This window comes from Centrocercus urophasianus, unplaced genomic scaffold, assembly GCF_019232065.1.
Source record: "Centrocercus urophasianus isolate 14NV4802_14NV808 unplaced genomic scaffold, USGS_Curo_1.0 seq_14, whole genome shotgun sequence".
Taxonomy (NCBI): domain Eukaryota; kingdom Metazoa; phylum Chordata; class Aves; order Galliformes; family Phasianidae; genus Centrocercus; species Centrocercus urophasianus.
In genome coordinates, this window is record NW_024884586.1 from 3,484,197 (window position 1) to 3,555,154 (window position 70,958).

At 45.7% G+C, this 70,958-nt stretch overlaps 1 protein-coding gene across 4 annotated transcripts; it reads left to right on the plus strand.

Moving 5' to 3' along the window:
- Positions 1 to 7,135: 7,135 nt before the first annotated feature.
- Positions 7,136 to 55,865, plus strand: LMO1 (LIM domain only 1). Of its 4 annotated transcripts, none has more exons than XM_042814086.1 (4): positions 7,136 to 7,175; positions 42,842 to 43,055; positions 52,254 to 52,379; positions 55,440 to 55,865. In XM_042814086.1, exons 1-4 carry the CDS (start codon positions 7,154 to 7,156, stop codon positions 55,543 to 55,545), a joined length of 468 nt encoding a protein of 155 aa, XP_042670020.1. In that variant the 5' UTR covers positions 7,136 to 7,153; the 3' UTR covers positions 55,546 to 55,865. The 4 variants fall into 4 exon arrangements, with proteins under 4 accessions (XP_042670020.1, XP_042670021.1, XP_042670023.1 ...); XM_042814087.1 differs by lacking the exon at positions 7,136 to 7,175 and adding an exon at positions 7,324 to 7,369; XM_042814089.1 differs by lacking the exon at positions 7,136 to 7,175 and adding an exon at positions 7,651 to 7,717.
- The last annotated feature ends 15,093 nt before the right edge of the window (positions 55,866 to 70,958 follow it).

A 70,958-nucleotide genomic window follows, 5' to 3' on the forward strand; every position in this document is an offset into this window, starting at 1 on the left:
TATCAAATACAAGCTGGCTGCAGTTCAGGACGTGGTCCAGTATTTTTTTAACAGCATGAAATTCAATTGTAGGCCCTCTGGAAGGATAGTGTACACTAAATGTTGAACTGAAGATAAACCAAAACTGAAGTTCTCTGTGTGGAAAAACAGGTGGGGAAGATCTTGGCTGTGTTTGAGAAGGTAGATGCATCTCTCATGTGTGATGCAAATGCCCTCTGATGACATTAATTCAGAATAAGGTATGTCTTTACTGTTGACTTATGTTAACAAATGCATTATAATGTTGTGGCCTCTAGTATCTGAGCTGGCATTTAGTGGAATATTAATCTAATCGATATAATAAGAAAATGACTTTTTTTAATGTTACGAATTAAAACATAAATTCTATTCACTCTGTCTGGACCTGTCCCTCTGTGTGTACTTTCATGTGGCGGCTGGTGGCTTTTTGTTTGCGTCACAGCAACCTAAGAGTAAATGCAAGGCAAGATCCAAGGTAGGAAAGCAAATTGTTTTTGCAAACATGGCAGAGAAAGTGTCTGGAATCAAATGCCAATATTAATGCACGACATCTGCTCTCTGCTCCAGTTCTGAGTAAAGTAATCCAGTCCTAATTACACACTGCTGTGCCCTCTACCAGCTAAGGAGAATGGTGCAGCCATTCTTAGTATCGGTATATAAATTTCTTTCTGTATCTGATAGATACATTTGATGCAGGGCAGGCTTTTCATTTTTTGGCTGTCAGTTGCTTTGGGTAGCACAAAGAGAGGGGAGGGGAAAGGTTGCAGCGAAAAAAGATCAAAATCTTCCAAAAAGGACTCTGCTCCTAGAATAATTTTCTTTTCCTGGAGAACTTTCCCTGCAGACCTCAATCAATATTATTCTCGTCTGAGTGCACATATTATTCATTAAGAAACATTGGCAAGATGTGCACTATAGTGAATGCCTTCATTAGAAGCTCTACCTGCCTACTTTTATCAGAAGATCTCCAGTAACTTTCACCTACATTAAATTTGTATCTGTCTTTGGATTGGGAAAGAAGAATAATGTAATTTCCTAGGTTGGATTTCTTTCTTTTTTTTTTTTTTTAAATTTTAGAAGAGAATAGTCAAAGAGTACTCTCATTGTTTTGTAGCTGTTTTTTTTCCTCTCATACATTAACAGGTCAAGATTATCACCATTAGATTCAGACTGAGCTGGATGCTGGTGGAAGCACGTGCAAAACAGTCCAATGCAGCAGTCCCTCCCTGGCTGTGTGAGCTGGGAATAGCTGGAATTCCTCTGTTGAGTGTTCAGCACTCATGCTGTATACTTTGTGTGCACCTACCACTGCTGTGCAAGCAGCTTCTTTCCTACAGAATCAGTGTTTTAGATGACATGTTGTTGGAATGACACCATGAAGACCTGGCAAATGTCACCTATGCCAAGTAGAGACAGAGGGAACCACAAAACACAGGTGGCACTGCAGCGTCTTAGAATATTGTCATCACAAAGCAACAAGAGCCTGACACTGCATTGTATCTGTTCAATTAATGTATTTCTACCTCTGACTTTCTGTGTCAGTCCTGCTGGTCTCTTCAGTAGCAAGGCAGTGAGGGAAGAATGTATCTTTTTTAAAGAAAGTCGCTGGGATTTTTGGACGTGTTATGGTCTAGTTCTGTGACTGGGACCACATGTAGTGCTGCAGGGTGAACTAAAACCAACAGCAACAGGCTAGGAAGAGTCAGCTCCATAGCTCTGCCTCTGTTCACCCATCTCACATTCGATTAGTCTCCGCTTGACATCAGGCTGGGAGCAATGAGCTCTGATCAGAACAGTGGATGTGGCAACATGCCCGTGAGCTCCATGTGTCACTCCAGAATTAGATGCTGTCCCACTGGATTCCTCCATAAAACAACTGAGGCAGATACGTGGAGGCCAGATTTGTCTTTCTTGTCTATCTACCACACCCTCTGAGGTTAGGAAAAAAGGCAGAGCCACTTGCCAGAAAACATTACAGAAGCAATGAACTTTAAGACAGAGAAGAGCATTCAGGGATGTTGGTTATCCATCCAGATGAAAGTGAGAAACATTACACAAACACTGTTGCCCCAACGTACTCATATCTCGGTGGTGTTTTGTTTCTGAATGATCCTTTCTCTTGTGCATTAGACTCTGGAAATTGTTCAGGCTGCTATGCGAAGAGGTGGCAGAGCCAAAATCCATGTGTTGACTTGTTCAGGGAGGTTGGGCTAAAGGTGTAATCCCAAACTTCTGCCTAACTTCAGTTTGAACTGAAACTTTACATCGGCATTGAGAACTGATTCACCATGCAGGTGGAAGAACATGAAAAGGAAAGCTTCATCCATGATAAGACAAAGGAGGCTTATTTTGGAAAAGATCCATTTCCTATAAGCACGCTTTCCCTGAGGCCTGGGGGAAGCTAGCCTGTCCTAGCTCCTAGTTTGGGCTTCTTCTGAAGCCATCCACTTGGGTCATAGACCTGTCCTTGTCTCCAGCTGTACGGATGCTGGGGAGATGCTGATGGGTCTGCAAAGTGTCACACCCAACCTGATCCTCTAGTGGTTTGTACCCACTCAAACACTGTGGATTCTCCTGTAGAAAGAAATGTTATGGAGTTCATTGCTACCAATCTCTTGTGGGGAGGCAGGATTTACATGTGAAACCAGGAAGCAGACCAAAAATTTAGGTCGTACTGCTTCTGTTTTTCAGAAATACTTTTTTTAAGTCTGTGCTATGGGGAACAGCAGCAAAACTTCTAAATAACTAATTTATGAGCTGTAAGTTTCTTTTGAAGATTGCTACAGGTTGTAAAGCCTAATGACTTAAAGTGTCAGCCTTATATCACCATGGTAGAGAGCTCATTCGCTAGATGTTGCGTTTCTGAAGCTTTGCTGTTTTTACTCTATCAAAGGAATTGCTATGTTTTTAACACAGCCTTATTTTTTTTTTTTTAGTACCTCATATTTGCAAAAACATTTAACATTATTTTCATGCAGAACATTATCAGAATTGAATCTGGTTTGTTTTTATGATGTACATGCACAGAAGTTCAGTTAGTCAAGCAGGACTTGACATAACTGAGGTCTGCAGATCTCAGGTATATGTTTAAGTGGTCTTTTGAACTGCAGCCCATGTTCTCTGTGAACATAACTTTTCAGAGCTCTTGTGATTTTCCTCCTTCCCAGGAACTGCTGAATTGCAGTGTAAGGTCAGAACTGTGGTCAGTCTCTTCTGACACTCGCAGGCTAGGTGTAAGTGATTCTGAAATGGGTAATGACTGAGAGGGCTAATTCAGTATGGAGCTGTGTAAGTTGTTTTGCTTATTTGGGTAGTTTCAAGCAATATAATCCATGTGTCTAAACCAGCAGACAAATTTCATCTGCTCAGAAATCTGACTTCGGTAATAGCTGCTAAATTCACCGTGTGCGGCTGTAGGCTTTGGTACGGCCTGATCCTGCCCTCCGTGTGGGGTTCTGACTGCCACGTGGCTTAATCACCCTCTTTTCTTTTTTGTTTTTGGTTTTTCTTCCTCCTGTCAGCTGAAAGATAAAATAAAAAAAAAAACATATTAACCTCCCCGATGAAGCTTTATAATTCCCAACACTGAAACATTAACCAACTCCTTAATTAAGAGAGACTGAAAGTAGAAGAATGCTTTTATGTCATTAGCTGGTTTTTGCTCCAGTCATCTGCCTCATTCAAGCATGGGATAATATGAAACCTCACGGGTCTGCTGAAGGCTTGACTTAAGTATATTGCAGGCTTCCTTTGCAATTTAATAAGGGCTGCACGTTGTTCTTAAGAAACTCGATTTTCTTTTGCTTGTGCTCAAGACTAGCAAAATGAAAGGAAGACCAGCTAGACAGTGAGAGCCAGAGTTCCAAGCCCTATTCTTGCTTCAGCACGTGGATGTTTTTCCTTCCTGTGGCCTCTTTCCTCTCACACCATGAGTACCGGGAATTTGTACTAGAGCAAAAGCTCTCCTGGGTGGAGAACAGCTGCTCTTTTATCTGCATTTCTGCAGTACTGAGCACAGTGACTTCCCAGTGCTGCCTGGACAGAGTGTACAGTAATGGGATGGGCAATGTTAGTGATACCTGGTACCTCAGTGGCTGCAGGCATGGTCCTCCCCTGCTGGAGCTCTGCCTGGACACTGTGCTGCAAAGGCTAGAGATGTGGCTGCTGAGGCTGGATCCCATTTCCGCCACTGACCTGGGTCAATGTTCCCAGTTGCTCCCTGTGACACCCGTTGTCTGTAAGCACTGTAACCCGCTGCTCATCTGTGTGCTGTCATGGGGCTAATAAATGGAAGCGTGGTGAAGTTCTTTGTATGGCATTTCCATCCCACTGGGTGAAGGAGGCTTGGAAATTACTCAGAGCTGCTCACTTGTTTGAAAGGACTCGCTGAACAGATCCAAAGGAAAACCATTCAGAATAGTGCTTTGCCACACTAAAAAAGTCATCTACCTGAAGTGAGGGCCTTTATACGGGGAGTCATCCCATGTTAAGGCTAAAAACCCCAAATCCATGTAGATATAGTGTTAGGATTACAGCAAACTGCAGAACGTTTATTTGGGAATGGAATGATGTAGGCTTTGTCATTCTTTTTCATTATTTTCCTTCCCTTGTGTGACGCTCCCTCATGCGCGTGCACATGTGCAAATTTGCCTCTCGCTTTTCCCCTCCACCTCTTTCTTTTTCATCTCCAGTGACCACATCTCTCTCAATTCAAGTGTGAACATCACTTCTTAAGAATGGTACCGAAGTCAACATCTGTTCCTTCAGTTTCTTCCCGTTTCACCCTTGGCATCCCAACAGTGACCTTGAGCTCCAGTGCACACAGACAAATACCTGCTGCTCGGTAGGTCTGTGCTTAGGTGAAGCTGTAAGCAAAGCTCAGAATAGGGCTCTACAGCTGCACACTGAGATCCTGAGGCTGTGGCTTTGCGTCCAAACTCTTTGGCCGTGGAAGCAAAGGAATGGGCTCAGGGACCTTGGGTACAGACAGAAACATGCTGATACACAACGCTTGGTTGGGAGGGAAAATAAAAATGGGTTCATTGAGTTAGAGTTCCTGGGGGTGCTGTGTGTACCACAGACTGGAAATGGGGTTTGTTGTGTTAGGAAGTTGTAGGCATTTTTGTCCTTATATGTGTGCATTACAGACAGAGGTACCGTGTTAATGAAACACAACTTTATGTCCCCAGACCTATTTATGCTCACAGTGCAGAGCCAGTTTGTTTGCTGAGCTTTTTGGTGCTGTTTGCGGGGAGAACAGCAGCTCTGTGTGCTGGCTGCCCACGGCCCCACCTGGGTTCTCAGTGTACAAGGTGTGCTTTGCGTGAGTGGGGAGGGCAGCCAACTGAGCAAGTGTAATCACAGCTGTCTTGACGGGGGGGAATGTGACGATGGGGAACTGGGGAGGTTCCCAAGAGGAGACACGCAGCATTTTCTCCTCTGAAACCTACCAAATATGCTCTGTCTCTCCTGAAGGGGGACCAGCCTGAACAAGATACAAAAAAAGGCAGCTTTGGGCCGGGGGGGGCAAGGGAATGGGGTGGGAATAAAACCAAATAGATGAGCTGAGCTAATATCAGTTTCCTGATATATAAAGCCAAATGGATTAATGGATTGGCTCATGCATTGCCTAAGGAAACAAAAAGAAAATCTTCAATACTTCTGCACACGTTGAGGACATGAACAATATAGGTCTTTACAAAGTAAAAAACCTAATCTGGGGGAATCAATTACTATTCCTTTTTCTTCCCTCCCCCCACTCCCCCACTCCCCTTTTAATTGAAAGGAGGGTCATGCAGAGGTAAAATTTGGGTAACGTGCAAGCCAGAAGCCATGTGTCTCAGATGCTGTAGTGATGGTCGATCTCAGTCTGCATCAGTCTTGCCCAGGCTCTTTTTAGCATTCCAGCTTCTGCTAATGGAAATCAAGCCCATTATGGTAAATGTAGGAAGCAAGTACATTAATAGTGGGCACTGACATTAATTCAAATGGTAAACAATTCAGAACCGTTCCCAGTACATACTAGATTATGTATCATCTTACCGGCTGCAGCAGAGGGCCATTTCTTTCACTGGTTTCTAAAGTACAGAAGATTGTCTGCCGCGCAGTTTTCTGCTTTGATAAACAAAACTATTTGCGAATCCTGCTTTGCTGCCCGTCACTCCTATGTACTTTGTGCCGTTGGGGTCTGGCTGCCACCATTGCGATGCAGATCTGCTCCCTACTTTAAAAGAGATTATTTTGGTGGAAGGAGATGTGGGAAACGGCCTGATGCAAAAGGTAGAAAGAAAATAGAGCTTATTTGTATAGTAACACGTGCGTTAGAGGAATGCCTCCCTCCCCGGCTGGGCGCTCCCCCATTTTCTCTCTCACACACGTATATACACACACACTTTAACTGTGCTTTTGTGTTTTGTCAGAATTAATGAGAAAAGTTCCCTTGCCCTAGGGGTAATTAGTGTCCTTGGAGTTAAATAAGCTAATACTTAGACACCTCTGGCACAGGCAATTATGTTTGTGTATTGAATAATTGATTCAAAGAGGGGGGGAAGGGGCTGCTAATCAGATCTGAGCATAATGAATTGATTTAATTAACAGGGGAATCTGAGGGTCCCTGGGAAATGTGTGCATTTATTCAGCAGTAGGAGAGAGCGCAGAGCACATAAATTGAGAGAGAGAGCGAGCGGGCGGGAGGCAGGCGGCAAGTGCCTCTGCTTTCCGTGATAGGTTCGCAGCTTTCCTCCCTCCCGCCCCCCCCGCCTTTGAATATAATTTTAGATTTAGAGTGAAATCGAGAGAAAAGCACTTTAGAAGCCGGGAAAGCTCTCGCAGCCGCAGCAGCGAAGCGGGGAGAGGTTGCGAGCCGCCGTCTGCGACCGCACCGCGGCGATTTCTGACAGCGCGGGTTGCGGGAGGACGGAGCCGGGCCGCGGTGCCCCGCACAGAGCTCCGCACCGAGCCCCGCCGGCCCCGCACCTAAGCTGGCCGCCGAGTCGCGCCGGCCCGCCTCTCTGGCCGCTCCCAGCGCTCGTCCCGGGGCAGCGCCTGCCGCCCGAGCTCCGCAGCCCAGCCCGGAGCCGCCCCGGAGCTCCCCAGCCAGCCGGAGCGGCGGCGGCCGCCCCCGGCGCCCGGGACGATGGTGCTGGACAAGGAGGACGGTAGGTGGGCCGGGCTGCGGGGAGGGAGGCGGGAGGGAGCAGGCCGTCCCGCAGCCTCACGAAGGGCCCCGCGGCGGCCGCTCCCCGCCGGGGGTTCGCCGGCTGCGGCGCGTCCCGGCCCCGCTGGCCCCGGAGCGTCCCCGCCCGGCCGGGAAGCGGCTGTGCGCCGTGTGCGGAACTCCAACTCGGCAAAAGTGAGTACGGGGCGGCGGGCGGGAGCGCCTTCGCGCTGTTCTTCCGCGGGTTTCCCTCTCTCCTGTTCTCCGCTCTCTTTTGGACGCGGAGCCTCTGCCCCGGGGAGGTTCGAACCCGCCCGCCGCGGAGCCGCCGGCAACCGGGGAGGGGCCGCGGGGCTCCAGCGCTTCCCGAGCCGCGGCCCCGCACCGCCCGGCCCCGGGAGCCGCTGCGGCCGTCCCTCGGAGCCTTCCGTGTACGGCCGCGGCGCTGCAGCCGAACGCGTGCGTGGAGCAGAAGAGGGAGCGAACTTCCCCGGCCCGGCAGAGCGCCGAAGGACCCTCTGGTCCAACCGCCCCGGGCGGAAGGTAAAAGGGGGAAGCGACGGCAGAGGCCGGGATAATTCCTTGCGGCTGCGGAGCGGAGCTTGCCTCTCGAGGGTCACCCCGCTCAGAACGGAGCGATGCAAGTTTTGCTCGCATGTTGCGCGGAGTGTTGGGGGAGGGGGAAGGCTCGCATCCGTCGCTGTCCCCTAAGCGTAACAGTGAGCGGGGCGATGCCTTCGTGCCAGCTGTTTTCGCGCCTGCCGGGCGCTGCGGGGGTACAGGTGGGCTGCAGGGAGCGGGGAGCTCTGCAGGGGCTCCTAACGGTGCTCCTGACGCGCTCGTTAAAACACGAGGAGCTCGGGGTTGGCGCTGTGAGGAGACGAAAGCAAGTCTGCTGATTATCCAGACAGTTCTCAGCAGCCTCCTTCCAGGAGTCCTCGCGAGCGGCTGCATAGAAGGGGGTAACGGTAGCAGAGCTAAAGAGGAAATGAGTGCAGGGTGCGCCTGAAGGGAGTGCAGTGGGCAGCAAACCTCTGAAGAAAGGGATGTGGGGTGGCAGCACTCAGAAACCTTCTGTGCTGTTGGCCAGGCAGTTGTGCTCCAGGAGAAAGGGCACTCACTTCTAAAGGTGCTGGGGAAACAAGTAGGAGATGAAGTGGAGAGGAGAAACTCTTCTTGAAGAGCTCATTTTGCCGTATTGCATTTCTTCCCACTTGATTCAAACGGGCTCTGTGTGCCCATCTGTGGGTGTTAAAAGGGGATCTGCATTACTCCCATAACCGGCTCTATGTCTTATCACAGAGCAGTCTGATTTCTGCCACCTAAAAATCCTGCTGCTGTGGCCAGCATCCAGTTGCTCCCCTTGGTTTGGAGAGGGGTTTGCCATGTGGGGTTTTGGGGGGTGTTTCATATGTGGTCCTTACCAGCAAGGTGGGGTTCACAGCTGTCGCTGTGGAGAGTGCAGGCTGTTGGAGATGGTTTCCCCACCATGCTGGTGCACTACAAGAATGCTGGCTGACTTGCTGGTGGGGTCTGCAGCATGCTGCACTCTCAGGGCTGTGCAGCAAGCTGTGCTGGGGCTCAGGGGCAGTTGCCCACTCACCCAGCCTCTGGGTCTCATTGTAGCAGTGCTTTTGGAGCCGTGCAAGCCCTCATGTGACAGCCACATCATCCGTGGGGTCTGACAGCCACTGTACAGCTTTGTGAGTGAAAGCCTACCTTGGTGCCAAGGGAGGCAGTGGAGGTACTAACACCTTGCTGTGATCTTCACAGTTATCACTGGGGGCGAAGGGACAGGCTGAAAAAATAACAGCAATAATAATGTTTTGGACTCGATGTGTCGTGACATCGTGTCAAGTTGTGTCAGGGAGGTAATGTCGCTCCGTGTGTTGGAAGTGACATGGTGTAACCTGACTGAGACAGCATGACTCGATATTAGAAACTACAGCCTTACTGTTTGGCAAACATCGTCCCAGAATATGAGCTGGGGGGAGAGAGCTGGGGAAAGAACAGAAAGGTGGAGAGCAAAAAAAGCTTCCCCTAGGTTTGCGTTGCAGTCGCTTCCCCTGCGTTCATCGCTGCTGGGTTTGCTATGGGCAAGCCAGCCTACGCACCGCATTGAGGGAGCTCGGGATAATGAGACTTAAGATACTTCTCAAATACATAAATGTTTTGATTGCAAGGCCCAGATTTCTGCTTAAAAAAGTAAACTGACATGAGGCATCGTGATTAATTCCGACAGATTGTGTTAATTGTCGTTGGCTTTAATTGCGGTACAAACGCGTTGGGGGTTAGGAAACTTTTTAATTGTTGGTGTGTTAAATGAGTAAGCAGAGAAAGCACTTAGAAATAACCATTTTTGAAGGGAGTAGTGCAGCTTCTGTGATGCTATGAAGCAGCAAGGGACGAACACGTATGGGATCTGCACTGCATCAGCATACCGCTGTCTGCATTCCTCCCGTCAGTTCGCTCTGCCGCAGAACTCAGCTGCAGTAGGCTAACTTTATTTTTATCAGAAAACTGCCCCTTTTTTTGCCATTACCCAACAGTGTGAGTGTGAATGTGCCATGTGTTGTAGAACCAGCGTGTCCTCTTTTAAGGCGATGGGATTGAAACCTACGTGGACAATGATGGAACATTTTTGGAGTTCACAGATCTCTGCTGAAGGCCGGTTGTAACTTCAGAAGTATTAAGACGCTTCAAATGTAGAACAGCCCAAGTTCTTGTTAGCTTGTGCCCAATGCTTTCAACTATTAGCCTTAATCTTTGAGTGAACCCTCCTTCTTTTTGGGCCGTGATACTTATTGGGTTGTTGGGATCAAGTGTTTGGAATGAAAGGGAAGGAAATGCCACCTCAGCTGGGAATAAGGGATAGTACTGCAGATACGCAGCCTGAGCCTGGAGCGCATTGTACGGGTTGCGAAGGGAAAGAAGTTAAAATAGGAATATAGTGCTTTCTGTATCAAAGGCTGACCGAGGCGGTGCGGCTGGTGGCAGCGGAGCTGCTGACTCCGCGAGTTGTGCGAGCGCGGTCCGGATGAGGGCTGTTGCGGAGCGCAGGATCCGCACTTGTTGCTTTGCGTTCGGTCGGCGATGGCATCTCTGACAGGTGGGGCGGACCTGCGAGCTGATATATGCACCGTAATTGTGACCTAGCGAAAGTGGAGCTACAGTCTGCGGAGCGAGACAGTAGCGAGCAGCGGGCTGCCGCCGGGTACCACCTCCACTCGCTCTCCGGCGAGCCCGCGCGCTGCGCTGCGCTGCGCTCCGCCAAGGGGAGCGGCGGCCCCGAGCCCGGCGGGCCGCTCTCCGGGAGGCGCCGGGCCGGGTCGAGGCGCGCGGTGCGTCCTGCAGGGGGCGCTGCCGCGCCGCATCCCGCCGCCAGGGGCGGGCGCCCGCCTTCCCCGCTGCGCTCGGGGCCGCGGGCCGGCCTGCCGGGGTGACGGGCGGTGGGTTCAGCCCGAAGCCAGAGGGAGACGCTTCATAAAGCTGCGTGCCGGCTCGTTGCGGCGGCCGGGGTTACGGGCCGTCAGAAGAGATCGCATTAAAATAGGTTATGCGCTGTAAATTGAGCCGTTGAGGAGGCGAGAGCCGGAGGAACCGCTCCGATCGTCCTTCTTTCTGAATTGCAGTTTTAGTTCCTCGCAGTTCTGCGGCGCAGAAGTAGGTGAGCCCGCAGTCTATCCCTCAGAGCGCTTTACCCCCCGAGCGCCGCTCTGCCGGAGCGCCATCCGTGTTAAACGCCGGACGGGAGGCTGTCGGAGCCCCGCGCCGCACGAGGACTCTCCCGCTCCGGAGGTCCGCGCTGCCCGAGCGTAGCCCCGCGATGATGGTGCTGGAGCAGGACGACGGTAGGTGGGGGAGCGGTGCCGGGACGCGGCCGGGAACTGCGTGCCCGCGCTTGTCAGCTCCTGTCGGAGGGACCCGAGGGTTTACCCCGAGCTCTGCGTGCAGAAGCGGCTTCGTTTTTATTTTTATTGTTACGTCTGTTTACATTATTCCTTCTCGAACTCCCTCTGATACATCCATTTTAGCCAGTTTATTTTAACAGCTCTCAATGTAAACCTGATGTTGAGATGTTTTCCTTCCCGTTTCGTGTCATTTGGGTCTCCTTAATGTACACCCTTAATATGTATTTCTTGCAGCTTTTCTCCGTAACTGTGCTGATGATAAGCTAATGAGCTGCTCCGGCAGAAAAGCGGTGCCTTCTTGCCAGCTCTAAATGGAGGTTTGCTAGGAGGTGATTGAATGAATGAACGGAAGTAGGACCTGACTTAATTGAGGACTTTGCAGACACTCGCTCTGTTAGGAGCAGCCCTCGCTGCTGGTGGCTGAGGGCTGTGTGTTGATGCTGGCAGGCAGTGCTCAGTGGTACCGAACCCGGCTGCCCGCTCACCTGCTGTGCCCGGGACAGATGCAGTAAGTTCCATCACAACTTCTCAATGAGGATCTGCTATGTTGCGGTTTGAAAATTCTCTGATAACTTGCACACTGCGAGCAAAGAAAGATTGAAGCAGTGGGAGCCATTCGTAGCCATCCATCCCAATGGAATCCCATGCTGGCAGTGCCACTTCGTGTAGCGAAGGCAAGAGCTGCATCGTAGCGCCCAGCACACTGCTGTAGCCATCATCTCCTTGCTCCATCTCACCTTTGTAAGTGAGCAAAGGGCTGTGCTGATGGCTCTGTTGCTGGATTCTGTGCTTATATTTTCGTAGAATTCTCTTTCTGTGGTTAGAAAATAGAAGTAACCAGCAAGTTTACTTGGAAGTAGGAGAAAACAGTGAATACTTGCAGGCTGTGGACAGGAAGCAGCTTTTCATAGGGATCCAAAGTGCTTGGAGAAAATGGAATGTTCTGGCAGTAGGATGGATTTTACTTGAATGTATGTATTACTTTTAGAAATATTTGAGGAAAATAACTTGCAATTCAAAGTCTCTTGCTTTCCTGTAATTGTGCATTGTGAGCAGTGCGGAAAGCTTCCCTGTTGATAGGTTGGCGCAACATAATTTCTTTTCCCCAACATCTATCTATTTTTTGGTGTTTCAAAGCCAAATTAATCCTGCCCTGGACCACAGTCAGAAAAGAAGATTTGACCGTAATGGAAGCACTCACTTTTAACGAGTCTTGGACTGAAGCTCTTCTCTCTCCCCACACGGCACCCCAAGAAATACTAAGGGGAAATAGTATGCTTTGCGTCTAGCATTTTGAGGTCCTTCATCTCCTGACACCTTTGATTTGTAAAATAATGCAGTGTGCTGACGTGCGTAGAGTTTGAGTCTTGTTTCTGGGATGGAATGTGGATTTTTGTCTCATTCAGGTGTGAAGTGCTTGGGACAACGGACAAAATGTATGTGGGCTTGGATGTTACACACCCAACATTCGTGACCAAGCAGAAGTGTGTCGTTGTCAGTGTCCTCTTTAAGCGGATTCTGATCGAATGTGGACTCAGTGTGGGGTCTCAGCACCCACACGTAAGTTCTCTTGCCCTTCTGAAGGGATTCTGCTCAGTGAAACTGGCATCCTAAAACTGTGAAATAATCTGCAGGTCAAAACACATAAAATCCCTCTCTTGATTTCAGTTCAGAGCTCATAAGTCCCTTTGTTAACGCAGGAGAGCTCTGAAAAAAAGAGGTAGATGTGAAGCATCTGTTACACATCTTCTAGATCAGCTTTGCAGTTGACTGGACTGCGGATAAAAGACACGCTAAGTGGTTGAGCATTGCTTATGCTGGGAAAACAAATGGAGCTAACAGGGTTTCAAAGGCTTTGAAGCAGTGTTGCTCTCAGAGGTGTTCGCTTGTTTTCTTTGGCAATACAAGTTGAAGCAAGCTAGTTTACTTTATTAGAGGCATAGGGCTACTCTTGTAACCTTCCTCTGACTAAGATGAATTTGGCTGGCTGACCTTATTTCTTACTGGACCACACGTGTTGTGCTGGGCTTTGTTATTTTTTGCTTTCCTCCCCCCCCTTAAGGCTCATCTCTTAAAGGACAGCAGCCTTTTCCATATTTTGTTAAATCTTCCTTTTCAATTTGTGTTTCCCTATAGAGTTGTGTTCTGCTATGATGGAGCAATGCAAATCAAGTAGAATAGCCCAAATTAATTCTTCACATTGGCGGCAGCGTGGTTGCCTGCATGGAATCAATAATGTGTCGTGGAGGGATCAAATTTTTGAGTATAATGTGTGAATAATGCTTGACACAAAACAAAAATTCAGTCATCATAATAGCAATTAGGAAAAAGCTGCAGCTTATCCCAGCTGTAATCTCTGCTAACAATGAAGCACAGCCTAGTAATCAGCATGTATGGTATGAAATGCACTAATAGAAATCACAGTTCTTTGTTATATGTGGGGAGGGTGAAAGTTTCCTTTTAGCTAACTTGTACTGTGTTAACTAGACATCGTATCCTTGAACCAAATTATTGACTCTGCGTGCACTTGTAAAAGCCCTGATCAGCTGTGCATTTGTCCCAGTGCTTGCACAGACGTTAGCACCCCAAATCATGGGTCCTTTGTGTTTTGAAGTAGAACTCTGATTAAATAGACTGCAAGAGTAAATGGCATTGGAAGGGCCGTGTGCCAATACACAAACCTTAGTTTTAATAATAGTAAAAAAAAAAAAAAGAAAAAATAAAATAAAATCCATAGCTCTTGAAAAATGAGAAGAAAAATGTGAGTACCCAGTGGTTGTGTGCGCCAGGGTTGGAGAACCTCCCGAGTTTGATGGGAGGCATTTAGGGCAATGAACGTTTGGTAATTTGAAGCTGGCTGAGTAGCAGCAGTTGGGTTCCCTGTTGCGTATGAGCCTATCTCACCCTGCTCAGGAGGAAAGAAACAACATTTTGGAGTTGGAAAATTGATTCTGTCATGGCAGGCCACAAGTGTGCCCTAACCAAGGAGCAGGGCTTGCAGGCTGGCCTTGGGAGTACATTTGTGAGCAGCTGTGTGTGTGCACATCGGCATGCGGGCATGGAGGGAGACCTGCTGCCAGGCAGGCAAGCCCTCTGATCTGCTTCTGTTGGTAACAATCGTGACACCTGCAAAAGTGAGGCAAGTGCTGGCTGCCCAGAAGCCTCATGAAGGTAGCGCTGCATTGGAAGGAGAGTTCTATGTGTAGCTGGTATCTTTTGTTTTCACTTTAAGGCACCTTTCTCACACCTACCTACTGAAGAACTGTGCAAAGGGAGAGGAGGAGAAATGGCAGGCTGGCTGTTTTTCCCTCCCGTAAGATGGAATTTAATTTTTCCAGATAGTCCCAGCTGGTTTTTTTGTTTCTGTCTTCTGCACTTGTCTAAGACCTTCCCTATGATCCATCATTTTCTAGCTATCCATTTACAAAGAAATACTGTGGATCTTCCCAGGCAGTGGCTTGTTTGAGGAATGGTTGATGCAGGACACTGAAGACCCTGTATTTCCCTATTTATTTGGGTTACCCAGTGGTCTGTTGGGACAGCAATCTTGGCACATGTGGTCTTGGTGTAATTTCAGAGGCCTGTCTAGTCTTGTGACTCAGATGCACAGCACTGGATTCGTGTATTTACGAAACAACAGAAGGTTGTAAAAGCAGGAATCTGAAGAAGACCAGAAGAAATTCTGAAATGCTTCTCCAAATCTGATTAAGGGCAGAGCTGGAGGTAGTCAGGGTAGCCTTCCACAGGTGCCCTCTGCACCTGGACACGGTGAACAGAGGCGTGAGCCACTGGGAGGCTGAACTGCTTAAACCTTTTCAAGAAATGAAGGGCACTGTAGTTGGAGCCCTGAAAACCTAGAGCTCTATTAAATGAAAACTAGTTACTTTTTCTATGAGAAGAAGATGGGTGAAAGGAGTTAGCGGTCCCGATAGGAACACGCTGCTTTGTGTAGCTGCATTGCTGCCAGGCAATCAAATACTTTTAGTATCTGCCTCGATGAGATAGCTGAAAGATTGGGGTAGGCATCTTTATAGGGGATCGTCGTTCTTCATTCCCAGATGCTGGTGAGACACGCTGGTTGTCTGGTTGACATAAGTGCTCAAACAGCCTATGAATGTTTTTCAGCCCGAGTAACATGGCAGAAGAGGAAGCTGATTCTTGGAAATTAGTAGCACTGTAATTTTGGTTTAATACAGTAGAAAGGATGCTTGATACCCCGGCAGCAGAACATAATTTGTCTTCTTTGGAGTTATTGTTAAATTTTATTATCTTTAATAGCTGCAATGTGAACGTGTCAGCCTGTTTGTCATAGCCATCCTGAAAATACTCTCTTATGGTAGAATCTTCGGAAAAATTCCTTTTAAGAGCAGTGCATTATTAATAAAGTAATCCATTAGGTCTGGTGATAAAGGGTCACAGCAGAGTCTGAGATATGTTTCTTAAATGGTTAAGAAATTTATCATGGTTGGAGGATTAATTGATTTCATTTGGAGGCTTTCTTGAGGTTTTCAGGCTTTGTGTTCGGATATAGTTTTCTTCTATCTGCAGATGGGCTTGCTGCCCCAAGTTTTGCTTCCCTATCATTGGCGTGAGCCATTCTGTTCCTGCTAAAGGCAAACTGTTCTTACAGCATTATGACCAATTGCATCCGTGAGAAGCCTTACTTAGGTAGAGAACATGAAAGTTTATGGCAGATAAGGTGTTTCACTTGAAATCAATTCGGAATCAGAATGATGGTATCAAGCATTAAGCGTTGCAATGGAAGAATAAAAAAGGCAGTGCAGATGCTGCTAAATGCTGGACTATAAAACTCTAATGGGTCCATATCTTTTTAAAATTGGACAGAACTGTCACCATTTAGAATACATAGACATTGCTTTAAGCCGCATGGAAGGCACTGCCCCCAACTTCAGTAATGTGCGTAACTGTTGCCAGGGAGTGATTTATTCAGTGAATGTAGAGCCTATTCACTGAAGACTTGGGGGCGGACGGAAGGGTGACTTAAAATGAAAGTTGCTCACTATTAGATTAACATAATTAAACCTATGGATGGTCGGGGATCAATTCACTGCAGCCACTGTTTTTAATTCTGGGTGTGTAAGCGTGTGTGCCTGTGTTTTCTCTGTTCTCCAACAGGATGACTCCCGAGCCTGAGTTTCCAAGAGTGATGTTGGGTGCTATCTGTGCAAGCAGATGCTCAGCTCTCCTTTCCACTGGATGTTCTCGCAAACTCGTTCCTTCACACATTGCACATCAAAGCAGATAATGAAGGCTGTTGTCCAAATTTAGAGGGTTTTTAAATTTCGTTGAGTATTTGAGTTCTTTTCTCCAGTGTTCAGAGTTTCTTGTACGCTAATCGAGCTCCGAAAGGTTGATTTAGGTGGTGGAAGTAATATTTGCCTTCTTTTTAAACTATTGATTTTGACAGTTGTGTTTTTTCTTAAAGAAAAAGTGGATGACTGTTGCATATTCATGACTGAACTGCGGAGAACTTGGACCAGAATTAAACAATTAACCCTCTCGCCAATATAAACATCCATTTGAGTGGAAGCCAGGGATGTTCCTACTCATTTTATTATGGATCTGAGATACAGAAATGTATTCTGGAAGACTGTGTTTCTAATAAATAAAAAAGGCATAATGAGAATGTAACTGGGAAGGAAGACAAAAGCAGCCATGCTTTAAATTGTTAATGATGGTGCCAGTGGCTGCAGCTTTACCACAGCTGTTTAAATTGATCAGCTAGTGAAAATGTTTTGTTTTGGCATTTTCCCTGCCTGTGCAAATCTTTTGGAGGGACTTCTGGATGCTTTTCAAAGGAGAATCATGATCTTTTTCAGACTAGACGTAGAGCAGCAGAGTTTACAGTGCTTTGGAATCCAATATGTAAGAGTGCAGTTCAGTTTTTCTTTTGTGAAATTCTTGCCTGATTGCTTCCCCTAGGTCCCCTTTACCCCTCTGTTTGTTTCATTCCTCCTCCAAAAGCACTGCAGATTGCTCCCTGCCCCAGTAGAGGTGGCAGCAGCACGCTCCTTCCCATCCTTTCCTCCCATCTCCTCACTTCTTACTGCTGCTGAGCGTGGTCAGAAGAGCAGCGAGGAACGATGTCAGTTTGCTATGCATCTTTTGGTCAGGCAAGCAGTGTGAAATTGTTCTGCAAAAGGTGCTTTGTCAGAGGGCGCTTGCTCTTGACTTGCTTCCTGGTTGGCTCTACCTTGCACTGACGTGGGTTAACCAACATCTCTGCGATGCTCGGGTCGTTCCCTGCTGTTCCGGAGAGATGGGTATACATTTCTAAAGGACGTAATCCTTTCAGGTCAGTTGTAGGGGAGGGCCTTACTTCCCGTGCAGGCAGGTGGAGGGCTGCCGTGCCCTGCTGCTTGGGATGCTGTGTGCAGCCCCTCCCTGGCACGCTCGGCAGCAGGTGACTCGTGGACAGGCTGTGCTGAGGAGAATGTTGAGCAACTTGGGTTCTGCCTGCTGTGCTCGCCATGGGGGTGGGTATCGAGCATTATTCAGAATCCATTATATGTTTGTCTTTATCCTCCTTTGTAGAAAGTGATTTCTGTAAGTACCCTGTTATGGTTATGAAAGCCTGAACCAAGCATCAGTCTCAAACCCTTTGACCTGTCTGCGCAGAATGGAGATCTGTTTTGAAAAGGACTCCTTTATATCTGTTTTTACTCCGTGCCCTTCCATTCATTTGCCTATACAAAGCAATAAAGGGTAAAACTAAAGTAACATAAATTGGTCTGTCTTCCTGAATCCATGTCTCGCTAATGTACCCAGATTAACTCAACTGTAAATTGTCTCCTTTGGATGTCGTGTCTTGCTAAAAGTTTCCTATATGATTCATGATTTGGATTGCTTTTAACAGCTATTGGCTAAGCAATATGGTAAATGTACAAGGTGATGCAATTGGCATTAGTGAGAGGATGCACAGGAGCATGTAATGCAGTCAATACTACATTAACTACTGATGCCCAATTACAGAAACTGGAAGAGTGGCTTTTAGGAGCATTAGGACTTGCAGAAGAGCTGAGATCACCTGCCGCTCCTTGCCTAAAAGCTTCACCCTTTATGCGCTGGGATCAAAGCAAACATTTAGTTGCAATTTTGTCATGTATAACAATGAAGGTATTTTTCCCCCTTTCTTTCCCCAAAAGTGTCACACCTATGCTTTTAGCACATGTAAAATCCTGTCTCTGTCTTTCAAGATTCCCTTTCCCTCTCCTGGGGCAAGACTTTATTAGAATGAAAACTCTGTATTCACCCCAGAAGCTTGCGCCTTCCTCCGTTTTAATTCAAAGAGGTTCTCATTGCAATTCAGGGTGTCCTATTGCAGTGTGTCAGATGAGGCTCCCGTTTGCTTCCCCAGCTCCTTCCATTTCCTAATCTCAGTGTGATTGTGACCTCAGCTGGCTTGAAGTCTCTAGGAAAAGTGTTTTAAAATACAACCAGATACCACAGAAAACAGGATATTTGAGTGTGTGACCTCTCTGCAGGCCATGCTCAGATTAAGCACACATTGTTTCCACCGTTGCTTTTAGAGACCATTTGCAGTGGGTGGCGGAGGACCACGCTTTGCTGAGAGGCAGTGTGTACTTCTGGATTGAGCTGAGTGTGATCACAGCTGCATTACTCTGCAAGCTGTCCCAGGCAAAACGCTTGAACAACTCTGTGTTCAAGCATCGTTTTCTGTTTTGCTTTGACTGGATGGAGTGTGTTGGTGTGCACCTGGGCAAGACAGGAGATCTGGCTGCTGCCATTCTTCCTTATCCCTGCTGTGTTTTTCCAAGGAACCTAGGCTGGAACGTAGGGAGCTCAGACTAAGCAAGGGTTTGAGTTGGCTTCTCTCATTCCCATATCTCTCTTTAATTTGGATCAAATAAAACACCAAAGCCCGCATAATAAGGCTCCCTTAAAAACCCGCATGCGTGCGTACAATCGATCCATCAACTGGTCTTTTTGGGGGCTTTTAGGCATTCAGTCTAAGTGGGCTGCTCAGTGAAATTTGTACATTCATAAAATAGCTGATTGAAAAGCAATATTTCAGATAAATACAAGCCAGCGATCTATCAGCAGTTGTAATAAAAGCTGGGCTTCAGGCTGTGATTTTATTTTGAAATAATAAGAATTGCTTTATTCTTTTTACTTGAGTTACCATGGTAATTCTGTCGTGTAGCGGTGTTATATTGATTTAGAAAGTGGACAGTAATATTTCTTTTGTGTTATTCTGTTTCTAGGGGTTGATTTCTAATTTCCACTTGGAGATTACTTTTATAAATTTCTTAAGTCCTTCCACTTTTTTCTCTAGCAGTGTAATTTTCCTCTCACACATTGCTATTTTCTGAGCTTATTGGTTTGCTCTTATTTTAAATTAAACTTGCTGGTTTCAAATATTGAAATGACATCTTTGTCTGTGTCTGTACTTGGGTTTAGCAAAATATTACAGTCTGCTGTTTTATGCTTAATAATTTAAGGGAAGCTTTATGTCTGCCATCGGCGCTGGTTGGTAACTTACGACTGAACCAACACAGGGCTTAAACCTCTGACGCTTTAATGACACGTAATGGTGCTTCCACCCTGCACACCTCTTTGAATCCGCCCTGATGAGGTGATACCGCTCCTCCTCTATGCAGCTGAAGAGCATCAGGTTCTGTGAGAGCAAAACTTGGGTGGGCAGACGTGTGTGCATGTGGATGGCAAAGGGCAAAAAGTAACGAGCCGCTCAGTTCGGTGCTGCGTTCCTATGGAGAGTTGCTCTGGGGTTGTGGCTGCTTTAAGGAACGACAGCCTGAACAAGGTGCAACTGTGCCTTGTGGCACAGGTTTCTTTATTAAGAAGTAGCAGTTGAGAAGCTAAAGCCAAAGCCATGAGTTCTGCTGTCAGATAGCCTGTCTCGTTAATGAACCTATGGTGCTGGTTGACCTCAAAAGGCGGTAGGGTGTGATAGCTGAGGAAGAGGAAGGGCAGTCCCAGCATGGAGTGAATGAGGAACTGCCAGCAGGTGAAGGGAGGTGATATTCCTCTATTCTGCTCTGGTGAAGCCACATTTAGACTACTGTGTCCAGTTCTGGGCTCCCCAGTTCAAAAATGGGCTCCCCAGTTCAAAAAAGTGATTTCCTAGAAAGAATCTGGAGGAGGGCCAGGAAGGTGATGAGGGGCCTGGAGCATCTCCTGTATGAGGGAAGGCTGAGAGACCTGGGGCTGTTCAGTCTGGGGAAAAGAAGATTGAGAGGGGATCTGTTATATCTGAAAAATGTTTATAAATATCTAAAGGGAGTTGGGAGGCAAATGGACAAGGACAGGTGGTTCTTGGTGGTGTGTAGCAATAGGGCAAGGAGTAATGGCCTAAAACTTGAGCATAGGGAATTCCATACTAACAAGAACTTCTTTGCAGTAAGGGTGACGGAGCACTGGAGCAGGTTGCTCAGTCTCCTTCTATGGAGACATTCAGGACCTGTCTGGGTGCCTACCTGTGTGACTTGTTGTAGGGTACTGCTTTAGCAGGGGGTTGGACTCAATGATCTCTTGAGGTCCCTTCCAACCCCTGCAATTCTGTGATATTCTGTGAATTGCCGATCACGATGGCTGTCAGTGCTGGAGTGGCTATGAGTGCTGGAGAGTGCACAGGCAGACCTCTGTCTGTAAGAGGTAAGCCACAGGTCAGCTGAGGACAGTGAGTGAGTGAGAAAAGAGAGGGTACTCCTGAAGAGAGAGGGGTCTGTGCATGGACCAGTCTAACTCTGCAAAGCAGAGGCTGGCTGCTTTGCCCTGCGTGAGGCCACAGGGAGGGGAAGCATCAGGGAGGAGAGGAAAAGAGGCTTTTTGCTCCCTAAGGATTTTATTGTCGTTACCATAAGCGTTTGTAAATGGCTGAGAATATTTCTAGGCTAGAAACAGGAAAGCTTCTGGTCTTCAGAAGGAATTTAGTCTTTAGGTCATCTCTCCCAGGGGAGCCCTGGAGGTGTGGAGCTGAACTGCTCGGGTTAGGGATTGAGGTGGTGTGAGAGCCTATGGCTGCAGGATGTGGGACTCACCCGTCCCTCAGGTCCGCAGTCCATGTGGAGGCATTATATCACGCTGTATGAAGTTCTGTCAGTGTTTCCATATAAAACCCATATTTTCCTCAGTGTTCATTTATGGTGGAAGTCTGCACATAAGATCCTGCCCGAGGATACCTTTTTCTTTCCTATTAAAATTTTATAAACCCGTCACTTGGCTGGGATTTTTACTCCTCTGTGAAAGTAAAATAAAAGGGGGGCCCCAATGGGGAAGCAGGGAGAGGGGCGTTCTCTTCCTCGATGCTCCTTTAAAAAATAAGAAGGAAAAAAGTGATTACACCTTCAGGTATAAGTGATTACGTGATTAAGTGTTAAGTGATTACACTTACAGATGATCTCCTTGGTAGGAATGGCAAATGCCACGTCTGCAGTTTCTGAACTTCCCAAGGATCTGATGTGGCTGGATCCGAGTGTCAAAATCCATAAGCAGCTGCTGTGGCAGAAGCATCCCCTTGCTGTCCTGCACGTGTGTTGATGTGCAGGTGTTGCCCATGCTGCTCGGTGTGAGAGCAGTGATCCACAAACCTTAAAACCTTCACACAGGTCTTGACTTGTGAGGCTGTAATGGCCCTTGGAGCCTTCATGGCCCATCGGGTGATGTCTGTTACACATTACCCTGTAATAGCTCCAGAATAAAGAACTTAATTTTTTTTTCTTTTTTTTAAGTCAGTAATTATATCTCTCCGCCATAGAGTGCGATGGCTCTTAATGCTAAAATGCAGTTTTAAAGTAATGCAGCAAGAGACTGCTTAATGTCTCTGGCAGTTGCTGGACTGAGCAAAAGTCCTCTGCTCTTTCTCCAGCATTTTCTTTCTCCTGGCAAACTCAAATTACAGTATACTCCAGTTTCAGGAGCTGACATTTCTCCTGGGGTTCTCTGTGTTGCAGCAAACCCTTATTTGATATTATGGGTCTCCTCAAAATAATGCTTTGGTCTGTCCCCATCTCACTTGCTTTTCAGGAAGAGCTTCAGCTGATAATTTGCACTCATCTTAGCAGGGCTCTGCACTCGAGAGAGCAATCTTGCCCTGGAAGGAGAAAGGACTAGGTGATTTAATACTTTTTTTTTATAAGCTTTTCTCTCTCTACCTGATCTTTCCACAGGATGACTGTATCCTAAGTTGGGATTTGGGTTTGCTACCCCCTACCTAAAATATATTTTCTTTCCCTATGGTTCATTCAATTATAACTGTAGGATATATCTTCTGGGACTGAGTAATTGGCTAGGTCAGAAGTAATCTTTATTTTCACTAGAGAGATGTTTACAAACTGATGCTGCAGTATCTCTTTAAAACCCACTGAGAATCTGATTAAAGGCCTGAGGATCTTCTGCAAAGATTGCCTGCTCCCAGTTGACTTGAAAGGGTCAGCATGCTGTCACAGATTCGACTACTAAGAATTAACTTAAGGCTGATTCAAATACCTCTCTCTATGCGTAGCATTGATTGGACTGCTTTCAGATGGGCAGAGGTAACTTTATACTGCAGCATGTGTGAACTCCATTTAGTTAAATAGGAAAGCTGAATGAATATAGTCACTTGTGACATGGGAGCTCAAAGGTGAATGCATACTACCCCTTTGGCCCTGAATTAAGTACATAGGGGAAAGTGGGAGAGAAATATAATTCCCGTGGTGGCTTACTTGGTATGCTGACTGGTGCAGTTGTTCTTCACCAAATGCAGTTCCCGGGTTTCATAGCATCTTTTCTGCTCCTCATCCCCCATGCACACTCCACCCTGAGATGGAATTGCTCATACTGGAAATGGCAGCAGAATGCTCTTTTGAATGGAGGAAAAAACAACCAACAACAAAACAGGCCCAATGAAATGAGTCCCAATGACTTGCCTCCTGCAGTGCCTGGAAAGCTAAAGGTCTTTCTGCTGATACAGTCACAGCACCTGCACCCACAGGGGGGATTTCAGAGATGCATCAGTGTCACCCACAAATGAACAGCCTCAAAGGTTTGGTGTATGTGTATTAAACGAGTTGGATTTCGCTGGGGACATTTCATGGGGGTCTGTCCTAGTGTTGTCTCAGAGTGAGGGTGATGTACCTATAGACTGAGTTCTTAGGCTAACCTGAAGACTTGCTGTGTTTTGGTTTTATTTATTTATTTATTTGTTTGTTTATTTATTTATTTATTTATTTTCTCGCCTGTTGTTCTCTGTTGTTTTGGAACTGCTGTAGTAATTCCTGGTGAAAGAGCTGCTGGAAACGCTGACAGCTCTGAGTTAGAGCAGCCAGAGGGGCCCTGCTATAGTAATGCACTGCTCGGCTCTAACTGTGCCCAGCGCAATTCCTGTGCTCCCTGTGGGCAGTTACTGCGCAGCGCTCTGGCATGGTGGCTGCATTATGTCCGGAGTTGCAATTTGCCAGTGGTCACTCTCAGAAGAAAAATGTGTCCCAGCAGGATCCTGAGTGGGCTGAAGGCAATAACAACTGTGTTCTGGCCAAGATAGAGGGAAGGAGAACAGTTTTGATGTCTCCTTGTAGGTGTCCAGCCATGAAGTCAGAGAGTTTTCTGTCTGCAAGACTTGAAAAAATGACACCGGGGATTGATAGTCTCATGTCTTCTTCCTCTGTCTTCTCTCCCAGGCTGAAGGAACCACTGCCCTGGGGTCCCCATGGTATGTTTCACTGTACACAATTGAGTCCGTTTTCTGTATGATAAACAAGTTTCTGATTACCTCCTGCACCAAATGCTATGACAGTATTTGTTGTTATAAATGTTTTCTTGCGTGAAACAGAGCACTGAACTGAGAAGCTGTGGCCATGTTGCAGTAGCCTTTGTGCTAGGCTGGATGGATGCTCAGTGTTTGCTTCTTTCTGTCTGGTTGTTTTTTTGCTTGGGATGGTTGGCTCCTTCCCGATCACCGAGCAAGCTCTGTATGTCCAAGTCTCAAGCGATGCCTCATTCTGCCCCTCTGCACCCAACAAGGACCCAGATAAAAAACTGAGCTCAACAAAATCATTTCCAAATCTTGATGGGTACTCAGGTTCTCTCGGCATGTGTTCTATTATCCTGTAAACTTACAGCAGTGACTCTTTGAAGAGCACTCCTTGGTGATGCATTATCAAAGAAAACAAATGTTTCTTGGCTTGGCTTGAGTTTCCATTCAACCTAGAGCAAGCCGGTTGTGAACGTTATTGTGCTGGTTTCAGCTGCAAGACAACAATGTGAGTTAGTCAGCAGTACCAGCTGAGAACTGTGTGACAAGTCTTGTTTTGTTTCAATTAAATTAATACTCTTAGAATGGTATTACACTAGCTTAAAATTTTGCTTATGAAGGCAAAATGTTTAAAACAAGCTGGTTAAGTGCGTAGTACTGTTTGAAGTTGTATGAGAATGCAGGAGGAGTTGCTAATTCTTCCTCTGCGTATCATGATCAAGCACTCAAGGCAGCTTGAGCATCCCAGTGAGCTTGTCGTTAAAGGAGCAGTGTTCATAGCAGGGCTGTGTTTACTCAGCATTTCCCTCTAAGCTCTCTGAGAGCTCTTTCCACGTAGGTGTTTACCTTTGAGTTTAACAGGGATGCCTACCCCGTGAAGGAAAGGTCTTACACATCCTGTGGGTGCTGATTGACAGTGTGAACACTGAAGATGGTTTCTGGGTCATGGAAGAAATTATTAAGATGTCACGTAGGTGAAATAAATAATAATGAAATAAAAATGCATGACCATATTTGTACTTATTTGGTGCTGTACTGCGTAAGGTAGTGTATGCATACAGAAGAGGAACAAATAATCACTATATATTCCAATTTTTGAATTTTGGACTGAGCATCTGAAAAAAAAGTTGAGAAAGACAAAGAAAATCAGATAAGTTTCCTAAAATAGCACCATTTTGGTAACCTGTACTGAGGGTGCAATTCTGTTCTTCAGATCTCAGGGCTGAACACTATATGCTGAATTGCAAATAACATGTAAGTTCTTGTGATTCTTGTTTCAATACTATACCCAGGGGCAGATCAGCATGGGTGTTGGCTGTTTCCAGTTTGAGAGTAAAATTCTGTGTTTTACTGTGTCAAATGTTAATCTGGCTAGGGCTCTCTGTGTTGCTTAGGCAATTTAGTATATGTCATCTTCATTTTCTTCCTCATTGGCTTCACCATTCTGTGTAGCATGTATTATGGTTTTTCCTCTGAACTACAGATATACAATTTGGGAACAATGCATGAACTTCGTAAAGCATCTGCTCTACTGGAAGATGCCTGGAAATGCTGAAGAAAAGGATGGACATCGCACTGAGGGACGTGATCTAGAGCAATTCAGGCATGGGTTGAGGTTGGAGAGGATGATCTCAATGGTCTCCAACCTCAGTGATTCTTTGATTCTAAGATTGGTTGAAATCAAAGTTTTAAAAATATTAGCAGGGAAACACACACATTGGAAATGTTTAAGTAAACTGAGTCTTGTGTACGTATGGGAGGAGATGAGGTGTGGTCACCTGGTATGGGAAGAGGAGGAGAGTGGTACATATGGGTTGGAAGAAAGACTCTTGCTTTGTGTGAGGTGGTGGGCATGGAGGCTGTGCCTCGCTCATTCTTGGGAGCATGTGGCCAGGAGGCCTGCTTCAATGTGTGGGAACAAAGAGGGATGAAAGGGAAGTGGAGACTGGCCCAGGTGCTGTGGCAGAGCTTTCTTTCCCTTTGCCCCCACGCTGTCTGTAGCAGGAGCCCCATCATCAACCATGAGGCCATTTGCCTCCTTCTCTGAGAAGCACATCCTGTTTAATACCTCCATTTTCACAGCTTCTTTCAGGCGTCCGCGTGGCTCTGCATTCATCCTGCCTCTTCAAAGATAGAAATCTTCATTTCTCCCTCCATTTTTGAAGAACTGAGATTCCTGAGTCCTTGAATCATTTGGCTTGCCCTTAGCTATGCTGCCTTTGCAGCATCCCTTTTATATAATCGCTGCTGCTCACAGTATTCTGTAATACATCCCCACTCCTCTCTCTAATAGACTGCTATGATGTCCATGACTTACATCCCTGAATTTTCATTACTGCTGCAAAGACTTTTATGCACTTTAAAAGGGAACAGATGGATTCTTCCCTATTTTGGAAGAGATCATTCGTGCCTGTCCACCTTCTCAAGTTCACCTATTTTCATTACTTTAACTTAAATGATTTGAGGAGTCTTCTGAGCTCTCAAAATTAAACTGAAGCCTGAATAAGATTTGAACCTAGATTTTCCTCATCTAGGCTAAAGTAGATGATAGCTTCAAGGGAGGACCTAGAGAACAGTTCATTTTGGTTATAGTTCAAAACAGTAGTCAGTCTGTGCTTTCCCACTGTGCTCTTTCAAAGTTTCACCAAGGAAGCTCACAAAGAGCCATTCTGAGATTGAAGTGGGAACAAAGTGTTAATTGTTAAATTATCTTTCGGCCCCTAAAAACCTAAGGGAATCCATCTGAAGGATGATAGTTGCATACAGAGTATCCCTGTGTCCGTCCACTGCTAAGTAGTCTGTTTTAGAAACTGTTTTAGAAACCCTTTATGTTCTGTCCTTGACAGTCCTCAATGGGCTTTTGCGCTCAAACAATATGGACCCTAGCAGGTGGCATTTTTGGCAAATGACCTCTTCTCAATAGCAGGATGCTCAGAAGTTGGCCTTTCTCATCTTTTTTTCAGAACTATTGAAATAGGAGGTGAGGGGCAGATGTATTGCTAATAGCGTGAAGATGCGCTGAGATCTCAGACAGGAAGAAAAATCCAAATACTGGTTTCCAAAGAATTCGGTAAGTGGTGAAGAGCGTGGTTTAGCAACTGAGCAAGGTAACGAGCAGCACTTTTCTCTGGAAACAAACGATGTAAACTTCCAAGAGCGGGTCCTCTGCTGCGGCAGAGGCTAATGATACGAGTGTTCTGCGACTTGCAGCTTTTTTCTCCTGTGCTCCGCTCACATTTGCCTCTCTGACGTGAACCGCAGTAATACGCACCATTTATGTGTCTCTGTCTGATTCTGAATAATTGTAGTAGTAATTACTAATTTCCAACCCTTGACCCGCTTTTTTAATCGCGTTTTTTAAAGCAGTCTTTTGGTGCCGTTTTAAAATTTGATGTTTGGTTTTTAATTTAGATAAATTAAACCGAAGTGTCTTGAGGGAGCTGCACGCTGAGGTCAGAAGCTTCATCCGCACAGTGCCCGTTTTCTTTAACCTATTTTAATAATTGCAACTGCCTTCTTTAATGGCTGGTTTTTGTCTGAACAATGCTGAATTTGTCCTGTTTAGGCCATGCTGCTAGGGTTAGCATTGAAGCAAAGCGCTGTGGGGTGGCACTGGGGTTTAGGGATCAGCTTCTGGGTTGGGTAGGTTCTGGGGCCAGGTTCCCTCCCTGCCCAGCAGCCTGGTCCTGGAGCTCCCCAAACTTATTCCTTTGAAAAAGGCCATTAGGCTTTGGCATTCGTTGGCCACCCTGCCTTCGGCATCCCAGCATCAGCTTTGGCTGGTTCTGGTAAACGGTGCCAGTTTTTAGGCTGATCTTCTTACCTTCCTCTCCTCCTCTCCCTTCTCCTTTTGCTTTGAACTGGGAAAGTTTAATGGGGCGTGATGTTTTTGAACACGGAAACAGGTATTAAAGAGCAATTAGCTGGCCAACCTGAGTGGATAAAACAGAGAAAGTTTGCCAGAGATCTTCATGTCTTCAAACGTTTGTACAAATCTCTCATCAAGTACAGAAATAATTGCCTTTTTTCCCCCCTCTTCTTCTCCTTTCCCCTCAACCACTTTCAATCCCCCGTCTGGTTCAATAGAACGGCTGTTTGCATGAATGGCTTAGTTAGCCAGGGTGGTAATAAAACACTTTAAATTTATTGTGACATTTGGATTTAATTAAAAAGTACACACTTAGAAAAGTAAAACATAATGTGGAGAGGGAGTCAGGAAGGTTTTTCTCCTTTTCTTCCAAAAAGCTAATTAGAGTTGTATTTTAAATTGTTTATGTGCTGCTAATCATTGTAATAAATCATTTATACTGGGAAAGACACACTCTAATGTGCTTGTGCAACTGTTTATGCTCTCAAGTTTCTATCATGAACAAATTGATCTGGAAGTGGATTTATTAACCACTAGGGAAGAAATCATTAGTGCTTTCTCTAAATATTCCCCAGGTACACTTTTATTATAGTAGTTTACTGTTTTAACTAAAAGTAACGCTATAGAGCCTCTGTTGTAATTATAATGCACATTGACTTTCCGTCACTTAAAAAGAAGGAAAACTGCCTTTTCTCTGGGAATATATAGCTTGCTGCTTCCAAAGACCTAGCCGAAAAGGAAATGTAAACTGTGTCTAGAGAAACACAGGGACTTTATGGAAGTTCTAAAGTAAGCTAGCGGGAAGTTTCATCCCTTAAATCTACCTGGCCTTTGGCAGATGATTTTAGGCCAGGATAAATTTAGCTGGTTACGTTAATTCTTCTGCACCCGGCAGCCTGCTCACAAAGTGACCTGGCGCATTTAGAGAGCTGGGAACCACTCCGAATCTGTATCAGATGATTGGTATTGCTGTTCCCCTGGGACTGGTGAGGACACCGATGAGCAGATTTGCACGCAGAAGATTGGCAGCAGAAGTGATAATCCGAGCCCTTCTGGTCTGCGGTGCCGTCCTTAATCACAGCCGGGGAGCTGCTGGCATCCCAGCCCTCGCCAGGTGCTTTGGAGGTGGGTTCGTCCTGGAAGTGCAGAGCTAGGTGCTAGGCTGAGTGCGAGGGGATTTGCAGCCCTGTGCTGAGCCCGAGGCTGAGCAGCAGCTTTCATGCTCCAAGATGCTGCTGAATTAGTGCTCAACACGTCCTTTCCCATGATAGTAAATTGCTTTTCCCACCCTCCCTGTGAAACCAAATCCAAAAATCGAAAACTCCAGCAAACACTGGTAGGTTTTGTGGATGCCTTTTAAATTTAGCTGCTCTTATTTGAGGACTGAATTATTCATTTACAGGTCTAATGTAAGGCAACCAGACGGGAATACCTGCAGCATGTTGATTTACACAGTTCAGTAGATGGTTAGACGCTTTCATTTGAAGTCCTCAAAACAGTGAACTGCAGTGCAACTTGATAAGGAGGTTTCATCTTAAATGGGATATTCTTAATTAAAAAACAAAAATACCAACTGAGCAGTGTCCAAATTAGTGGAAAAACCAAAGGCTGCTCGCTGTTGGCTTTCTCAGAAACCTCCTGTACGTTTTCTGCAACGTTAGGCTTCCCTAATAATCCGTGGGACGATGCAACCAAGATGTATGACATCCTCCATGCAATAGGGTGGGGATGTTTCCCATTCAATGCAGGAGCTGCAGTGGCTGTTCACTTTGCTGCCTGCAGATGTTCATGTCGGTGTTAGGAGAGCCTTGCTGCACTAAGCGGCTCTCAGAACTGTAAGGAATCAAAGGATGGCTTGTGTCTTCTACAAAATGTGGGGTTTTTTTGTGTTCTTTAGATCCTTTTATGACCGTTTTCAGAGTGAAATAAGAGGCCCTCAGTCACTTCATATTCTGCTGAATCTGACACTTAGAAATGTAAACGTGTCTATCAGTATGCCATTAATTGAGAATAATAAATGTCCCTTTATATGCAAAGTCTTTATATAGAGGTGACTCCTGCTGCGATTCCTGAAGGCATTTTTCTTTCAAAGCACAAAAATATCAGCACTTAAAGCAGCATTTGATATTGCCTCGCTGTTCCTGCAGCCCGAGCTCTGAGTTGCCAGGGCTTATTTCTCTTCTCTTGGCACTTTATAAGGTATGTCTTGTCCAAATGGGGACCTTCTCTGCAGAAATCCAATGGGACTGTGAAAGAGCCAGTGGCAGTTGTGTGGAAAGGGACAGAATTCCAAATTGGCATCTCCCGTGCCAAAGAGAGTAAGAAGGAAAGGGACATACAGCCCCATAAATGCAGTCAGTGGAAGCAAAGCTGGTGCCCATCTCCCTCAGGTGAGGAGGATGAGCTGTTCTTTGTGTGCAGAAACTCCGCTCATACAGTTCTGGGTTTGCAAGAAGGGATGAAAACATCACAAATGCTGCTGCGAGCTTAAATATGTAACTTTGGAATACCAGGTCTGTCGGTGTTAGAGCTCTGCTGAAATTTCAGGTACATTTTAATAACCAGGGCACATAATGACCTGGTAAGGTTTGGTACCTCCTGTTTAAGCTGCATTTTGTCCCTTGCTTTAACTCTTACCTTATGGAAAGGGCAGCATGCAGGTATGCACACTACCTTGGACCCTAGCAACGTGGAATGTCGTGTTGCAGCCCTGTGGTAAAGCCACTCAGTGGAGCTGTGATGAATCTACCCATGAATCGCGTTCTGTAGCATTTATAATGCAGAGCACCTGCCTCAAATGCTAACTTCCAAAACATTTATGTACACTGATAATGTGACACTAACCGTGGGACGCAGGTTTGTCATTTTCTGCACAAATAGGAGCCTGGGTGGAGTGGTACAATAATATGTTGGCATAAAGTACACTGTAAAAATAGACATTCCTCCCACCACAACTGGAGAATGGACAGAGGATATTGCCTGCGGAGCTTTGCATATTGTACTGCAAGTGTATTTTGACACTAGAAACTGAAGAAATGGGAAACTAGATATGCCTGGGCAGTAACTAGTGATCCAAGTGTCAGGTTTGATGCTGGCAGACTCTGTGGAACCAGTAGCTCAGATCTCAGGAGGGCTGGCGGAGTCCTTGACCTTCGTAGCTGATGAGCTGTTGTTACTGCTGTGGGCTGCCTTCAAAGAGAGGGATGGGCAAATCGTAAATACAGCAGTGGTGCCCATTCTGCAGAGATACAGGACGTGCTGGAGCGCTAATACAGGGGAAGTATTTTTCCTGATTTAAACAGCACTGTCTGTGTGATGTCTGCTGGCTTTGCTGCTCACTGGAGATGGAAGTGTGTCAGCCCTCCAGCTGTTTGTGGTTGCAGTATGGAGAGGTTTCTAGGCAAAAGAAGCGTGATGTCAGCATTGAAAGCATATTTTAAAAAATCAAAATTTCAGATTGCCCAGGCTCTAGGGATAGTTTGTGATGGAGCTCATAAGAGAGTAGAGCAGGAGCTTCAGTTTGAGGATTCTTATTGGTCTTCCCCAGAGAGATGAAGGAATTTGTGCCAGGAATTCCATTGGGAAAATAGCCTTCATCCCAGGTAGCTGTCAGCGGAGGTGAGACGGGGAATGGATGATGTCAGTGACACACTGGGAGGGGAAACAAGCTTTCAGCTTCCTGGGCCGTGTTGGCTTTTGGGGCAGATATGCAGCTCCTCTTGCTCTGCCTGTTGTGGCTGGAGTCAGACTTAGCTGTGTCGAGTTTGGGACTGAAGTGAAAATAAAGCTGAGCCTGCATAGATAGTGAGAAGTCTCTGCGAAGTCTTCCTGCTGGTTAATTCTCTGAAAGGAGGGTGGCAATTCCACACTCTGCAGTTGCTGTAAATTTGCTGCTGCAGATAACGGAGATGGGATGCATGCACTTGGACTGTCAGGTGGCTGGGATGCAGATGTCTATTCTTGTTCACCCGGTTCCTGTTGTAAGTGCTCAAAGACTCAGGGTGGATCTTGGGTCTTGCAAATTCTCCTTCATATGTTTCCATGAGGCATTGGATCAGGGGCAGATGTTGGTTTTTCTTATCAGAGTTTTGGTTTTCTGTGAATCCGTATAACTACAATAACAGTATGTAAAGATGAAGCAAAGTAAATTAAGATATCTGTGTGTACCTTACCACTTCAAATGCCATTGGTATGCAGAAAGAAAAAAAAAAGGACCATACAGCACTAGAAACAACAGATTATTCATCTTAAGCTCTGCTTGCCTTCCTCATCATGGCTCACTTTAAAGTTGCTTTCCTTTCCCTGGCTTAGGTAATGTAGGCACTCCTCTGAAAAGAGGCACCACGCGGAGTGCGGTAGAGTCGAAGTAAATTTGAGAAAAGGATTACATTTTCTATGTGGAGGCAATGAATGTAGGCTGCAGATAAACGACATGGGTTTAGAGCGATCATTGTTGCTACAGCTTGATTATTTTTCTCAGGGCCAGGCGCTAGCTTCTTCCTTTGAAGAACTACTGTACTCCTGCCTGTACTGTATTTTATATAACGTTTGTGCTGTCTTCTCTTCTTCCATTTGCTTCTCTTTCTCACCCAAAAATAGAATGTTGCAATCACATAACTTCTGAGTCTTCAGCAGTGGCAACTGACTGCTACAAGAGGTTTGGACAAGAGCACCCCATGGCCTGTGAATATCCCCATTGTGTACTTATGCCTCTATAAGCATCTGTTCCAAAGCTTTAAAAAACGAGAGCTGCAGAGAGGATGACATGGTCTTGGGAGTGATCAGAGCTAGGAATAATGCAGGGCTGCCGAGAAGCTCTCTAGGTCAATAAGCAAATGTTTGTAGCTGTCTCTGCAGAAAGGTGTGCAGAGAGCAAGCTGCACACGGCAGGGCTGGCGGTGTGCTCTGGAAAACCGCTGCTGTCTGGTTCCCTCCCAGCTGGATGCCCAGTGGGAGCGTATTCCTTGAGGACTACATCTGCTTTATGAAAAAAAGAGGCAGAGAAAGAAGGACTCTACTATGTTTTGGAAGTAATAAAGTGAGTTTTGCACAGCCCTGTCCTTAATTACTTAGACTGTGGGAGACAAATGGATGAAGCCAGGCTTTTCTCTATAGGACAAGGAGTAATGGCCTAAAACTCGAGAACAGGAAGTTCCACACTAACGTGCAGAAAAACTTCTTTATGGTAAGGGTGACAGAGCACTGGAGCAGGTTGCTCAGGGAGGTGGTGGAGTCTCCTTCTGTGGAGATGCTCAGGACCATCTGGGTGCCTACCTGTGTGACCTGTTGTAGGGTGCTGCTTTAGCAGGGGGTTGGACTCAGTGATCTCTTGAGGCCCCTTCCAACCCCTGCAGTTCTGTGATATTCTCACAAACCTGACTTCCAGATATTTATAGTCTGTAAACATCTTGAAATATCAAAATAATCGTGGCTTTTTTATATCTTTCTTTAGGAGGGGGAATAAATTACCTGATCTTGTTTGATACCAGTGCACAAGTTGATAAAGAGCAAATTTTCTTTAGTTTCAGTTTCTTGAGCTCACTGGAGAATTGTGGAGCGCTGAAATGCCTGGAATGAATTCAAACAGCCAGTGTGGGGTGAAAATGCACCCTCCACTCTTATGGGCAGTGGGGAAAGGCAGCTTTCCGGCTGCTCCACAGCTTTGTGGCAGCCCAACACCATTCCTTGGCCTTGGGGAAATGCGCCTCAAGTCCTAAAGCGGACTCAAGCTTTAGGAAGCGCTCAAAGTCCTAAAAGGAAGTTAGGATCTCTGAGGATTCTGGACTGCTTGTGTTCATCCGAAGAACAAATCCTTAAATAAAGGATTTTTTTCAAGTTTTCCTAATTGCCACACGTTCTCTCTCTCCCCCCCTTTCAGTGGCTTTGGACAATTGCAGAACTTTGGCTTTAAATTTGTCTAATCTCTTGAGATATCTGGGAAGGAAAACTATTGTAACTGAAAGTGGCTCCTTTTCTTCTTTTTTTTCCCCCTTTTCTTCCATTTTAATAGATATGTTTAGTCTACTTTAAAAGCTTTCTGGAGAACCTTTTATAAATGGCTAATTTAAGCTTGTCAGGTTTTAATTATAATCTCTCTATACACAAGTTAAGATGCTTAATGCCAGTGAAAAGTTCTGAACACAAAGCAAACCTGTGTCAAGTTGCAGGGCACTCTCACCCGTCTTAATTGCTTTTGGTCTGAACTTTAACCTCAGCTCTCCCATCTGTCTTACACTCTCCCTTCTCCCATCACAACTTTCCTTCTGCAGAGTGCTGAGGCACCGCCTTAATTCCACGGGGTTTCTGCTGTGGCAAAGTCCTGCTGTCCACCTGTGGATGTTCGGCTCGTTCATCTTTCCCCTGCAGCAGTGCACGTTCATGGAAAAGTGCCCTGAGTCCCAAATATCACAACTTCTGGTCTCAGTTAAACATCTCTTCCCAGTGGTATCAATAGTGTTTTTTTAATCTGCGGTTTTATGGATGTTGCCTTAGGTAGTTTATTCCTTTGCAGCACCGTTCTCTAATTTTTGAGCCGTGACCCAGCCTTTGTAGCAAGGGTTAGCGGTGTTTTTTTCCTTAGATAACAATGAGCTTTATTCAGGCTTAGAAAATTAGTCTTGAAAATACTCAGTCAGTGCAGATTCTTTCTGGAGAGTGCATTTAAAAGTTTAAATCCAAAATTGATTTGGAACTGCTCTAATCTAAAATAACCCTGATGTTAGCATTGTTGTCTGCAGCTCCTGCTAGCCCCGGTGTTCCAGTACAGTGCATTGGCACACAGTTCCCTGATGCTGTGAAATTGAGTCTCATCTGGAGGTACAGGCTTTTTAAAAAAGGATTGCAAAGCACTTCAGACTTCTTATTTCATTAGTTCGGTGAAGGAGTTCATTTCAGCAGTCAGGAATCTCGTGGTCGGGTGGAGGACAACCAAGCCAACCGAGCAAGAGTCCCACCAAAACAGGGTGGAGGACAGGCTGCTAAGTCAGCTTCCTGGCCAGCAGGTTAGGATTTTAAAGCCATAAGCTGGTGATTTGGGAGTTCTGTTTAGCTTGAGGTTTGAGGCAAATCCTCAGACATGTGCCCTCTTCGGGCTTCAGGAAGAACCCTTCAGGAAGCCCTTGGTTCTGCATGCTGGACTAGGCCATGTGGTTTTTTTTCCACTGTTTTAAAGCAAGTGAAACCATCAGTGTCTTCATGTATGTCGGTGAGAGTTAAATGGAGCATAGGTAAGAGCACTGAGGAGCAGACTTCCACTTTAAGAGAATCAGTTGCTGCACGGAGCGGTGGTAATGATCCAGGGGAGCAGGAAAAGAGTAAAGTGTGAGCGCTATCCAAGGTGCAGGCAGCAGGTCATAAATTCTTGTAGTGGTGGTGGTCTGAAATTCAAGGAATAGGATTAGAGAGCTACTGCAGGTTAATGAAAATGACTCCCTTAGGATCAGCTTGAATGCAACTCAGCGGTCAGCCATAAGAGGAGGAATGCCTCGTGCAATTCCAACTTCTCATCCGTATTCTGAATACTGCGATGCCGGGCTCCTGAATGCTTAATAGAGTAGAATATGCTCTGTTACGCTATATTTCATATGACTTCTAAGATGCTTTAGTGCAAACTAAATGTCATGCTGACTTGCCCCAAACCCTTTAGAGCTCACTTTACTCTGGAATATATGGTGAATTGCAGCAGGGTTTTCCAAGCCTTTCTGGGGCATTTCACAAAAAGAAACAAAAGAAAGATGTTGTGCAACCTTTTCCCCTTACTTGGGTCTCTTCTGTTGTTCGGGGTAATAGTGCTCAGCTCCTGTCTATACATCACCACCACAAAGCATACAACAGCTGAAGCCAAGGAACCACTTTTAATTCTTATCATTGTAGTTCCTTGTGAAGAAGAGTAGTGTTAATAACAGCTGTGGATTGTGAGGTCTGACTTTGTTGGTTGTGACCAACAAAAATTGGTTGGAGACATATAGGAATGGCCAACTTCAGCTACGCAAATGTTTAGCGAACAGCACTGTACTGGGATCTTCATACTTTTTCCTGTGAATGAAAGGAGAATGGCCAAGTAGCAGAGTTTCTTAGTTGCATTAGTGAAATGGGGTAGATTAAAAGCTGTTGGTGGGAGCAAGCAGTGACTCAGTAAGACTAAATCCAGACCTCAGTAACAAGAAGAACAGCAGCACTGTAAGCATTTAGCCTCTGCTTCTACTGTCTCCTCTGTCTTCATGGCACTAGGACAAGATGGACAGAAGCTGTGGTTGGGCAGAACGCACCCTTGTCCCCATTCTGGCTGTGCTGGAGAGTCAGGGGCAAGTCAGACTGCTGACCCTCTTGAGCTCTGCCGCGAGCACACAGGGAGTTTGGGGGGTGGAGTGCAACCTTTAGGACCTGGTACTAGGACTGTCAGGGTAAATTCAGGCTCCTGAAGATTGGCTGGACGTTGCTGTGTCGGCTGCAGGTGTCATCCAGATAAATTCAGTGTGCCCTGTGCCGGTCTGAATGGTGTTTGACACCCATTCTGGTCTTACACTGCAGGAAAAAGCATGCTGCTTCCAAATACTGGGGGAGGAAGGGTGTTCTCTGCTACTTGGTTTTTCTCTGCTGCTATCATGAGAAAAAATTCCAGTCTGCTTTATTTTTTAAGACAGCAAACTGATTATATATTGTAAAAGATCAGTGTTTTCATGGGTGAGTAGTAATTACTGAGTAATGGCTTAAAACATTTCCTGAAGGAACATAAAGCTGTTTTTAAAAGTCAAGAGTACATTAAAAGGATTACCATGTAGATTTGATTTTTAGATAACACTAAAATGGATCCCAAATGGACTTATGAAAAGGGATGCTATCTCTTTAATGGAAAGTGCATGGTCTGACAGCTCAGCATGCAAATGGTCCTGGAAAAGGCTGTGTGTTGTGTTTTTTCCTTTCAACAAGAAGAGAAGGAAATAGCTTTCCTTCCTGCCCTGCTCCTTTCAACTTTTAATAGCAGACGGGTCGGTCTGCTGTCACTAGGAAAGGGAGAGGAGCCCGTGTTTCCAGGATAACTGCATCTTTCTGAGTCATTAGGGAGGTGTATTTCATGACTTCCCGAAGGTCATCAGCAATTGTCTCCCTGTCTTGGACTGCATTAAGTGCAGGGACCCTCTCTGTGTTCCTTGCAGGTGAATCTTTCATCATCTCCTGGAATTGAAGAAAAAATGCCAATAAATGGTGCATTCATAGAGGTAAAGGTGCAGCTGTGCTAATCTTGTGCAGGGCATATAAGTGTGTTTGGCTTTGTGGTGAGTTTGGGTGGGAGACCAGTGCTTTCGTATAGAATAGCTTGCAGTCACCACAGCATTTGCTAGTTCAGAGTTGCCAGCACAACTTTCTAGTGATTGATGGTGTAAAATATGCTTTTGGCCTGAGAATGGCTTCTTCTAGAAACATTCAAAGGAGTATATTCATATTTCATTAAATACGGAGCAGCAGGATTCCAAATTCTTTTGTGGTATTGCACAAATGATTATAGGCTCCAAAAGTCTTGAGAAATTTCTCTAAGCCTGCGAAAGCTTTAGATTGGGTAGTCATCATTGCCTGCATTAAGGGCTGTGACAGATTGCTTCATCAGTGTACACAGAGCAGAACATCAAATGGCCATTTGGCAGTGGGCACTGAAATTCTATTAAGGTTGCCGAAAGCTTAGGTTGACATTGTGTATGTCTGCAAAGAGGCAGAAGAAAAGATGATGATGATTGTGCAATGATATAGTTCCATTCTCCTTAAAATATTCACAACTACAGTGTACCGAATCTGTCAGGGTGATGTTAATGTCTCCCTGCTAAGCCTTAGCTCTGCTACATTGCACGTCTTTGCATATCTATTGGAAGCTCGGTGGCAATACGTTAAGCAGTGTGTTTTACCCAGGAGGTCAGAACTGTGGGGTATTACATGTCTGCATGGAAATAATTGACTTGAGTTTTTGCTTCTCAAACACTCTTTGGGATTTTAACTTGATACAAGGTTTTTCTATTTGATTTGTTTTCTGTTTTGGAAATGGGCAGCACCAGGCTGCATTTAGCATTCACAGGTAGACATTCCTAAATGAGCTGAAAAGCGAGGGATGAGTTCTTACCTTTATGATCATTTGGCTCTGAGACTTGTCTTCTGCTGGTTTGCTTTGACTAAACTCCGTGAAGAGAAATTCTGGGACATCAGTGTCTCCTCAGTGGTCACTTGCAAAGCAGAGGAGTAGTGAGGAGTATGGGAAGAGTTCCAGGCTCATCATCCTGAGTGAACACATCTGTGATATTACTCATCCCCTGGGTGGGTGGTTTGTGGCTATTCTCTCTGTACCCTCTGTACCAGACTTCATTTTACTACAGAAACTGAGTGAGGGAGCTGGCCACCAAAAATCAGGACCTTTGCTAGACTGTAGAGTGCTAAATGGTGAAGGTTCAAGGTACAAGAAATCTGCACTTTTTTTTTTTTTTTTTTTTTTTTTTTTTTCCTTTTTTCACTGTTCCCAGGGCTTCAAGCAGTAAAAATAAATTTTACTGAAGCATTACATGTGCTAAGAATAAGCTTTGGGCACATGCCAACTGTGAAAAATTAAAGCTCAAACAGGTGTGTTTTGCGAGCACAGGGAAAATGTTGCTTACAAGAATGATGTACAGAAACTTTTGCAAAGGTAGTTGCGTTCAGCCTGCTGCCTTGTGTTCCCTTACAGTGACAGGTTGTCCTCAGGTGAGGGCAACTCTGCAACGAAGAGACTTAAACCAAGCACTAGAAGACTCAGAACTCTGGGGGAAAATGGAAATTTAGATGCTAACTCTGAGCCTGGGATCTGCTTTGGTACTGATTCCAGTGATGTGAATGGATATCGCTGAGCAAAGGACATGAAAACAGGGTCTGCCCATAGTGAGGTTGGAGCAGGAGGTAAGCCCTCGAGGAAAGCTGCTGTGGGAAATGAGAGTCTACAGTGTGCTTCACTCAGGCTCATTCAGAACTGGAGAGCCCCAAAGTTGCTATGCTACTGGGAGGAGGATTATAGCATAGTTAAAACAAAAATACTGATCAAAATGTTGCTTCTCCTATTAAGCACATTTTCCAACTGTTTGGTTTTTGGTTGTTTTTTTTTTTTTTGCCTTGCTTGGGGAATTTATTCAGTAATGACGCAGAAGAAAGAATACCACAAATGAATTGCTAAAGTCAGTGTAGAAATCACCTACTGTGTATTGCACCATGAAACTGGAAATGAAAAAAGACTGTGGTTATTCACTGAATAATTTTGATGAATGGTTGAAGGCTCGTTCGTGAGTGGTTAGTTGCAAGTACTCAGTGTTCCAAAGGTAACGTTTTAATTGGATATACTGATGAAATGATGAGCTTCACCTTGCTGGCCATCATCCTTCAATGAAGGCATCCTGGACAGCGTGCTCAGTTCAGGGGAAGTGCATGGTTTGCCTTCTTTCACAGGGCCTGATATTCGTAGAAGGTGAGTAATACAACACTGGGAACACAAAGGGAGCTTCTTTTTAAGGGAATGAAAATTCACTGCATCTTTTTGGCAGCGGCTGTCTGCATTTACTTAAATGGGTGATGCAGGGCTCTAAAGCTTTTAAATGATACCAGATCCTCTGATAAAAGACACAAGACTGCAGCTTTTTTATTGCGATGAGACAGGAGTTAATAAGATTACTCCTACTCTTCAGTTACTTTTTCATCTTTTGCAGCCAAATGCTCTTTTTTTTTTTTGTTAGTAGGCAAAAGGAGGTCAGCTCATTTACAGGGTGTTGTGCTAGAAATAAACATTTTTCCCTCAAGTGGAACTCTGAAACCTAGGCTTAAGTGCCCAGCTCCTGAAACACCGGTCTTGGAACCAGAATTGCTCTTAGTGCTGGCATGCTGCATCCCTGTAAGGATCACTTCTGTAAGTTTTGTAAATTGTTAGTTCTCTGCTTTGTTTTTTAGCAAGCTTTTATGGGAGAGGTAGTTAATGAGAAGGAAACTTTAAACAACAAACAAACAAAGAAAACCCCAAACTGGAACAAAGGAGAGAAAACTTGCCGAGGGAAAGAGTTAAAGCCATCTGCCCGAAAGCATTGTGTGAAACTTGCACACAGTGTTGGGGAAATAAGCCAATTATGTGTGCTTCACAGGAGGTGGGGGACTGACCTTTGTGTATAATTAGTTCTTTTATTTAAAGCAAAGATTTGGAATAGAATAACTAATTAGCTGTCATAAATGGCAAATGGAGGACTTGGCCGACTCCTGGGGGAGCTGGGGGAGGTCCTCCTGCAGCTGAACGACTGGGCTCTGCTCACTGGGTGCTCCTTTCTGCATCCCATCCCACAGAGGCGGTGGTGGCAGTGCTTCCTGCAGCCCCTTGGTACCAGAGTGGGCTGAGAAGTCCTGCTGATGTCACCTGCCCTGCTCTTGCCTGCAGAAAGAACAGCAAGGCTGCAAAGCCTCCAGGCGCCTATCGTTAGCCAGCGGTCCCACATCGCTCTTCCAGACCAATTAACCTTTAGAGTTGCATTAAAGAAATCAGGTGGCGAGCTTCCATGCATTCAGAGGGACCAGTCACTCTCATGCAGATCAGGGCACTACGGAGATGTACTCCTTAGGACCATAGCAAATAACTGTTATTAGAAGGTCCACCATCTATAAGAAAGTTGCGGGGCAGTCTTGGAAACAAGGCTTTATGAGCATTGCCCTTAGAGGAGTTGCAGCTGATTGCCGTGTTGAATAGAAATGTCAGTAAAACAGGCTAGAAAAACTTGGAGGTGTGCTTAGTGGGCGCTCATCTTACAAAGCCAGCAGAATAATTTTGCAGGAGGACCCCAGCTGAGAAGATATGGGCTGATTACAGCTGCTTCACCCGCCTGTGAACGGAGGTAAAGTTTAGATTACTGACTGCAATAACTGCCTCTTTAGACACAGCCATAAATTTAAGTATGTCCAGAGGTGGCGTCTATAATTTTTTAATGTGCATTGGAGCTCTGAGCACTCAGAACAGGTTTTGTTTTGTATTAACCAGCAGCAAGTCTATTAAGTTGTAAAGGGCAAAGAAGGGAGCGTAGGCGGCCAAGAATAGAAATGCTTCATCCACCACTCGTAAGGAAAGATGGAGATGGAAGATGAGCGCCATGGAGTTCAGCTGATGGTCCTTTTGGAATGTAGTGACCGGCCAGCATTCTCCATCACTGTGTGTGTCAGTGGATGAGTGCCTATCTGTCTCGCTAGCTCTGCACTGCTGCTCTTTGCCTTCTGGGTGCACGTGGCTGGAGTGAGCCCTTCTTTCTGGTTAGGGCACCAGAGTGTTACCTCACTGAACGGGGGATCTTGGTGGAAAAAATCTGCGCAGAGGAACAAAGCAGCACTGTGGTTTTGCAGTGGGGAAATTTCCAGAAAGGAAGAGCAGCTCTGCAGGTGGTGGCTTCTGCCTGCAAAGTCTGGCTTGTTTGGGGTTTGCTGGAAGGAGGCGGGCAGAGGAAACGGGTTCAGCGCTGGCCGTGCCCTCTCTCCACTCACCTCCAACTGCGAAAGGGGTTAAGCTTCTGAGATGCTGCTCTCTTGTTGCTTGGAAATGACATGGCAGGCATGCGAGGAGACCGTGCTGATGGAGTTTGGCAGTTTTTGAAATTTTGTTTCACGCCTTGCCTGCTGTGTCAGCTCACCAGCTAATTGCAGCCGCCGCTTGGCCCGGTGTGTGTGCTCTGCAGCGCTGGGCTGGCGGAGGGAACCTCACAGACCAGGATGTAATTTCAAAACACTGAACCTGACCAGCAGAGGCTGACCTTGCTCGTTATTATCTGAGTGGGAATAGCAGCTTTGAACATCATATGATCTCTGAAATGGTACCTTTTTTCATTAGAAAGCCCCCTGCTGAAAGCTGACCAAATACATTGCTTTTTTCCTTGCTTAAGGTACTGTTTAAAAATATATATATCTGTTCCTTTGCTAGTTATTAGAAGAAAATCAAAGTAGTACATTCCCCTTCTTGGAGGAAGCCTCTCGTAAGACAATGGAGTGCTTGGAGGAGCAGGGAGCCGAAATGGCAGAGAGGCAGGAGGGCTCAATGGTTCCAGTTATCCAGAACCAGCATTTTGAAACCCCCATTTGTGTCGTCCTGGGTTGCACGTGTGCTGCTCAAAAACAGGTTTAAGTTTCCACTTCATTACTGCATATTTGCCACTCACATCAGAAATTTGCCGATGTTGACTTTGCCGGTGCCGCAGCGTCGAGCAGGAGGGCTCTTTAAGTCTGGAGACTTCTGCAATGTTACTTGACCCGTCTCCGTGCTGCTGGGACTACTTTGATAACAACCAGATCGATGCCTCGCTGTTGGCGTGGAGGTGTCTTAAGTGCTATTGTCGTCTGCTCGCGGCTCTGACAAAGCAATTATTACTGTACGAGCGGTGGGTTTTACATGGGCTGCGCATTAGCCACCACCACCGGGTCACCCTGGCTTTTAAGGAAAGCAGCAAATGTCACTTACTGCAATAGCACTGGCTTGTTCCATTCGGGCCAAGGGACTGTTAATAATTCCATTATCAAGCTGTTACTTTCTGGGACATCCAGCTTGCTACAGGAACTGGCCTAACTTCAGGTAAGGGCATACAACCAGTGGTGCTGCTACCCCAGCCACAACGTCTCATCTGCTTTGCGTTGGTTAAACCTGTGTTTCCAGTGGGGATTATAAAGGAGGAGAACCAGTGGCATGCCCCAGCTTTACACCCACACCTCTCCTTTCCTCGCAGCTATATCCAGGCAAGGTGGCGGATGGGGCAGGGCAGGGATGCACATGCTTGGCCCTTCTGATCATGGGCAGTTACCGATGCGAGGGCACTGCTAATGAAGGAAAAACAAATGTTAGAATTGCAGCGGGTTGGTTCTGCTGCAAAATGTTGATAAATAATAACTAAAAAAAAAATAAAAAAACAAAACTTTTTTTTGTGTGTCAGCCCTACCCTTGGGGAAAAACTGCAGGTGTCACGTTCCTACCTACCCTGCAGCAGCAAATGAAGTTCCTCTGACCACCACCTTCTTGCAGCATGAGCTGCAGCAGAATTTGCTCACAGATTGCACTGCTGCTCCCAGCGCATCCCCGAGTGCAGGAAACTTGCTCAAGCTGTCTGAATGTCTTGTAACCCCGCTGTCTGGTTGTGTTGCAGGTGTGCCGATGTTATCCGTACAACCCAAAGGGAAGCAGAAGGGCTGTGCTGGCTGCAACCGGAAGATCAAGGACCGGTACCTGCTGAAGGCCCTGGATAAATACTGGCACGAAGACTGCCTGAAGTGCGCCTGCTGCGACTGCCGTCTTGGAGAGGTTGGATCAACCCTTTACACAAAAGCAAATCTCATCCTTTGCCGCAGAGATTACCTGAGGTAAATAGAGGCATGTAGCGTGGGCTCTTCCCAAGCGCCTCAGTTCGCTGCCAGCTGTTTGCCTTTCTAGCCCTTACTGTGAAAATGTGCATGTGTGCACGATTGGCCCTGCCCCAGAGAGGCTGGAGGTTCTGCCCTAGCTGAGCGTGGCCTTTGGTTTGCAGTTCATGTATTGCATAGTCAGGGAGGTTAGGAAGAGGGCACATCTGAACTCTACTGTTTTACCCCAACAAAAGCAAAAAGATCTTTCAGAGGAAGTAAAGAGGAGGCCATTAATTCTTCTTGAGTATCTATGATGCTATGTTCCTGCACAATGGCCGACATGCTATGACTCTGTGATCTGACCAAGCTTTTACCTTTTCTTTTTCGCTTTCAGCGCTGGCTTTTAGATAGGCTTCTGGTGCTTGTTTTCAGTGAGGCTCCTCCCATGGGGCTCCTGTCTCTTTGCTAAATAAACAGAGCAAAACACTCCAAAATTACAGATCAACTTCAGAAATTTTCTTGTTCGTGAGGAAGTCTGCAGAGACCAACTCTTAAGTTGGAGCTACCCTGTCAGTATGTGTCTGCAATATGTAACAACAGGGCACTTTTTTGCCTGGTGTGTATGGTTTGTTTTTTTTTTTTTACAAACTACTTCCGATAAACACAAATGAATTTTAATAAGGCAGCAGCCCTAATGCAAACATTCTTATGAGGGTCGCACTGCAAAACACTCCAAGCTTTGCTTTGTTTTCTCATCTGGAAGAGTGTACTTGATCTGTAGCCAATGTGTTGTGTTTTTTTCCTAAAGGACTGATAACATTTCTTGAGCAAACTCAGCCAGAACAACAGAAACCGCCACGCTGGTTTCAGAAATGGAGGTGCATTGCTGGCTAACCTTCGGTGTGCAGAGGGTGCTTAGGTAGTCAGGTCCTTCACATATTCCTGAAAATCTTCCATAAATGTTTTCTCAGTAAAAGTTTTACATGCGAGTTTCTCTCTCTAAAACAAGAAACTGACCAAATAGAAGACAGAGATCTAATAGCCACCATTTGGGAGCTGCCGCCTTCCCTTTCTTTGAGGCAATGTACAAAAGCATCCTTCTCACACAAGGACTTTTGCTCACAGTTGGAATGCGTTCACAGGGACCCCCTAAGTCTTTCAGAAGAGCTTCTTCTGGAAATAGTTTTCCTTCCACAAGATACAGGCTGCATTCGTGTCTGGAGTGTTTCTTTATAGATGGTTTTATTAAAACACACATCTTGTTTGCACCCAGCCTGCCAAGCAGTCCTGGTCACTCCATCAGTCATCCTCCTCTTCATTATTTATCACTTCTCCAGACTTTGTTGTAAGTGCACTTGATAAACAGTGTATTATTTTTTTTAATCTGACCTGAAAGATAGATACTCAGTGTTGCTCTACGAATACTACTAGAAATTCTTCAGCTGGGTGGTGATTCCATCTACATTTGCTTTCCAAGACTCACAAGTTACTCTTGTGTCTCATCCATTTAATGAGCACCATATTGATTTTGGTTTGCTCTAGTTTCATAACCAAAATAATATGTATCATCAAATCAGACACATTAGAGTGCCAAAATAGAGCACTGTTGATGCTGTTAAACTTAGAAGAACTTTTTTATCACTGCTCCATCACAGTTGTGGGGCATCTCTTTCTTTTCTTGGTTTATCCTGAGAATACTGCTTGGAAGAAGAAAAATTTAATCCGTGATCTTCTCTCTGGGCCATGGATAGCATGACTTCTTGGGACACACAAGAATTCTGTGTTCAAGGTAGGAAAGAAGCGAGGAGTGCAGACCTCAAGAAGCATCCCACGTCCTGCTCTAAATATTTTTCCCCTATCGGAATGCAATCTGTTAGAGCACTTCTGACTGCTAGAAGTATTTTACTTTTGCTGTTGCTGCTGGGAGATGCATTGTAATTGTTATAACCTAGGAAATTTAACCGAGAGTTGGGTCAGAAGAAAGAGCATCAGTTCCACAACACAGTAATTGGCTTGCATTCAGTGGTTTGGTCAGCTTTACAGCTGTGATGGTTTGTATTCTTGCTAATGAGCAAACTCAAGAGTGCTCACTATGGAGGTTTCTCCTACACCACTAGGTTCTGTCCTGCTTCTGTGGAACACATTTAGCAACAAGGGTCAACGCCATATAGTCCCACATTTTATGGAAGTATAAAACAATTTTTTAACTTAAAGCATCTCCTGTTGTCTTCCACACATAGTGTTTCTTTCTCTCTCGATTTAACTATTAGTTCTATTAATAGAAGGAACTAAAGTTGCTGTCACCATCCTCTTTACTGTCAGTTCACTGCTGGTAATTTGAATTTTTCTTCTTGGAGAATTACCCACTTCCATCATATTTAATTTCTTCCCTTTAATAGTTTTAGAGCCTCAACCCACATCTTTTTCACCTCACTAAACAACGCAAGATATTTGTTCTACTCGTCAAATGTTAGCAGAACTCATTGCTAAAAATAAGGTTTTGTACTTCACACTGCACTCATACCAAGTGCAAGAAGCAAGTACTTTGGAGGACAGCCAAAGGAACTGACTTCCTCTCCATCTCTTTGAATAATAGTGGTGTCACATTATGCTGCTGATTAGTATGTTGACCATCACATGAAAAATAAGTGGTTGGATTGATTTGGAGCCCATAAATGTAAACGGCTGCATCTTTCTTATCTGAAGTCCAAAAGGAGTGCTGTTGTGTAATGGCCAGGAGAACATTGGTGCTTCTCAGTCTCTTTGTAGACCGGTGTCTTTGCGTTTGCCCCTCAGCTAAGCATGCAGTTCAGGATCACGACCTTTGCTATGCACAGAACATGCTTTCCCCACCCTGTGCTGGGGCTTGGCTTACATACCTGCAGCAGGCTGGCTCCTGCCCATGCCGTGACCCCCCAGTGTAGGCACTCACACACAGGAATGCCTGGGCACATGTCTGAGCAGTGAGGGCATGCAGGCTTCTGGGAGAAGCCTGCCTGCTGTACTTCAGGAGTCGCTAGCAGACTATGGCCTGATCATTTGTTTCAAAAGATAAACTGTCGTCATTGCTTGCGAAGGAACATTTGTTAACCTTCACATTTCATAAAACACTTTCTTGCTCATTTTTTAATCATGAAAGATGAAATTGGATCTCGAGCTGTTATCCTTGCGGTATCACCTCAGTCTCCAGCTGTGCCGAGATGGAGCTTTCGATACATTTCATCTGAGCAAATAGATTTACCATTTGTTTCATAATCATGGTTCCAGCATTCCTACCTCTAATTATTTCTGATAAGCAAATGCTGTCGAGGAGGCTGCTCTGGGACACGGCGTCACGTGCAGCTCAGGGGCTCCAACGCATCTCTGATCGCTGCTCCTGGTGCAATTCTGCACTCCCCAGCTCCACTCTGGGAGGTTTCAGTGCAGCGTGGTGATTGTGTGCTGTCTGCTCAGAGCCCACAGTGCTGCTGAATTGAAGTTCTGCTCTTGCAACACAACAGGGAGTGACTTGCATGCTACATAGGGCACCCTCACTTGTGCGCCCGGTGTCTGTACAGATTAAGGAGAATTAATTAGGCTCAAAATACGATGTGTCTTGGCAGCATTGCTCTGCTTTGTGATGTTGAAGCACAGATTTTTATTTTTTTTCCCGTGGTAGCTGGTCCAGGAGTTTCTCATAGCCCATGCTTTTCAGGATAAATAAGAAATGCTTGGTTTGTTTGCCTGCTTTTTTTTTTTTCCTTCCCCCTCCACAACCTCTCCGGAAGGTGAAAAGCTTATGGGGAATATTACTTCCCAGCTATGGAATGCTGACGTGCCTCTTGGGCTTTGAAACCTGCAGTTTGCTGACTGCTGCTTTTAAACTCCCCTACGAGGATGCTGTACCCCAGGTGTTCAGCAGTATAGGGGCAGCCAAGATGGATTTTAGGGTGAGGGCATCAGTTCTAACACAGGAGGGTGGATAGAAGACAAGGTCTTCTACCTGTTAGCTGTCCCAGTTAGTATTGTTATGAGAATACAGAGGAAGAGACAAAAGGAGGAAAAATAAGTGAACATCCATCTGTATTCTTCAGCTGGAAACATATGCCCTTGAGCAACCTTGAAGTTTATGCCCAGTGATCTCAGAACTAGTGCAGTCACACAGCCAGAGGGCTGAGATACTGGGTGGTACAGGTCCTCCCGTTACGATGCCCATGAATGACAAACCCTTGGGCATATAAGATGGAAGTTCCTTGAGGCTGAACTTGAAGGCATCACAGGAGGACAGCTTGACCAGCTTCATTAGAATCAAAATGCACCTCCTCTGCCCCCTCTGCCATGACCTTCCACTGCAGCACTGACAGCAATGTCCTGGAGAGGAGGGTGCCCCAGCTTATGTGTACGTACTGTGTTGAAGTGCCCATTGTGAGGCCTTTTGCTGAGTGTTACACAAATTCTGATTACAGGGAAGTCGGAATCCTCACGTTTGAAGCTGCTTTTAAGGTTCATCTTTTTTATCTTGTCAAGTGATGTTCAGGCTTCCCTGCAATAACTGGTGTGTTCAGTACTCTGGTCATATCAGGCTTCTGGCTCAGCATATTTTCAGTATCCTCAGACAGGAGAAATATTAATTGCAAGCTGCTAATGGCTGTTTGTTGGTCTGTTTCAAATTGTAAGGTCGGAAATCCACTTTTTCTAGCACTGAGATTTGGTCAGCCTTTTTCTTAGGTAACAGTGATAGGAAAAGAGGGAATGATGTCAGGTTGCACCAAGGGATGTTCAGGCTGGACATTAGGAAAAATTTGTTCTCCAAAAAAGTGGTGAGGCATTGGCACAGCTGCCCAGGGAGGTGGTAGAGTCACCGTGCCTGGAGGTGTTCAAGAAATGTGGAGCTGTGGCCCTGGGGGACATGGATAGTGGGCATGGTGGGTTTGGGTTGGTGGTTAGAATGGATGATCGTAGTGGTCTTTTCCAACCTTAACGATTCTGTGATACTTAAATGTAAAAAATGTAGGTACTTCTTTGTAGATTAGTGTTTAGACCTTTTTCAGTTCATAATCGTTAGCTTTTTTGTTGACAAAGCCTATTGTTTTGGGGCAATTCTCAGTCTCAACTCAGCAGTTTAATCTTGAACTTGTGTTGCTTTAAGTAAAAAAAAATGGAAACCCCCAACCCATCCATTGTGTACCATCCATTCTTTACATTTGCCTGTCCTCATTCCCTTTTTTTCTTTCCTTTATTGAAGTCAGCAGCTCCAATATTTTCTCTCTGCACTGAGGGAAAATGTTCTTCCTCTTTCTTGATGGACCATGTAGCAGCCACCAGGTCAGAGGGAAGATGAGGAGCAGGGACTCCTTCATTGTAGCACAGATTGCTGTTTCTAGAGCTGACAGAAATAGATAACGGAGTTCTCAGTTCGGCCCAGTGGCACAATTTGGCTTGAGAAGGAAGAAAGTCTGTAACGAGATGCCATACTGAGAGTCATCTTATGAGGCATATTTTTCCATTTTCCTGCAATATGGACTCCTTGCCATTCTGTTCTCCTCCCCAAACCTGCAGGGTGCCAATGGCTTCAGTATGCTTGGAATCAAGTTCAGGTGTATTCTCAGAGCTGGTGAAGTCTTTGTGCAGAAGGCTACTCTGGAGCACAAACAAAACTTTACCTAAAAAGCACCCTTCAGTCGTTGCATGCTGCTTCCAGGAGTGCTCCCCTCGTTTCCCATTAATTCATTTGCATTCACTGCTGCTCCTGTATGCCAATTAGCTTTAATTTTTACTGTGCACACTGACATCAGCGGCCAATGAGAACAGTGCATAGCGAGGTTTTTAGTGTGCATATAAACTACAGAAAATTGTCCTTGGACAAACTCCTGCTTTTAGACTGGCTGACAACAATAGATGTGGTTAAGTTCAGGCTAAGAGCCATTAAACATAATTACTACCACAGGGTAAAAGTTTAATTGTGTTAAATTTTAAATCTGCATAGTCTGTGCTTATTTACAAGCTGGCTGGGTCTTCTTGTTACATAAAGGGGAATAAATAAATCTGTGCTTTAAAATCGTTGCCTTTTAACTTCAAAAAGGGAGATTTAAAAAAAAAAAAAAAAAAAAAAAAGTGTTTTTAGAAGCAGCAAAACAGCTCCAGAGTGAAACCTTTCTGTATTTCCAGCTTCTTTTAAGCCATTGGCACCAAGCTGGTAAGTAGATGCTGAGCATCTCCTGACAGATTTTTTCTAAAGCGCTTGAACTTTGTGCGTGTGAGTGTGTGAGAAAGCATCGCATCTGTTGTGAAGGTGCCTGGGGGACAGGCTGCAGATCAGTTTGTTCGTGTGGGGTTGTTTGGAATTTACCCACAGATGGGGCTCGTGGTGGAGGGCTTTCATCCACTCCCTCATCCAGCAACGCTCAGCTTTCCCCACCTTGGATTTCAGCTCCAGTTGGTGCTGGGTAAGGAGGGTCAGAGGTGGCAGGTTTGTCACAAGGAAGGAAAAAAAAAAAAAAAAGGCAAAAGTCCATGTTCATTTTGCTTTTCTTCAACCAGATTAAAAAAAAAAAAAGTTTGTTTCTTGCTCATTGAGCTACAAACCACAGCATATTTTTAGAAGCGTGCTGAATACACAGGGCTCTAAATGGCTCTCTGGGAAGCAGATTCAAATGAGAGTGTGCTGGAATAAGTGCGAAATGCTCTCCGATTGGGAAGGGCAGGGATAGAGGGCTGTGAAACTTGCTAGAAAAGGGAAAGATCAGCACATGGGCCGGCTGTGCATCGGAGCTGTGTAGACATCGGAGGCGACGCGGTTTCAGCTGGACAGAACATAAGCTGTAGATCTTATGCAAACAGTCAGAGCTGTTTAACAATCGGTGCACCCCCAGCCCCCTGAAAGGAGACAGGTGAACACGATGCCAAATACATTTTTCATGTTTCTTAAGCTAACTGTTTAAATAGTTAAGTGAACATCTGTCCAAATTTCCCCATCATTTCCATTTAGAAAAGTCTCCTATTTGAAGGCTGAAGAAAAGCGCCTGCTTAACAATGCAAATGGTGCTGTCTGGGGCCCCTTTATTTTGTTTAATCTAGATTGAGCTCCACACAACGGTGATGCTAATGAATAATGGATATTTTACACTTGTGCGCGTAGCAGCGCCGGGCACAGAGCAAATCTAGGATTAACCTCCCAGTCTCCCAGCCTAATGGATCGGGCTCATTTTTTTTTTGAGTTTGCTGTGACTTGGGCGCTCTAAAAACGCACGCCTGGTTTTGTGACAGTGACAAAACCCCACAAAGCCATCAGGTCTCGCCATGCTGAAGGGAGGCACTCGGGCAGGGGAGGGGGCAGGGGGCTGCGCTGAGTCTGATTTGTGGATGGTGCTGGATGGGGGCCGAGCACTGCAGGGTGCAGAGCCGGGTGCGTCTCTGTGCAGCGTTTCCCAGCCTGCTGCTGCAGTGCTGGCCCATGGGAAGTAAAGTGCTCCCACAGCAGGTTGCATGGCTTGAGTTTGGCAGGGCAAGGCGGCTGTTGGAAGTGCAGAGTTGAGGCTTTCCTGTCTCCTTCAGTCGTCATTTGATGGAGTCTCAGGGGAAGAGTATGGAGTTCTCCCATTGCAACTCTTCCATCCTGCAGCATGGTATCATAGAAGATCCCAAGTTGGAAGGGACCCGTAAGGATCACTGAGTCCAACTCCTGGGTCCATGCAAGTAGTGCCAGTGCTTCCTTTTGGTTTGCATTGCTTAAGTTTTGGGGAGAACATGCTGCTGCTTCAAGGAGTTTATAAGTGAATCAACTTTTTACACAGTCTGAGGGTGGTAGGACAAGGGGAATGGCTTTAAACTAAAGAAGAAAGATTTAAGTTGGATGTTAGGAAGGAGCTCTTTACTCAGAGGGCAGTGAGGCACTGGCACAGCTGCCCAGAGAAGCTGTGGGTGCCCCATCCGTGGAGGTGCTCCAGGCCAGGCTGGATGGGTCCTGGGCTGGTGGGAGGCAGCCCTGCCCATGGCAGGGGGTTAGAAATGGATGGAGGTCTCCTCTAACCTAAGCCGTTCTGTGATTCAAGACACTCTCGGGCTTCTTCCACCTGGTGGGATGAAAGGCCGCTGGTACCTGACAAACAAGGGCAGCTTTTTCTCTAGCTTGGCAGTAAGCTTGCTTTGGTTGCACAGCACAGTGCGGGTGGGAGTTATGTGAAGGTTTCTATAACATTGCTGAGTGCTGTAGTTCACAATTACTGGCCAGTAATAATTAATATTGATCAGCTTGGCAAATTGCATGTTTAGAAATTGGTTATAGATTTTCCTGGTCTGTGCGTTGTGGAATTGGCCAGAACCAATGGCTCGAAACGAGTTGGGAGCCTGCATCTGTCTGCAGGCAGCAGTGCGTGGCACACACAGGGCTAACGGGGTGCAGTAGCCATCCTGCCTCACTCTGAGGGTATTTGTCATCCCCAGAGCAAAGCAGCTGACCAAATGCACACTGACCTGGTGCTGTCGGTCTGTTGATTGGCGCCATGGCTGGTCTGTGTGGCGGTGGTTTGTGGGTTGGCGAGGATGGCTCAGGGATGGGGCCAAGGGGAGAACATTGCTGTCTTGGCTGAGTCCCCGGCGGGAACTGTAACAGCAGCAGACATCTGGAGAGACAGATAGTGAAAGGCAAGATGGAAATGGCAGAGCCTCCAGTGCCAAGGGGCTGTCCTCGAGGGTCAGGGAGCTGAAGTGGAACAGCAAAGCACTCTGGTCAGGGCTTGGTATGGCGCTGTTACTCCCAGGAGGGATGCACAACCAGGGAGCAGGGCTCGCCCTCCTCCAGAAGCTTTGCAAACTGGTGCTGTACCCATCACCAGGAAAAGCGTGCTGCTGTGCTTTCAGCATTGAGTGAGCAAGGTTCTTCCCCAGCAGCAGCATGGCGGTGCTGCCTGCTGGGCTGGCAGAGCCGTGGGGGCAAGGAGAGCTTTTGACTGAAATTTTGTGAGCCCCAAAATTGTGCTGCGAGTGTTTAATGCTTTTCTCCATTAGACAGCAAATTAGCCCTGGGCGTGCAATCCAAATGAAGTTTTCGTCTGGATGATCGCAGCCCGCTCAGCAGGCAGCTTTAGCCCGAGCTCCTGCACACTGGTTGGTCAGCGAAATGGAGACCGCGACTTCTATTTATTGGTGCAATACAGTATTTGATACCGCTAATTACACTTAATTAGGCCTTCCACCATTTAATTAAAATGGCTTCTAATGATCGTGCTTCTTTGGCAGGCTCTTTGGTACCACCGGGAATTGCGCTGCCTGCAGTAAGCTGATCCCTGCCTTTGAGATGGTGATGAGGGCCAGAGATAATGTTTACCATTTGGACTGCTTCGCCTGTCAGCTCTGCAACCAGCGGTAAGGACGCGGTTATTGCACGCACCAACGTGGGCTCCGTTACGGCCCTGCCAGCACAGCACCGAGGCGGTGCGGCCGGCTGCTGCCCGTGCCCGGCTCCCGGCGCGGCGGCGGCGGGCGGCACTGACCCCTAGCGGCTCCGGAACCGTTCCTGCCCGCCGTTCCCGTGCCGTGGTCCCTGCTGGCTGCGATACAGGGAGCCCCGAGGGTGAGGTTTTGTCGCTAAACCCCTCTTTACTCTCGCATCCCTCCTGCAAAGGCGTAGTGCGACCGAGGTTTCATTTCCGGAGTGGGAGCTGCGTTCTTTTAGATGTCATCCTACAGACTTCTATGGCGTATCCTCTAGATTCTGGCCCCAAAAGGTGGCGTGGATGCGTTCCTGTAACAGCAGCACGGGAGGCTGAAGTGAGAACCATGACTTTAGGTCAACCTGGAATCAGAGCTGCAGACGTGGGTGCCCAAGTGCCTTTGGGATGGGGCACCCACCTCCTTCTCCAGCTACCAAAGGTTTTGGTGGTGAAGGCTCCTGTCCTCTAGTTCTCTTCCAGCTTCCTTTGGCTGTGTCTATGTACAGAGCGTTAAATGCATCCGAGCAAAATCTAATATTGATACAGAGCATGCCGTGTTTTCATTAGCCTCATTCTCCAAATCTGGGCTTGCAGGTTCCAGGAGGCACACCCTTCCCTATGTAACCAGCCCCTCTCCCAGGACATCAGGGCTCAAGGGACCCCTGGCCGTTCCTGGCAGTGCCATGCACACCCCCAGCCCTCAACACAGCAGCCAGGTCTGAGGAGAGGCAGCCAGGGAGGCTGGTGGCAAGAGTCACTTCTACATTTCTCTTTGGAGGCTTCTGTTAAGCTCAGAGTAACAAGGAGCAGCAGAATGTAATCAGCTGTGTCTGTTCTTCGAGGGACTGAACTGCTGGTGGAGCATGTGGCTTTCAGGACTGTGTGCGCAGTACGGCTCTCAGCTTAAACACTGTTAATTCAAAGTGAGATTGATTTCTAGCTTTTTAATGCAGAAAAAAAAATAGTTGAATATCAGAATTAGTAAAGCAGAGACAGAGAGAGAGAAGTGCGGGCTCAGTGCTCCCTCGAGCCATGGGGCTGGGACCCAGCACGTGGGGCTGTGGTGGGCTCTGCAATGTCCTCGTCCCATTGGCAAGGTGGACACAGCATCCCCTGAACCAGGCTCTAAGGGCATTATTTGTTATCTTAAGAAGAAAAGATGAGCTTCTAACTCTTCAGCAAGCAGACAGGGTGAAAAAGCTACAGGCTGTCAATTTATACCTCTCCGATATTATATGTGGAACTTTTTTGACCTTAATGGTCAAATAAAATTGTTAAATATCACAAGCCTCTCTGTCAACTTCAATACAAACAGAACAATTTACATGGTATATGGAGAGTGGTGCCCTTCGCTCAATGAAGATAAAGGTTAGGAGCCCAGCCATCAGGAAATTTCTATTTGTTGTTCAGCACTGTACACAACGGGGTGAGGAAGGACTTAATAGCCAGTCCTTGCCTGGAAATGAGTGCAAATAATGCCTTACCGAGTGGAGCTGGGGAAGCACGGGACCAACACCTTCACCAAAGGAAGGTCATGCCTAACTAATCTTGTGGCCTTCTATGATGGAGTGACGGCATTGGTGGACGAAGGGAAGGCGACTGATGTCATTTACCTGGACCTGAGCAAGGCCTTTGACATGGTCCCCCACCACATCCTCATCTCCAAATTGGAGGGAAGTGGATTTGATGGGTGGACGACCCGATGGGTAAGAAACTGGTTGAAAGGCCGCAGACAGAGGGTGGTGGTCAATGGCTCTATGTCCAGGTGGAGGCCGGTAACAAGTGGTGTCCCCCAAGGGTCTGTCTTGGGACCGGTGCTCTTTAACATCTTTATTAATGACATCGATGAGGGAATTGAGTGCACCCTCAGCAAGTTTGCTGACGACACCAAGCTGAGTGGTGCGGTTGATACGGTGGAAGGAAGGGATGCCATTCAGAGGGACCTCGACAGGCTGGAGGGCTGGGCTCGGGTGAACCTAATGAGGTTCAACACGGCAAAGTGCAAGGTTTTGCATTTGGGCCGGAAGAACCCCAGGCACCCGTACAGGCTGGGAGGAGTGGTCCTTGAGAGCAGCTCGGCAGAGAAGGACCTGGGGGTCCTGATGGACGAGAGACTGAACATGAGCCAGCAGTGCGCTCTGGCAGCTCGAAAGGCAAATGGGATCCTGGGCTCCATCAGGAGAGGGGTGGTCAGCAGGGACAGGGAGGTGATCGTCCCTCTCTACTCGGCTCTTGTGAGGCCCCATCTGGAGTACTGTGTCCAGGTGTGGAGCCCTCAGTACAAGAAAGACATTGAGATTTTGGAAAGGGTCCAGAGGAGGGCGACTAAGATGATCAGGGGGCTGGAGCACCTCCCCTATGAGGACAGGCTGAGGGAGTTGGGCTTGTTCAGCCTGGAGAAGAGAAGGCTGCGGGGTGACCTCATTGCAGCCTATCAATACCTGAAGGGAACCTACACCCACGAGGGGAGTAAACTCTTCAAAAGGGCTGACAACAGCAGGACTAGGGGAAATGGATCGAAGTTGAAGGAGGGAAGATTTAGGTTGGATGTTAGGGGGAAGTTCTATACAAGGAGAGTGGTTAGGCCCTGGAACGGGCTGCCCAGGGAGGTTGTGGATGCCCCGTCCTTGGATGTGTTTAAGGCCAGGTTGGACAGGGTCCTGGGCAACCTGATCTGAATGTGTGTGTTTGGTGGCCCTGCTAGGCAGGGGGGTTGGAACTACATGATCCTTGAGGTCCCTTCCAACCCGGGTGATTCTGTGATTCTGATTCTGTGATTCTGTGATTCTGTGATTCTGTAACACAGGCCTCACACAGGCTCTGTAACATCACCTGGAGCTCCATTTGCAGGGATGTCCCGCTCAGCTGCCTTAGCCCCAGCCTGCCCTGGTTGCCCTCCACTCCAAGCAGCGTGTCCTTTCCTTCAGTAATAAAATCACGGTGCCAAAACTCCTGTGCGGACTGAAACCGGTTAATTCTGTCTGTCTTCCAGGTTCTGTGTGGGAGACAAGTTTTTCCTGAAGAACAACATGATCTTGTGTCAGATGGACTATGAGGAAGGGCAGCTGAACGGGAGCTTCGAGTCCCAGGTTCAATAGCGATCCCTGCTTCGCTGGAGCACTGTGGATGGGCGCCCGGCCGCGCCAGCAGCCAGCCGTCTGTCAGCTTGCCTGCAATATTTTTTTAATTCTGGTCCAGAGAGGACTATATACATTGTAGTACTTTCCCCCCACCCCCAACACAAAGCAGTTACAATTTTAGATGTACAGTTGTGCCTGCTTAGCTGAGCACTGCATTGCCTGTATGTTTGTGAGTTTCCGGGGTCTGGGGGAGGGCTCTGTACAGTCTGTTTTCTGTATATAAACTGGAACATTTATTTTATGAAAAATGTAATGCAATTTTATTACTGGTGTGAATTAAAAATTATGAATGTTTCCTGGTCATCTTAGCTGTGGTTTGTTCATGTGGTGAAAGGCCGTATTTCCTAGGCTTGATGACAAGCAGGTTTTAAACACATGTACAGATATTCCTGGGACCTGAGTAAATAAAGCAGGGGGGTCCTGCACGTGAACAGGCTGCACAGGGACGTGGTGGAGTCACTGTCCATGGAGGTGTTCAAGAAACGTGGAGATGAGGCACTTAAGGATGTGAGTATGGTGGGGGTGGGTTGGGGTTGAACTGGATGATCTTCGTGGTCTTTATCCTTAATGATTCTGTGATACTTACATGTAAAACTGTAGGTACTTCTTTGAAGGTAAGCATTTAGACCTTTTTCAACTCATAACTGTTAGCTTTTTTGTTGACAAAGGTCAAAAAAGGGTGGATGTCACATGGGGAATGTGATATGGAGTGGTCACAGGCATGGACTGGTTGAGCTGGATGATCTTAGTGGTCTTTCCAACCTTAAAGATTTTATGTGTCACTGAAACATTCATTTCATCGACAGCATAGTGCCTGAGCTTTAAGATCAGACTTAGGGAATCGACACCTTGCTGGTCAAAAGCTCCTCTAGGCCCAGGTTTCATTGGCCTGAGGTTAAGAATACTGAATATTTTTCCTTTGCTATAAGGCAAAAATATTTTTTTTATGATTAACTGATGATGGAAGGATGATAAGAAGGAAGCAGGTTGGGATGAGGGTGCGCTGCAGAATAGTGATAGAAGTGGTTTGTTGTTTTTTTTCTTGATATTCAGCAATCTAACAGGTTAAGCCAACCAACAACCAGGAGTGGGGAGAGGAGCAGAAGACAGTGCAAGAGAAAAGAATGGCTGATGGAGTGATGACTGGGATGGGTGAGTTGAAACAACTCTACTAAGATCACATCTCAGTGGCTCCTATGGCGCTGGCAGCATGGTGTGGTGATGAGGAAGTTGGGGCTGGGGACATGAGAGCAAAGCACAGAGCACCATTGCCCAGGAAGGGATTCCTATCCTGAAAGGTTCAGTTAAATCCTGGCTCACACAAAATACGATGGAGAAATCATGCAGCATCCCTGTCACCCTCTCCTGTCCTTGGGCTGTGGACACGGCCCACCTGCAGCAGCACGTGCCCTTGGGAGTGCTGGGAGTGCCAGTTCTTTAAAAATAAAACTCCCAGGAGGACGATGCAATCAGGATTTTTTGCCTGAATGCTGCAAATTTGCTTAATAGAAACAAGTGCTGGAGCGCAGACCTGCTGTTGAATAATCACTTCCACTCTAAAGAACAGAGCAGGAGAACCTTTTGATGGTGTTATAGTCATCACTTGGCATAAATATTCATTCAAGGAATCAGAGCAGAGTAAATGGCATTTTAGACTCTAATCACTTAGTATTAGCAGATAGCCTTTTTACTGCTAAAGATAACCACTGCTTAATCAGTTTAGTGACCACTGCCGTTCCGTGTGACATTTACGCCTCTGTCTCAGAGCCAGTGCTGGGGATGTGGCTCTGGGTGACTCCTCTGCCCATCCCACACACACACAGCTGGCTTCAGCCTCCGAATTAGCTTCCATTTGCCTCCTTAGCTCAGATCAAAGTGATATTTTGAGTTCATGCTGCGAATGTTGAAATCTGGGATCTTTTTTTTTTTTTTTTTAAATCAGGGCTAATGGCTGATCACAGTACAGCCTGGTTCTGAGATTGAAAACGAGGCGGTATTTAAAGGCAATCAAAAATCTCAACCTTCCTCTCTATCCATCTTTAATGCTGGTGTAATTGCTGCTCGGATTCTGGCTCTTCCTCCAGTCTTAATTTTTGTGTGCATGCATCTGTGTTTCAGATGGATGTTATACTTCCCCGAGCAGCATTAGCATTATTGAACACTCCGCTATTGACAACCCAGCTCCTCTGATTTCATATCTTGCCAAACAAGTTAATCTAATATTAACAGCGGTTTGTTACCGCGTTGTTAGCTTAATTTACTTTACAAGAAATGCTATATTTGCATTTCAGCCCACTTTTATTGGCTCGCAGGCTGTTTCCTGACGCCAAGCAGAGCTGGCTCGTGCTGCTTTGTGCTGCTATGTGTGGCTGGGGGTACAGGGTGGGGGCACAGCCCCTGTGCGGGGCATGGGGGAAGGAGCATGTACTGGAAATGCTGTATTCAGAACAGCACAAGTGCAGTTGCAGCTCTTCCAGGAATACAGCTGAGCCATAGACAGCAGTTTTCCCTGGTGGCCAGTCTATACAGGAAATGGCTTTAGTATGGAAATCATACAGTCATAGAATTGTAGGTGTTGGAAGGGACTTCAGGAGATCATCAAGTTCAACCCCCTGCCAAAACAGGTTCCCTACAGCAGGTTGAGAAGGGTGTTCCACAACCTCTGGGCAGCCTGTTCCAGTGCTCTGTCACCCTCACAGTAAAGCAGTTTTTCCTTGTGTTCAGATGGAACTTCCTATGTGCCAGTTTGTGCCCATTGCCCCGTGTTCTGTTGCTGGGCACCACTGAAGGGAGCCAGGCCCCATCCTCTTGACTCCCATACTGCAGATGTTTATAAGTATTTTTAACATCCCCTTTCAGCCCCGGGTCTCTCAGCCTTTCCTCATACAGGAGATGCTCCAGGCCCCTCACCATCTTTGTGGCCCTGTGCTGGACTCTCTCTAGGAGATCCTTGTCTTTCTTGAACTGGGGAGCCCAGAATGGGACACAGCACTCCAGCTGTGGCCTCACCAGGGCAGAGTAGAGAGGGAGGATCACCCCCCTCCACCTGCTGGCCTCGCTGTTTTTCATGCTCCCCAGGAAATCATTGTCCTCCTTGGCCACGGGGGCACACTGCTGGCTCATGGCCACCTGTTGTCCACCAGGACACACAGCTCCCTCTCTGCAGAGCTCCTCTCCAGCAGGTCAGCCCCTAACCTGTACAGATGCACATGGTTATGGTACTAAATGGCTTTAGTATGGCAGTGGGCAAATCCAGTGCCGGTGCCACTGGTCCCACGCCTCGGCCTCTTGCACAAACACTAGGCCGTGCCCCAGCAGCACAGCACAGCCATGTCTGTGGGGAGACCGGGCCTATTCCTACTCGCAATGCTTGGGAAGGGGAAAAGAGAGATAAATTAGCGTCAGAGTAACGCCACGCAAAGTTGTGAAGGACAATCTTTTTTGCTGTCAATATGCACAAAGAGGAAAAAATTGGAAGCTTTTGAGGAAAAGAAATGCGTCTGAACTTCTGAGTAAATGAGAAAGTATTGAAAAGCGCTGTATTTCTGAGCTCCTCTGAGGTAACTTCTGTGCTCTGAGAGAATATTTCAGAAGACATTTCATTCTTTAGAAGATGCCAAAAATGCAAGACTTGGCACTTTAACAAAACAGAAAAAGGAAAACACATAATCTTCTTAACTAGTAAGTCTTTGAGCCCAGGATCACATTGTTGCCATATAATAAAAAGGAATGTTATGCAGTAATTTGGGCAGTTAAGGATTCTGTGCATACTCAAAATCATGACATTTCAAGGACAATAAAGTTGGCTGGCTCTTGGCCATTGGCCATACGAAGAGAAAACACAAAACGGGATTGTCAGCTGGTTATTCATACCGCATTACAAAACAAGCCTCCCAACAGGCAAACACTCTTTATTGCTTGTGTTTTTGCTCCAGAAATATATTTTTTAATTAAAAAAAAAAAAAAAAAAGTTCTTGCAGCATTTATCTTACAAATGTTAACCCCTTAGCAGACACATCTGACATATTTTGCCGCTGGCTTCTCCACTTTATGAACGTTCAACAATGAGAATAATCAGAAAGAAAACATTCATTTCTGGCACGGCACAAGCTGTTTCCTTTTGAGCAAAGAAAAAAAAAAGAAAATCAACTTGTACAGGATTAACTGTGGGGAATGCTTTGCTTTTGGGGGTGTCTGCACTGAAGTAATGTCTCAGGAAAGCTGCCCTGCAGCCCGAGGATGTGCACAGCCAGGGTGCCCCAAGGCCCCCACGCTCCTTTGCTTTCCTGGCTCTATGCTGACACAATTTAATTTCTCCCCAGATAACTTTATTCTGGCTTTTAAATAAGGAATGAACTTTCTATTAAGTCCTCCTCTTGCAGAGCTGTTGTCCATTTCAGAAATGGCTGAAGTACCACAATTATTGAACTGCTGGATAAAATTGTGATGAAATTTTGTATTAAATCCTGCAAAACTTTTAGGAGGACCAAGCGAGAAGAGGGGGAAAAATCCTTCCTCAGCTCCACAAAGGGCTGCAGGGTTGGATACTTGCGGACTCTGGGCATACTGAATTGGGGGAGCTGGAGCAGGAGCTGAGTGAAATGTCCATGCAGTGGCCCTAAATGATGACCTTCCCATAACAGGGCACAGCTGGCCCAACAGGCAGGAGAGGTGGTTGGTCAGCAACATTGTTGGAAGGATCTTGTTTACCCCACCCATTGGGTGAGCATGAAGTTCTCCTAACGATTGCTCTGCTCAGGGAGAAAGGCTCTGCCAGCAAACTGGGGCTGGGAGTTTGAGAAATGGCTTGAGTTTGTGGAAATGCATTGGGATAGATCCTAGTCCATGAGGTTTGGCTCGTCCCCACGCAGTCCCTGTATCTCTCCCATCCTCCAGGCCTCATAATTGGCTCCCTGCAATTTCAGTGGTTTGTCCTGTTTCCCAGCCCCAGGACCACCTTCCCCGCAGTTCTCACCCCTTGTGCTTCTCCTCTCCTCCCAAACACCTCACTGTTGCTGTTCAAGATTCACCCCACCTTATCATTGGTTTCTGCCCCTAACCCCACAACCTCCCCTCTGGCTCTGCCTGTGCCTATTGTTCCCTGTATTTACCCTGTCCCGACTGCCAGTTCTCCGCAACAAAATGCAATTACCCCTTCTGCAGATAATTAACTTTCCAAGCTGCCTGCCAGCCAGCGGGGCAGCCCTCACTGCTACGAATGGGCTGGATATGAGCTGCCCAAATTTGCATGAGGCGGCTGTGATTTGTTGTGAATCATTTTGCAACGCTTTTGCATGAGAGAAGCTGTTGAAAAATAAATTGTATTGTATCGGACTAATGGAGGCAAATAAATTCCATTGGCCTTTTAGCTTAAGATTCATCACTGTCGAGCACAGGGCGGGAGCCAGAAGGCATCCAGCCCCCAGTGCAGGGCCCGGAGCTCAGCTTGCCCATACACTTGCTCATACAGTGCTGTCCCTACCACAGCTGCAGGGCTTTGTCCTCTCTGTCCTGCAGTCACCTTCCCCCATCACTTCTCCTTTCCCTTGGGTTCTGCACATCTTTCTTGCTGCTGCCATCCAGCTCTACAAGCAGCGCCTCTCCACACTGCAGCCAGATGCATGTGTGCAGAGAAAGAAATATCCTGAGTCTTGCTCAGCTCTACGCAGGGGATAAATCTGTGCCCTTGGTGGAAGGGACGGATGCGGGTATCATTGTGCAGTAAATCACACTGCTCAGCAGATTAATGTCCAGTCATCCTCGGCCTTATGAAGGTCTGTCTTCAAGATTCAATTAACTATACACATTAATTAGAGATTTCCTTATAAAAACGGAGCAAATTTCCTTCTGTGCCTGGAGTGGCATAAATAGGACTTTTCACATACAGTTTCAGTGTCCTGGGACTGACTCGTGGATGTATATGGCTGCTTAGAAAGGTAATAATTTACAGGTGATTGTTTGGAGGGCTTCAAATTACCACCACTCGTATATATGGATATATAAATAAAAAAACGAAGCTTCTCAGGAGATTCTGCATAAACAATTTTCTGGGGAAGAAAAAGGATTCTCAATAAAATAAAAAAAAAAAACAACCAAAAAAACAACAACTAGTATTTCTTATATCTATGCCGCTGCATAAAGTGCTGGTAGATTATTTCAGCCCTTCATTTCTATTTCAGCATTTCTGGGCCATTTCCTCTAACGTTTTATCTCTTTTCTTCCATCGTATAAATCCTCATCTACTGCACTCGTGGAGTCAAACAAGTTGGCAGCCTGCAGAAAGAAGGGGGTCCTGGCACCCGAGCAGCCAGTGTGGGAGTGCTTATGCCAGGAGAGATGGGGAAAGGGTGGATGAGCACCAGGTGTGTGATGCGTGAGCACTGTGGCTCCTGGGTTTCCCAGCTGCTCACACGTGAGGGGAGAGTTTGGACTGCACCGTCACTGTGCTGCCCCACTGCTCACGGTGTCTGCTCAACATTACCAGGTGTTGCTCTTTTCGTGGAAGCACAGGATCATTAAGGGTGGGAAAGACCTCTGAGGTCATCTAGTCCATCTGCCCACCTACTGCCAACAAGCCATTGTGGTGGGTCTGCAGTGTATGGATGCAGCTTCCTCGAGAAGCCCTCGAGAGACCACTTCTGCCATGACTTTCTCCCGTTCCTTTTCTTGAACTCCCATAAATTTTCATGCATCTTCTGTGTCTGCACGATTTTTTTTCAAAATTATAATCACTTTAATGCAAGTTCAGATTACTTTATGTGATCTGAAGGTAGGTCAGTTAACACTCCTTCTCACCCATCAGAAAACAGGATTTTTCCCATCCTTTTAGCTTTAAGCCAGCAGCGAAATCTGTCTTGAGCCACCAGCCTGCTTTTTCAATATAATTAAGGGGTTTAAGAATGAGCAGAACTTCTGTGGAGGAAAAGGGATATCTACGTAAGAAGAACATGCTTTTAATTGAGATTAGTTGATCCCTATTCTATTAACAAAGCGCTGCCCGATAACCACATTCCCCGCAGCACCGCAGGATTTATGCACAGCCTCGTGTGCTGCAGAGGGGAATTGCCTGGCTGCGCTCACCCAGGTGGCAGCAGGAGAGTGGGATGAGCTGCTGCTGTATATCACTGATCTCCTGCTCTCCAAGTGATGATTCAGACCCACACAGAGATCTATAAAAGTCAATGGTTTATTACTGTCTTGTATTTCTGTATTAACCACCTCATTATCATCCCAAATGGAGTATAAATCCGACAGTATCCAGTTGTTCAAACCTGTGTGCTAGCATTTAGCCCCCTCACCACATAAATCTTGCCTCTACGCAACATCAGGGGCCGCGCGACTTCCACTCTCGTGAGCGGTGAGACATCTGTAAAGGGCAGTTTAGTCAGAATGGTTTGTCTTTGGGTTTGGGGCTCCCCACGTGCATGGTGGTGGGCTGGAGGGTTTGCAATGAAGACAACAGGGGGCTCCTGAGTAAGGGTGGTGTTAGCCCATGTTGTAGGCACAATGTAAGCTTCTAAGCGGTTGGAAAATCACACAGCCATCCTCAGTGGCCCCAGGGCACACCTCCTGCTTTGGGCACACCGCATTCTAGGGCTGCCATGAGGAGAGCCCAAATACATGAATAGGCTGAGCTAGATTGGGTTAGATAGTGGCACAAGCAACATTAAACAGCCATGGCTAAAGCAGGAACCTCTCTGGGATGCCTGCAGTTATTTGCTGTTTTGTAAAGCCCTTACGATGTGCAGTCATGGCCCCATGATGCATTGAAAAGTGCTTTCATACTACATCCACAGTTCACTGATTGTCACAGTCAGTTCATTACCAGAGGAGGCTGAGCATCTTCTGAGCTTCGTCATGTTCACAAGGGCTTGTCCCCAGGAGCTAGAACCACTAACAGGGGCTGCTTTCTCTGCCAATTCCAAGATAGCAAACATGTTAATTGTGGCAATGAGGTACAATTTATCTAAATTTAATGATTGGAAAAAAAGTTATGCAGCCTTTGCACCAAGATCTCCTAGATGCAGTGGTTCTCTGTCCTCAATAGGGTGACGTGGATGTGCATCAGCCGGGATGTTGGCCCCTCAGATCAGATCTCTTGCATTTATAACTCAGCTGTAGACTTTGTAAGGACAGCCTGGCTTACACTGTTATGAATTTGGGTGACTCAGATGGAGTTAATGCAGATTGGCATCGCTGTTTTGTGTTTTGTTTGTGTCTGGGGTCAGCACAGCAATTCCCTGCGTTTTACTAAATGAATCCTTTTCTCTGTCCTGTTTTCATTATGGAAGAATGAGCTCATTACTTAATGTCTCCAAAGTGCTTCAACACAGCCATCTCAAATCTGATGCAACTCTTTAGGATTACTTCTTAAAAATCCCGCTCTCCTCCGTATGTAGCTTTTCCCTTTGCATTAGTGCTAACTGCTGAGAAACTTGTGTCTGAGCAGGAGTGCAGTCATTTATCTTTCTGCCTATCTACCTGGTGCCTGCACAATTACAATGTGGTATGAAGGAATTTCCCCCGTTATGGGTGGAGAGTAACAACTCTGACTGCTTGGAATGCTGAGAAGAGTGGAGAGAGCTTAAAAGCGTCGCTGGTGTTTGAATGCTGTTGCCTAATTTTGAAAATAAGAGATTGAAATTGCTGATGTTAAGATTTCATACATTTACATGATCCGTTACGTAGGTCCTGGGCCAAGAGTAGCTGCTTTTATCCAAGAGCTTTTCTTTTTTGTCCACTTCTGGTGGAAGAAGACCGGATGAATGAAAGGGAGAGCAAACTTACAATTCTTTTCTATTTCTAATACAGGGCAGTTTTTGAGTAGCTGCCTCCTTTAAAACGTTCAAGCCATCACTGGCTATTTTTGCTGCAAGTTTGTCCAACATAAAGTGTTGAATTGCTCAGAATGTGATAAATTGCACTCCACCTCCACAAACTGTTCTCCTTTAGTCTTGCAACACCTCTGCTCTTGACACGTGCTGAAGCAGGTGACAAGGTTTAGAACCTCATTTAATGCTCATGCCCACGAGTTGTGGAGTTTTCCATGTATTTTGGATGTCTGGCACATTTCTCATGCTATATATGCATGATTTTCTTTATTAACTACAAAGCTACTGCTCCTGAGGTGATTTATGCACCCACGTCTATTGTAAAGCAAAGCTCCCGAGTGTGTGGAGAAACACAAGGGACAGAAGCAGTAATGAAGACTGATGTTATGCCGGGTGCTAAGGATGCAATGAGGAGCTGTGCCTCTCCTCTTCCTGCTCCTTCTAACCACTCGGCTGCTGAATATCTCTTGTCTTGCCTCCCATGCAAGGTCATCCCTCCTTCACACTTTGTTGTGGGGTGAAAGAATCTAGTGGTTGCACCTATATGCCTATTTTTTTCCTGCATGTTTCTACTCACAGAAAGTCATCTCGTTTGGCACTTGAGCTATGGGCTTCAGGCAGGATTTTCCCTTGCTAAACCTTTTGAAGATACATTGGTAAAATGTTAGCGTTCGTCATATGATGAGGATACAAAGTGCACACTTATTCCTGACTTCATACCTCGTCTCTCTCTTTGTCTCACTGGGAGCCTCATGAAGATCAAACATAATGTTATGGATGGACATTTGCATGGAGTAGGAGGCAAAGGGTTCACATAGTTTACGCAACCAGGTTTACAAGGCACCCTGACCCCACTGTCAGCACATAGTACAACCCAACTTCCTGAAGCCAATTAAGCACCAGGAGAGTCTGAGAAGAAAGAATTTAATCTGAAAGGTAGAAATTCCCCCCAGCATTCATCAATCTTTTGGGTGTTTGCTGGAGGGTCCCCACCAGTATGCTCTGCTCTGCTCTGGTCACTACAGGCTCTTCCAGATGAAGATGGCTTACCCCGAGTTTGGAGCCACAGCAAATTCTAAGCACTTAACAAACGCTTCTGAAATAAGAAAACCTCTGTAGCCCTCTCAACGTCATTCATCTTCAAACTGATAAGCTAAATACTGTACTCCAGCATAAACAATTCTCAGGGACAAAGTATAAACATTTCTAGTGGAGTGCACTTAATACGATTTTGTTTGCCAAGTGGCGCTGTCTCCTCCCCAGCCATGAGTATGAGAGGGTTTTATTTAAATGGAGCTACAAATTAATTGCACTCAGCACAGTCTCTCATCCCAGTGCTCTCCTGCATCCATTCCCTTGGACTATATTGAGGACGGGGCAAGTAGGAACTGCTGTCACACATTCTTGTTAAAATGCTGAAAGGACATCACCACAGCTGCTCTTCTGACTACTCAGTCACAAGTTTATCTTACATACTACACAACTATTATATCCTATTAGAAGAAATGTGACTGGATTCACAGACAGATGCAGGTGCAATCATATGCAATCCTTGTGTACGCCTTTGCACTTTATCACAGCTTACTATTTGCAATTGTAAAGGTGCCTGGTGTCAGAGGTAGGTTTGGACTGACCATTTCTAGTGTTGGTATGCAACACTGGACTGCAGTGGCATATCCTCAAATATCTCTTTGCATATGCTGCAGACATGCCTAGCCACCAAACTGCCTCCGATCCCTTCTTCTCCAGGGATGCCCCTTACAGTTTTTCATCCTCAGAGGGTGTGAGTCATTGCCACAATGATTATTACTGTGCAGAGCTTTCTAAATCAGCGTTTCTATTCTGCTAAATGCTTTTTGAGATCTGAATATGGCATAGTCTCCTCCTTCCCGAGGGAAGGTTAATGCAGTGTGTTGCCACTTGGCTCTATGTTGATGGAAGCTACTGAGTCTTGGACTAGATTAGATTAATATACTTTTGGATATTTTAATGTCTCAGTCAAGAGAAGAAAGCCTAATTTTAGACTTTAATTGAAAGCCTACCTTCATAATAGCACAGTAAATTTCCTTTCAAAATTGGCAAAATTTAGGTGTTCACAATTTAAGTGTTGTCCCTGTTTTCAAGAAGAGTAAGAAAGAAGACTCTTGTAATTACGGGCCTGTCAGTCTCACTTCAGTACCTCCTAAAATTCTGGAGAAGACTATTCTGAGAGTTATTGAAAAACACCTGAAAGATGATGTCATTACTGGTCACAGCCAACCCAGGTTTGTGAGGGTAAAGTCCTGTTTAACAAACTTAATCTCCATTTATGACAAGTTTATCTATCCGGTAGTTCAAAGGAAGCCAGCTGATGTAATTTTTTGGATTTCAGCAAAGCTTTTGATACTGTTTCTCACAGGATCCTTCTAAAATCCATCAAAATGTCTAACATACGTCTGGGCAAAAACTTAAGGCAATGGGTTAAAAACTGGCTGTTGGGTTGGGCTCAAAGGGTTATGCTAAATGAGGTTACCTCAGGCTGGGATCCAGTCACTAGTGGGGTTCAGCATGGCTGGCAAGGCAGTCCGTTCTCTTTAATGTGCTTATGAATGACCTGGACTCAAGACTTTAATGCATACTAAATAAATTTGTGAATGATGCTAAATTAGGAGGAGTTGTTAACTTCCTCAAGGGCAGGGAGGTCTTGCAAAGAGGTCTTGACAGAGTAGAGGGCTCGGCAATCACCAACTGCAGTTTTGGGGGACCTTAATATAAGAAGGACATAAAACTATTAGAGAACCCAAAGAAGGCTGTGAAGATGATAGAGGAGTGGGATGTATGAGGAGTTGCTGGGGTCTCTTAGTTTGCTCAGCCCAGAGCAGAGGAGCTGGGGGGGGCCTCCCGGTGGCTGCAGCCCCTCACAGGGAGCAGAGGAGCAACTCTGAGCTCTGCTCTCAGGTGATAGTGATGAAGCCCAAGGGAACCGCATGGAGCTGAGTTGGGGAAGGGTAAGGAAAAGGTTCTACACCAGAGGGAGGTGGGCATGGAAACAGGTCCCTAAGGCACAAGGCCACTGGAGTTCAAGGAGTGTTCGGGCAATGCTCTCAGGCATAAGATTTAGATTTTGGGCGGTCTTGTATGGAGCCAGGATTTGGATTCAATGATCCGTGTGGGTCCCTTCCAACTTGGGGTGTTCTATGACTCTGTAATTCTGTGACAGTGTCTTTAATCAGGGCCCAGCTATGAACAAGTCTAAGCTTCCCAAGTCAGAGTTTCCCAACATCTGTTTGTCTCTTCCCTAGCTAAATTCCATAATTCACATGGAAATTGTGCAAAGACTGGTGAAACCTAACTTACCTCAGATTCAACATCAGTTATGTGTTTTGCTTGCCTTTGTTTGACTTTGAAAAAAAAAAGAAGATAAGGGACCCCTTGTCTGTGAATGGAAATCAGTTTTGCACTCTAGACTAAAATGTGTTTCTCAGAGCACTTCATGCTACCAAAATTGCAATCAGGTGCAGAGTGCTGCTATGAAGCCTTTCTTCTTAGGCTTCTCCCAAAGGAAAAAGGGCAGTCATTTAAGTCACTGACTTAACACTGGGGTGTTTCATTGTTTACTGTGACGTTCTGAAGATCCTACGTGGATGATTTTGATAAAAAGATTTCCTACACAGCAATTTGTTCTACTCATCATGAAAGCGAAGGGGAAGGCTGGGGACTGAGGCTTCTGGCCAAGCGCTAGAGGCTCCTGTGGACCCTGGTCTGCTCGAGGCTCTTCCCTGCAAGGGGAAGCAATTTGTCAAGTCTGCTGCAGCAAACTTGTCCTCATAAAACATGCAGTAGTAATTTAAGTGTGAGAGGAGAGACGTACAGTCTGGGTCTGACTGCTCTTCAGAAAAATGGCAGCTAGCTGTTGTACAACTATTGTGTTCTTCCACTTTCTTTCTAATTTTTCTTTTCTTCTCTCTTTTCTCGACCTTTAAGATTAAAAACTTTCTGAAGAAGGCTCACAAGGTTTATGGCAAAAGTATACAAGTAACAAATTAAAATTCCATAAATACATTTGTTGGCTAAAATTTATAGACCCTGTATTCCTCAGGTATCTAATTAGAAGCAAGAAGAAAATAGCCCTGCAAAGGATAGGCATTTTGTTCAAATAATTTTTAAAAATTGAGCTAAATAACGGCCATTTTATACTGCACACAATATAATTGTTCTTCTTGTATTGGGGAGCAGTTATAAATTATCTAGTATCCCATTCAGTCTTGTTGCCATGCCGAGCAGCAAACAATTGTGAATGTAGTTACTGGGCACGTAAATTCACGGCTTTCTGACAGCTATACCGTTATTGCTGCTCCTAACTAACCTCCTGCATAAAAAATGCAATCCCTAGGAAGGAACGAGCATTTATCCAAGTGCTGACATTGAAACATTCTGAATAACTCTTTGAATCATTTGTACTATTATGGGTAGAAAATGTAATTATTGTAATCAGCCTTGAGTCTGAGGCCATGTTGTTACAAAAAAAAAAAAAAAAGGAGAGGGGGGAGAAACCAGATCTGCACAACGAAAATGAACCTTGATAATGGAGCAGCCTTGAATTCCACTTCATTTATCACACTAATGGATGTCAAGATGACCTCAATCAAACATTTTGTTTTCCAGTTTTAAGCAATGGAAAATGCTTTCTTTTTTTTCTGGGGAAAAAAAAAAAAAAAGTTATTTAAATTGTTCCTAGTAATTACATTAGAGTAGAAGGTCAGAGTCAATATGAAATAATATCCACCAACCTTTTGATGAGTCTAGTCCAGGCTCTTTACTGACATAGTTCACATATCTCTATAATCCTAGCGCTAGCTTTATGCTTCTCCTTCCCTATTCCTTATATTTTTATATGTAAGCAGAAATCACATCTCTTGGTTTTTTTCTTCATTTTCCCCTGGAGCTCAGGTAGTATTTCATCTAAAATTTTAAAGTAAAATATCATGTGGTTTAAACAGTCTTCCTGGCTGGTGTATTTCAGAACAGGATATAGCTGTGACAAAGGTAAAAGGAAAAAAAAAAAAGAAAGAACAAATAAAAAGAAGGCCACGTCAGCACTTCATTAAAACGCCTTGATACCCCCAGGCCATTCTTGTGAAGAACGCTGCATGGAAGAGCTCTTAATGGACTTCATTGAGGTCTTGTGTAGGTAGCAATGTTCAAATGTATTATCTAAGGTGAGTCCTGGGCAAAATGTTGTGAATAAGAAATGCAGACCCAGATGTAAATATTTTGGTTCAGTTTTCTCTCTGTGATGGGCAAAGCTGTCTGGATACAAGCACTTTTGCTCTCCGTAACTGGTAGAACTGTTGTAAGCAGAGCCCAGATTTGTCTCTGGTGGCTTGTCTTCTGGATTGCTTATCTCAGTTCTGGATGTCGAATGAAGCAGTGCCTCTCACAAATGTGGGATATGAAGAAATCCTATTTCTCTGTGCAGTACGGTTTACGACATCAGCCAGTCTTACCTGTAACACTGGGAAGAGATACCTGATAGATGTACTTTATTTTGCTTAATTTTGTAGCACAGCATTTCTTTAAATTAACTGAGTGCCTTTTGTCACCAAAGTTTCCAGCATAACTGTGAGCTGTAGAAGTAGAAACTGTTTAGAAAATACTGATGAATTGTTTCACTGAGCACCTGCAGCTTCATCAAAAAGAAAAATAATAGAAAAATCATCAGTCCAAGAGGAAAACTAAAGAGGAACTTCTGGGTCTTAATTTAGCTTGGACCCATCTATATCTGAGGCAAGTAAAAGCTGTCCCTCTTGAAGTCTCCTCTGTTAGCGGAGGAGCAGACAAGCGTGGCTTCACTTCTTTAGATGCTAAAGAGTTTTTCAAATGCCCTTACAAGATAAGTGTTTTTATTATTTTTAACTGTGATTTAATACATAGCTGTCTGTGTGTTTACATGATGGTCAGAGAAAGAAGATGTATGCCCACAACAAAGTCACTGCTGCCATTCAAGCTGTACCTGCTATAATAGATATGTAAATCCTGGATTTAGACACAAACGTAGCCTTAAGCCCAGGTGTATGGATTTAAGAGATCTGCGTGTTCTCTTGCACCACATAAATGCCGTACTTTCTGTTCTATAATGCAATATTATTTATCTCTTTTCTACTTCTGATGGGATAACGGTGTGATCCATTGAAATACTCCAATAAAAGCTACATGGTATCTTCATTGTTAATTCTGGAGCACTAGAGGCTGCTTATGTCAGTGTCTTTGGACGGTACTAGAAAAAATAACACAGCCTATTTCAGGGACTTGGTTCTTCAAGAGAGGATATTATGCCATATAGGATATGTAAGAATCTGCAGTGGACTACCTGCCCTAATGATGGCACCACGTGAGTGACCGCTGCGGTTACTGTGCAATTCAGCACGATGCTCTTAAGGTCTGTGCAAAACCAACTTATTTGAAATCATCCATACGGTGAAATAACATCTTATCTCTCTTCTACCGATAATTCAGTATTTAGAAAAATACATCACATTCTCGGGATTCACCCGCGGAGAT

Bases quoted from the DNA above. Each gene is read 5' to 3' on its own strand.
- LMO1 (XM_042814086.1), top strand. From the start codon at position 7,154: ATGGTGCTGGACAAGGAGGACG. The intron at 7,176-42,841 runs GTAGGTGGGCCG...GTTGTGTTGCAG, and splicing joins GGTGCTGGACAAGGAGGACG to GTGTGCCGATGTTATCCGTA. The intron at 43,056-52,253 runs GTAAATAGAGGC...CTTCTTTGGCAG, and splicing joins TGCCGCAGAGATTACCTGAG to GCTCTTTGGTACCACCGGGA.